The 71,069-nt window shown below is 43.8% G+C and overlaps 4 protein-coding genes, 2 long non-coding RNA genes and 1 other non-coding gene across 10 annotated transcripts; 3 read left to right on the top strand and 4 right to left on the bottom strand.

Annotated features, from left to right (window-relative positions):
• Positions 1–2,271: 2,271 nt before the first annotated feature.
• LOC116654932 (uncharacterized protein K02A2.6-like) lies at positions 2,272–7,188 on the bottom strand. The gene is made up of 2 exons (XM_032451695.2): positions 6,952–7,188; positions 2,272–6,386 (listed from the first exon to the last, which is right to left on the bottom strand). The coding sequence occupies exon 2, from the start codon at positions 6,383–6,385 to the stop codon at positions 2,324–2,326; it is 4,062 nt and encodes a 1,353-aa protein (XP_032307586.1). The 5' UTR covers position 6,386; positions 6,952–7,188; the 3' UTR covers positions 2,272–2,323.
• Positions 7,189–23,015: 15,827 nt separating this feature from the next.
• LOC6497703 (zinc finger protein Noc) lies at positions 23,016–26,082 on the top strand. The gene is made up of 2 exons (XM_001961492.4): positions 23,016–23,534; positions 23,722–26,082. Exons 1-2 carry the CDS (start codon positions 23,445–23,447, stop codon positions 25,255–25,257), a joined length of 1,626 nt encoding a protein of 541 aa, XP_001961528.1. The 5' UTR covers positions 23,016–23,444; the 3' UTR covers positions 25,258–26,082.
• Positions 26,083–27,739: 1,657 nt separating this feature from the next.
• On the top strand, positions 27,740–27,811 carry Trnap-agg. The gene has a single exon. It is a non-coding gene; the product is annotated as a tRNA-Pro (tRNA).
• A 2,541-nt stretch (positions 27,812–30,352) lies between these two features.
• On the top strand, positions 30,353–31,598 carry LOC26513845. Of its 2 annotated transcripts, none has more exons than XR_001408567.3 (6): positions 30,353–30,422; positions 30,496–30,549; positions 30,613–30,717; positions 30,776–30,878; positions 30,941–31,161; positions 31,237–31,598. It is a non-coding gene; the product is annotated as an uncharacterized LOC26513845 (long non-coding RNA). The 2 variants fall into 2 exon arrangements; XR_001408568.3 differs by having other exon boundaries at positions 30,359–30,422; positions 30,941–31,175.
• A 3,098-nt stretch (positions 31,599–34,696) lies between these two features.
• Positions 34,697–40,727, bottom strand: LOC6497825 (serine protease grass). Of its 2 annotated transcripts, XM_044716160.1 has the most exons (5): positions 40,200–40,727; positions 35,881–36,068; positions 35,573–35,795; positions 35,480–35,519; positions 34,697–35,422 (listed from the first exon to the last, which is right to left on the bottom strand). In XM_044716160.1, the coding sequence occupies exons 3-5, from the start codon at positions 35,673–35,675 to the stop codon at positions 34,819–34,821; spliced, it is 747 nt and encodes a 248-aa protein (XP_044572095.1). In that variant the 5' UTR covers positions 35,676–35,795; positions 35,881–36,068; positions 40,200–40,727; the 3' UTR covers positions 34,697–34,818. The 2 variants fall into 2 exon arrangements, with proteins under 2 accessions (XP_044572095.1, XP_014761840.2); XM_014906354.3 differs by lacking the exon at positions 40,200–40,727 and having other exon boundaries at positions 35,881–37,492.
• Positions 40,728–43,966: 3,239 nt separating this feature from the next.
• On the bottom strand, positions 43,967–45,516 carry LOC26513886. Its single transcript, XM_014906785.2, has 2 exons — positions 44,542–45,516; positions 43,967–44,485 (listed from the first exon to the last, which is right to left on the bottom strand). Exons 1-2 carry the CDS (start codon positions 45,448–45,450, stop codon positions 44,225–44,227), a joined length of 1,170 nt encoding a protein of 389 aa, XP_014762271.1. The 5' UTR covers positions 45,451–45,516; the 3' UTR covers positions 43,967–44,224.
• Positions 45,517–61,274: 15,758 nt separating this feature from the next.
• LOC123257407 lies at positions 61,275–62,491 on the bottom strand. Of its 2 annotated transcripts, XR_006507453.1 has the most exons (3): positions 61,704–62,491; positions 61,498–61,588; positions 61,275–61,432 (listed from the first exon to the last, which is right to left on the bottom strand). It is a non-coding gene; the product is annotated as an uncharacterized LOC123257407 (long non-coding RNA). The 2 variants fall into 2 exon arrangements; XR_006507452.1 differs by having other exon boundaries at positions 61,275–61,588.
• Positions 62,492–71,069: the final 8,578 nt, after the last annotated feature.

Raw genomic sequence — 71,069 nt, forward strand, 5'->3', positions numbered from 1 at the left:
CCGTGTAATCACTTTTTTGGCATTTCAAATAAGTCATAATGATTTTTGATCGATGCGTCCCGGTCCGAGGACGTCAGCGGATCATTAACAAAAATTATACTGCCCGACCAGGCCATCCAATTCCGCGTCGGCCAACCCCTTGGTCTTCCCGCCTCCGCCTCTGCCTCCGCCTCTGCCTCCGCCTCCACCGATTGTGGAGCGTTTCTCGATTCCCCGCGCATAATCATTTTCAATAAATAATTTTTTCCCTGGCCCGAAACTTCCACTCTTTGTTGTTATTTTTCGCCGCTTTTTTGTCGGTTGGCATAATGACAGCATGACAGGATAAATTACTGCCAAATGAATGAGGCAAAATATGTCTTAAGCGACACACTCGCCCCAACAAACACACACACACACACGCACACTAACAGACAGCCACGCCCACTTGGCGCTGCCAAAAGCCAAACATCAAAAATTATTTTCCCTCTCATTTTTGTTGTGTAATTTACCACCAAATAGCGCGGCCAGGACCGGCAGGGGGAAGGATGGAAACGCCCGCATGGGTAAAATTAATAGGCATAATAATTTTTTGACAGCACACCCAAGGATAACGCACCAACACACAGCCAAAGACAGGCAACTCATCAGAGTCCTTTGCATGCGGTGGTAGTACATTTTTTCCACCCCGGAGTCGGGGAGTACGTTGAGTGACAGGCAGGTTGATGATAAATGATGTCGCTGATGTTGGTCCGGGTTGTGCGTTGTGCCCCCGGGCAGCCCCTCGCCCCAGCAACTTGTCTCTTGCCACGTCATGGAGGCAATCATTTGGGGCTCTCCCCCTCCTCGGATCCATCTTCTCCGCGTCGTCCTGCGTTCTGCCCCTGCTCCCCCATTATCGCCCTTGCCACTGACACAGACAGTCGTCGTCGTCGCCTGATTACTTTGATGACGTTGCCACATATTTGTGTGCTGGTTGGTGTGCTCCTGCCTCCCGATTCTCGTCCAGGAATGAAATTCATAATATTTTGTGCACTCTCACTAGGCTCAAAGAGATGGGTGAGATTCGGGTATATTGACTTTCAGATAAGCTGGAAGAATATCATCAAAAATATCAAATTTAAGAGTTTATTCTAATAATGCATAGTTAACTTAATCTGTATTTAATATTATATATATTTCAGTTTTTGGAAATATACAGAACTTGAAAATTTCAAAAACTGTAGCCTTCTTAAAATTTCTCACTTTTGACTTTTTTGTTAGCACATATAGATGAATAATTAATTGATTAAATGTTTTTGTGCGTGTCTCGCCTTGACATTGAATAATTGCTTTCCATTTCGCCAAATACACTTACGTGGCTATTTTGTCTTTGCGACTTATCTACTCGCATCAAAAGTGTGAGCCTAGAAAAATATGGGACGGGGATCTATAATACAAGTGCCAAGTCATCAGGATCTAATCCATCAGACGCGATGTGTCAATTTAAAGTGTGAGAAAATTACAGGGAATGATGGACGATGTCTATAGAAAGTAATTAGAGCGAGTCTGTAATGGGGGTTCTTTCGAATGGATCCCATGTGCTCTCAGGGGAGAGACACATATGTATGCCATTATCATACAATAAAATAGCTAAATAAGCAGTTTATTTATAAGAATATATATAAACTATCTGCTTTAATATCAGACTAATTCTCGCCAGATCACGTACCACCATTACGAAGTTGATTAAAGTGCTTTTGCTTTCGATGTGAAAATGTAGGCAAATGCGGTGCAATTAGTGTTGTGCTAAGTCAGCGCTAAATGCACATAAAATGTGCGTTTAATTTTGGATTACAGAACAGACAGGCGGAGCATGAAGCCGATTGAATTTTTGTGGATAATTAAGTGATTTAAAACGAGGCGGAATGCTGAAAATGTGCTCCACTGACTCTGGCCAAGAGCGAGTCCAGCCAGCAGCCGTGGCGAAATACCGGGCTGACCCTGGCATAGAAATTCAAATCATCAGCCGCACACAGGCCGGCCGAACAATAGGTTCTGAACCTGAAATGGCTCATAAATAAAACAATTGAGTTAAACCATAAATCAAACACTTAATACAATAGTTTCCGCTTTTATTATTATGTGTTCGCTTTCAACTTCCCAACTACGCTGTGCACTCGCATAAAATTGCCATAAATTAAAATAACAGTAAAATAAAGCATTCGGCAGGGAGTACTGCCAAGGAGTGCTATGCCATATACTATATGTATTAACCCGCAAGTTCCCCCAAGAATGATGAACTCTTGGTAATTAAGTTTAACACTATTTATTGGTCTTGTAATACAGCCGCTCTGTGTGCTTTCTATTCCTCGACTGACAAGTCGCTCTTGTCCGTCGATCCCTTCACTCTCTCTCTGGCAGCATCTCCGCTCTCGTTTGTGACGTCACCGCCCGTTGCCGGCTCCCACATCCCTCCTTTGTTAACGAGTTTTAGCTTCAAGGACTTGGTGGGCAAAGGGTCCAGTTTATCCGTGGACTGTCTACGCTGCTGGCCTTTCCGTTCATCGTCTCCATGGTCCTCCTGGGTTGATGTTATCCTGGGTTGAGTGTTGCCTATAGAAGAGTGTAAAGGAGCCTCCAAATCGTTTGCATATATTGGTATCTTTTTGACGTGAGATACATTTCTTGTCAGAGTTCTGTCTCCTGACATAAGTTTGACTATGTTGTTATTTTTCTCGACAACCACATATTCGGTTTCCTGGAAGCTTGGGGTTAACTTATGAGGAAAAACTACATTTTTCAAAAGCACCTTATCCCCTACATTAATTACGTTATCCTTTGCTCCCCTCTTTTTATCTGCTTCTTCTTTCCCTTTTTGTTTCAATATACAATCCCTGTCCCTTTCAGCAGAGTCTATACCCTTCTCTTGGATGTCATCTATGCATGGAACTTTGTCGCGGATAACCCTATTAAACATGAGTTGAGTCGGTGCTACCCCAGTTATGCTATGTGGAGTGACGTTGTGCATGAGTATAAATTTCTGGATTTCTTCCCTGTAGTTTTTTGAATTAGAATGAGCTATCTTTAAGCGTTTAACCAGAGATCTATTCATGTTTTCCACTTCTCCATTAGCTTGAGGCCAATAGGGTGGAGATTTGACTTGTTCTATACCGCAAGTTTTGCAGTACTCCTCGAATTCTTGACTTATGTACTGTCGTCCATTGTCAGTTCTTAAATGTTTCGGGTACCCCAGCCTACAGAAAATCTCCCTCATCACTTCAATCAGGCTGGCTGACGTAATAGAGCGTAAGAATTTGAACTCCATATAGCGAGAGTAATAGTCAATAAATACTACTACGAACTCATTATTTGGTAAGGGCCCCAATATGTCTGAAGCTACCCAAATCCACGGACCGGTTGGGAATGGATTCCGTTCCATCGGTGCTGGCTTTGGGTTTTGCGACACTAGAAGACAGTCTCTGCAATGTTTTACGTATTTTTCTGCGTCACGGTCAATCAGTGGCCACCATACTTTCGATCGCAGACGTCTTTTCATAGCAGACTCTCCCGGATGTCCTTCGTGAGCCAGCTCAAGCACTCGGTTTCGAAGCGATGTCGGGATCACGATGCGGTTACCACGCAACAGAAGGGCTCCTATAGCTGAGAGCTCATAACGAAATGGGTAAAGTTGTTTTAAGGATCCAGGTTTCCATGAGTCGCACTCCAAACAGGACATTGCATCGATTATCTCCTCATCTTTTGTTGAATGGTTAGCAATTTCCGAAATGGTCATCGATTGGGGAATACTGTTTTCGACCACCCGTAGTATGCTGTAATCCTTGTCTCCGACACAAGAATCGGATGGAGATGTCTGGCAGAGTCGGGATAATGAGTCCGATATGTTCTCTTTTCCCGCCTTATAGATGACTTTGAATTGGTAGGATTGGAGCCGTAGTAGCCATCTCTCTATGCGGGCTGGCGGTCTGGATGTCGGTTTGAAAATGGCCTCCAACGGTTTGTGGTCGGTTACAAGTTCGAAGTGAAGTCCTGTCAGGTAATAGTAAAATCTTTCAACCGACCAAACTAGAGCCAGACTTTCTTTTTCTGTTTGGGAATAACGTTTCTCAATGTCTGACAAAGCTCTGCTAGCGAATGAAATAATTAGGGGATCGCCATTACCTGAGAACTGCAGTAATACCGCTCCAAGCGCTATTGGACTGGCATCGGCTATTAGCCGAGTTCGATTTCGCGTGTTGAAATATGCGAGGTTTGGTACTTTCGCCAATCGATCTTTTAGATTCCGAAAGGCATCTCTTTCCACCTTTCCCCAGCTAAATTTCGAGTCCTTCTTTAGCAATTGTCTTAGCGGTTCCGTGTAATGAGTCAGGTCTGGAATGAATTTTCCAACGTATGTCACCAACCCTAGAAAACTGCGAGTTTCTTCCTTGTTAATTGGTTCCCGAAACCCTCGGATTAAATTGACTTTTTCCGGGTCCACTTCGATACCTTTATCTGAGATGATGTGACCCAGAAACTTGAGTCTGTTTGTTTTCCAGGTGCATTTTTGATCGTTCAGTAAGACACCGTTTCCATCGAATACTTTGCAGACATCTCTTACTGTCTTGTCATGTTCTTCCTCGCTAGCTCCAAATATAATGACATCGTCAATGTAATTCATGACGTTGGTAAAGGGTGCCAGAAGCTGTTCGAGGTGACGTTGAAATATTTCCGGAGCCGAGTTGATTCCGAACATTAGCCGTTTGTACCTAAAGAGTCCTTTAGGGGTTATGAACGTCGTAATTTCCCTGCTGGCTTCGTCGAGTTCTAGTTGATGATAGGCGTCTTTGAGGTCGAGACGCGAAAAGAATTTTGCGTCTTTTAATTTGGTCATAAAAGACTCAAATGTCGGCATCGGGTAATTTTCCCGACGAATGGCCTTATTTGCTCTCCGCATATCAACACACAACCTAACATCACCGTTTTCCTTGAACGCCAGCACAATGGGAGAGATCCACGCGCTGGGACCAGTAACCGCTTCGATAATGTCTCGACTTAAACCTTCTTCCAGCTTGGCAGCTACTTTCTCTTCGAGTGCTACCGGAATCCTTCGAACTGGCTGTTGAATAGGGATAACTTGGGGGTCAACCCATAGTTTAACTTTAATCCCTTTCCACTTAGCAAACGGTGTGGTTGTTTCCACTTGATTGATATCTAGGCCCAGACGAAGAACGTTGAGTTTAATGGCGGTTTCTCGGCCCAATAATGACTGACGTCCATTTTTAATGACAAAAAATGTAGCAATCACCTCCGCTTTTGGCACAGCTGATATCGGTGCATCAAAAACGCAAATTACTTCCAGTAATTGTTCAGATGCGTATCCACGAAATTGTTTCTGTGAATGCGATCTAACGTTAAAAAGGGTCGTATTGCCGTGGTTAAGCTTCATCCAGTCTATGTGGCTAATCAGGTTAAATTTCGATCCCGAATCAATAATTAGGGGTATCTCATAACCTCCTATTAGGCAATTTATAAGTCCTTCTTCTCCGTCGCTGCATATCTTAAAACAATTCTCACATGTTTTCTTCCGTTTGCACCCAGCGTGCTCATCTTCCACGCATCGAACATTATTCTGCCGCCTTTTAAGATTCCCGTTTCTTGATTGAGAATACAGTTTCGTTCTGCATTTCCGTGCGAAATGACCGATTTTGGAGCATTTGTTACATTTTGCAACTCGCGCCGGGCAGGAGAAATCGTTACTCGCGTGACCCATTCGACCACATCTGGAACACTCAACATCCGCCTTTGCTTTCCCAGCCGTAACTTTGTTGATGGAGTCAATGCTGGTGTTATTAGGTTTTATCAGCATGGCTTCGGATTGTTTATTTATTTGTTCCTCAACCTGGCAAGCTTCTATGACCTCGTCCAAGGAATACTCCCTCTCTAATAGTTTCTTCTTCAAATCTACCGGCGCCCACGAATCTATTATCTTGTCTTTTAGACAAATCTCCTCGGTTTCCACCTTAGATTGGCCAAACGAACATTTGCAGATTTGCTGCCGCAACCGTAAAATAAACTTCGCAAAATTCTCATTCTCAAGCGGTGCTAACTTTCGAAACAAATGCCTTTCAAAAGTGGAGTTTTGTTTAGGCGAAAAGTAAGCATTTAGCTTCTCCACCAAAATCTCGAAGACATCATTCCCCTGGGCTTCATCATAATCCACCAGTGCACCTGGTATCGAGAACGCGACAGTCTGCAGTTGCACGCCCCCCATGTGAAGGAGTTTAGTTCTCTTCATCTTGGGTGCCTCGATCTGTTCGGCCTCCAATGATATGGTGAATGCTCTAAACCACCTCTCCCATTCATTTCGAAGCACAGACTTCTCAATAGAGTCGCATAGGAACGGTTTCAAACAATTTTCAGCCATCCTGAAACCAAACAGAAAACAAAAAAAAAATGTTTGTTTTTATTCTAATATTGGCTTGTTTGAACGCAGCCTCGAGTTATATACTTTATTTCCTTTCCTTTTTTTTTTTTACTTGTATCTCTACTGTGTATAGTCTACACATTCATTTGGCTTACGTAGGTCGAAACTCTTACGCACGGCCTCCTCTTAATTCATTATTTTCCTTTTTGGCTTGTCAGATTTTAACTCTTCCGCGCAGCCTCTTTTGATTTACAATTGAATGCATTTAACTCAATACTATTTAGGCTTGTTTGAACGCAGCCTCTATTGCATTTATAAATCTTTCCAAATCAACTTTGGCTTGTTTTCTAACGCAGCCTCTCTTCGTGATGCAATTTTTCCCTTTGAAAGAGAACACAAAACCTCTCACGCCGGCACATCTTTCGCCTTTATGTCTCACCTCCTGCTTCGTTTCCCAATTTATTGGGCTGGCAATGCCGTGTGACAAGGAAAATTTTTTTTATACGCGTGATATTCGGCTTAATGCCAATTATTTTATAAAAAAAAACTTCCAAAATAGAATTTACCTCGTCGCCAATGTATTAACCCGCAAGTTCCCCCAAGAATGATGAACTCTTGGTAATTAAGTTTAACACTATTTATTGGTCTTGTAATACAGCCGCTCTGTGTGCTTTCTATTCCTCGACTGACAAGTCGCTCTTGTCCGTCGATCCCTTCACTCTCTCTCTGGCAGCATCTCCGCTCTCGTTTGTGACGTCACCGCCCGTTGCCGGCTCCCACACTATACTATATCGTATACCACACCACATACACACCATAACGTATAGCTATGGGTGTTTGTTTGTTTGGCCATTGTGAGGCGGCCTAAGCCCGCAAATTAGCATACAAACTGTCTGGCAGAAAATTCACTATTGAAAGAGACCAGGTGAGTCGCACGATAGTATTAATATGTACCTCACTTAATCATAAATGCCCGGCGACATGCACAACCCCCATGGCCCCGCTCCGGGCCAATTGACGTATGGTAGGTAGTAGGTACTGCCAACCAGTTATTTGCTGTTTCAGTTGTTGGCTTTGTTGTTTTCCATTCTTTTTCTGAAAGCTCAGTCGGCGGGCATTTGAAATTGGGCGGCTCGGTTCCAACAAGTTGCATGTCGCTAACTAGTTAATAATAATGCCCCGTACAAAAAGTGGCAACCTGTGCGACGTGACGCATTGCATGACATGCAACTGGCCGTCGGGGTGGTGCATTGCGGAGCGGGGCTGGAGCCCTCCTTCTGCCACCCAGGCCGACTCTCTGGAAGTCTTGGCCTGGCCGAAACAAACCGAAACTAACCCAAATTAGAAGCTTTTCATTTTTTGTCGGATAATTTATGACCGGCAGTTTTCGAGTCAATTCAGCCAAGCGTTAATCGTCGTTTGACTCGTTTTGCCAGTAGACCTAACAATGCGCATAACTGACATGCCCAGCACAGCCATCTGAAGCCACCTCGCTGCCCGCTCCCCGATCCGGATCGGAACTGGGGCTGAGACCCGGCACTTTGTCGCATTGTCGTCTACTTGACGGGCAGCCCGGCCGAGTCGGCAGCTACTGTTCCTACTGTTATTATTATTATAATTTGCTGGCTCCGACCCCACGTTGACAGCGTGTCATTTCGTATCGTTTTGTTTAGTCATAGGCCCAGTGGGCCCCCTTCTTGGGCCGCTCTTTTGCACTTTGTTTCCTCGCTCCGGTTAACTGGTTCCTGGCTTGGCTTTTTTCTTTCCTCCAATTTTTTATATGGCATATTTCATAATTAATTGTGAAATTATACGCCGGCAAATGAATGCGAAAATGCCGGGACAAAGTCATAATTTTCATCTGGCTGTCTGTCAGTGTTTTGTTCCTTCGGCTCATACCCTTAATAGGCGACAAGGCATGGCGAAATGGTTATTGATGTTGTCATGCTCGAAAACGAATCCAAGGGGTTCAGGGGATAAACTTTATTTGCTCAAAGGGCTCTCGATGCATATCTGCAACTATATAATGCCGACAATCCTTTTCAGCGCCAACAGCACGCAAAGCCCCGAATGGGCCCTGGCATATCGTATGAGGCATATCAAGGGCTGTCCAAAGTTTGAACTTTTACAATTCATAGAAATTAATTGGTTTTCGAGGAGGTGGCGGTGTCCGTGTTGCGGAAGGAACTACTTGCGGACAGCGAATGTTGATGCGATGACGCCAGCGACGACGACTACATAAAAGTTTGTGAAAGGGAAATCATGACCGGGCAATGCAAATCAGGAAGCGAGTTCAACACCTGCTCCCAGCCCGAAGGGGTGAAGGCTGAACGTCACTCGGCAATCGAGGAAGCCGTGGTATAATGTGCTCGAAGGCCCAAACCAAGGTCCGCACGGAAAACCAACTGTCATTGCCTTGTAATGAAGGTGCCTTTTCGGCGGCCTGGGGCTGGGGGTGACGTGTCAACTGTCAATTTGTATTTGATAAGCTGTCACTTGACTCCCCCAAAGATTCGTACTGCCACCCACACACAAATCACAACAAATAAACGGCAATTGACAGCGACAAGCGAACCAAGAGCAGGAGTATTCCGACTGCAGGGGTTTCTGTCAAGTTGCGAAGAAGTCGGAATAGAAAGGATGTCACCCAAGTGAGTATTTGGAACATAGAACAATTCGTCATATCTCTTTCTTTTCTAAAATAATCCATATCATAAATATAACATTTCGAAATCGTGGTTTTGCAGAATTTTTACAAACAGATATATCTACAAGTGTGCTTATAGTCTCATCAGAAAAGTATCCTCAAATAATTTATTTTATTTTTTGAACAGAGCTCCAACACTACTGCTAATACCCTCAGATTGAAAGCCCTCCTTTCACTTAACCCCCCGACGACGGGGTCACCATCAGCAATTGAACTTTGTCATTGGCTGCGCATTCCTCCGTTCGACTGCTAAATGCTCGTGTCAGGAGAGTTTATTTGTCTTACTTATTTATGTTTATGTGTTCCCACCGATCCCCTTAAGCGTTGCTAAATTAGACGCACGTCCGTTTCGGGGCGGAAGTGGGGCGGCGATATATATGTATTAATGTGTGTTCTTCAGATCCGGGACCTCCAATCCAGCCCCCAGATATCCAGTAGCAGCTGTGCCTAATTTATTTCAGTGGACGTGCCCCTGTGGCTGCCGCCCATCGGCTCGAATCAAACCGAAACCCAGAACGAATCCCACAGTTTGAAGATTTATTTCATTCTGAAGAACATTAAAATTTTACAAATTGCTTTAATCAAATAAATTGCCGCGTTTATGGTGATAAATTGTGTTTGGGGCCAGCAAGTTTTTGATTCAAGATGCGTGAACACAGCCTGGGATTTAGGGGGCGATGGAGAGTGAAAGGGAGCGTTAAGTGCATTGTAATAAAATTAGTGAAACGTGACGTTATTTGAAAGGGGTGACGCGGTGACTATCCTACGGTGAGGTAGGACATTCCGATTAGTGTAATAGGGCTTGTATTAGACACTCACTGCACACAAGTTGTGAAGAAAGGTAGTCTACTTTTCGGAAGGTAAGAAGTCTCCAACCTTCCACTCTGACCCAGACATATTAAATATAAGTTATGGCTGCCTCCAATTTATTCCCAACGCCGGCAGAACTATTATAGTGCTTCCATCTTCGCTTAAGTCCGCTTCCGATAACGATAACGATAAGTATCTGGCGGGTATATATGGAGCCATGTATAACGCTGTTCACCTAAGTGACTCTTTTGCATAATGAATGAATGGTCGAGCGGAGTGAAAAGCAAGGAGAACAAGAGGAAACTTAATGACTTGACATCTGCAGACATGGCCACCATAATACTTTGTATGTAAATTTCGCCAATAAAGTAATTTCTTTTAATGAGCCGCGGGCTAGCCAGCTTTCTGGCAGCAGAAGAAATTGAGAATGGGAGAGCCATTAAGTATCGCATAAAGTAACAAAATGAATTAGGCCCCGACAAGATGATGATGATGGAGGCATGGTGGTGGTGCAGCGTTGATGGGCCCACGGCCCCTATCAGCTCGGCAGTCTCGATGCGCGGAAGTAATTGAGTTAAATATGCACAAGATGACAGCATAAATTATGCGCCTCACAAAAAAGAGTTAAATGTGGTCTTGTGGCAAACAAAAGGGTGGAGGGCCTGCCAGAAAAGCAGAAAGACAATGACAAGAACCCAGACAAACAAAAGGCAGCAAATGAGGGAAACCTATGTACTTATCAGCGGCATGGGAACTGCACCCGAACCGAGGAACGCCACTCAAGATCTCCTCATCGAAGGGGGTTGCAACCTCCTCTCGCCGGCACTTGAAGAACTATGCATAACAAATTCGATAATGAACTATGAAATTTTGCCAGATTGTAACCCTTTTCGCCATTGTCGGAAGCCCCCTGCCTCACATGTCACAGAGATCCGGAATTTATTTTGCTGTCATAAATTTTGAAATAACAATTATTGCCATTTATGGAAACAGACGGAGAGCCCGATGTGGAGTTTTATGTTGCATAATAAAAAGTTGTCCCACAGGAAGACGTATTTCATCCTTGGCAGTCCCATAAATTCTGCTCTGAAAGGACACGCATTTGCATTGACGAAATAACAGTATCAAGGGCTTCAAAAATTAATCTCAAAAATTATCAAAAAAATCAATTAGTAATGGATTTCGGAAAGAGATTTTAAGGGACAGTTCTTAGCTTAATATTTTATGTTTTTGAACTTTTTAAAAATGTTATTTATCGAGTTCCACCATGCATACAAGAATATTTCCCATTTTTGGAATATATTGTTTCCAGCTTGGAGAAGTATAAAAAATAAATCAACTGTGAAAATTGTTGGTTACTGGCCATAAACCAAAAATTTGTTACACAATCTGCAAGGAAATATGTCGGAAATACGCAAATTTTTTGTTAGTTTTCCCTCTGGTCCACCTCCTCATAATTTCGACCTAAAATTGTAGGGCCAGTGTGTGTGTGAGAAAAGTTTTGAGATGAAAAATCTGTGAGTAGGTATAAAGGTGGAGTATAAGAGGAGAAAATTTGTCATTGCCTGCGGAGGCTGGCTCGGCTGGCTCGGCTTCCCCACCTCACCCATTTCCCATTTAAATGTAAATTAATGGTCAGTTAAGCTGTCAGCCACGGTTTGGCTCGGAGTTTGGGTCTCATTCGGTCGGTTCTGCGGGCCTAACGATTCGGGTGGATGATGGGAATGACCATCGCAGCACATCACAGATTTGTGGTGTTAATTTGCTGTGAAATGTTGACTGACCAGTGACCGGTGGACCAGTTTACCAGCTTACCAGTTGATGCCATTTGCCTGTAATTAATTGTCCGTGTTTAATGTGGGTTAATTTTATTTATGGCCAGCTCGTTATTTACATTTACGAAATGAAAGGCGCTCAAATCTTCACACGGCATACAATTACAGAATAATATTTCAGATTCCCCATTTTGCCTCTGCATTTCGGCCCAGAAGTCATCGTTGTTGTCAGGAATGGTTGCCTGGAAGTGACGTGGCAACACTGACAGGACACTTCTGACAGGCCAGAGACAGCAAGGACTAAGCTTCTGCTAATGTCAACAGCAAACAGTTCAAAATATACAAGGCATTAGAAAATGCGACAAGAGAGTACTCTGTGTCACAATCTCTAAGAGAAGTGAACAGACATTCTTTTCAAAATTTTGCAATTAAAATATTTCAAAAAGAGAAGTTACATTGTTTCTACATTCAAGTTTTTTTTATTCAAGAGGGTTAATAGAATCCTTTGAGGGAAAATGAATTTTTCTAGGTGTCGCATTCGTAATATAAGCCAACCAATACTTCGGGCGAAACCCACTGGAGGTACTATTACATCCAGCTACTGCAGGGCATCTCGAAATACAAAATTGCATTGCGGGCAAGCTGGGGGAGAAGGTTGAACAAAAGGGCTGCGAAAACAAAGGCCAAACAATAAGCAACAGTGACAGTGGCAGTGGCACTGGCAGTTGTTTCCTGCTCCCTGTACCCTGTTCCCTGTCCCATTCTGGATCTGACAGTTGTCAACTGCTGTTGGCTGCTGCCTGCTTTCTCGTTACGTCTTGGCCACTCCCCAGCTCCCTGGCCGGCTTCTGAAATTTTCGTTATTTCTTGTACATTGTATGTATGGATGCGTTTTCCCGGGTCTTTATTAATGCGTGTGCATCACTCCAGTTATGACAGGAGACAACAGTCCGGGGCTCACCTACGTTTTGGGATCCGTCCAGCAAATCTGGAGCAAGCCCCTCGCTTACCTAGAATAAACTAGCAGCATTGTTGTCGGCTGCGATCATAAATTTCCTTTTAACCAGTTTAGCCAAGGGGGAAAAAATATCATAAAATACGAAATGAAGTACGCTCGACATGCCTCGGACGCTCTAAAATTTATGTGACAATTTTGTCCGGAATAAATGACTGCAGTCTGGCCGAAAGAAGGATGCCCGATATGGAAGTGAATGTGCGCGTTCAGGTTTTAGCGAGGGTAGCAAATGGTTGTATTAATTTGTAATATTTTCCAATTTAGAATAAGTGTTGGACCTAAAAATGTAACCGTGTTTTTTTACTCTTAGATTATTGGCAAAACTGAGTAAGTACGAAGTAATAGTATTCATTTCCCTTGCTGATACTATAAATTTTAATTTATTTTATGTGATTAGGTATCCTACAAGAATCCTAGGACCACTGTTTAGGGTAATGGCAGTCCTTGACACTCTCTGTTGCACTCAAAACTCCATTACACTTTCTTTTTCAGAAATTAGTTGGGTTAAAAGACACGCACACACCGAGTGGCAAAAACAGGGGGCTCTCCAGCAAAAAAAATCCAGCAGATGGTGGAGAGGAAGACGATGCAGGACCTGGCCAGGCTCCGGCGATTGCCATTCCACAAGGCCCACAAAGTGGGTGGCCACTAGAAACTAACCCACTGACCAGAGGGCGAAGAGGGCTTGTGGGGCCTGCGGCTTGGCCACGAGGATGGTGACGGGGACGGGAGCGGAGGGGCGTTCGGCACTTCAGCACTTGGTCCGCTCGCTTTTGTCTGTTGTCGGTCATGTTGCATAAATCTCATTTTGGGCTTTATTTACTCACAAAGTGTTCCCGTTTCGAGCTGGACCCCACTCCCATCCTCTGGGCCACTCCTTCCGGCGCTCTGCAGCCATCCCTGTCTGGCAAATAAATTCATTTAGTGGCATTTAGTGGCCCCTTTCACCTTATTGTCCGTCCCACCCCGGGCAGCCAGGGCCAGGATATTGCCACTGGCCGATGTGTTGTGTGTGTGTGCATTTTATGGCAGACTCTGCGTTTTTGCGGCCAAACATGAAGTGAAAATTACACACACACATATGGCAGATGTAGCGCAATTGTTTCGCCTCGGGCAGAGGGATGTGGGTGGTGGGTAGTGGGTAGTGGTAGTGGTTGGGGCTGTGGCTGCTGGATTTGGCTTTAGTCGGCAGTTAATTTTCATATTTTCTAGCCGCACTCACATACCAGGCCCATGACCCGGTCCGCCCACTGCCACCCCTCGTGCCGACATTCTGTCGTAAATAAATTTAACAATTTATTTAGATTGCAATGACAGGCGGATGCTATTAAATGCGAAATTTATGGGGTCCTTTTGGCGCTCTTCTAAGGGAGAGAAATGGGAGTGGGGGGATGCACACATAAAGTTTATGATGTTGCAGAATCGGTAGCCCTCCGAAAGTCCTATTCAGTAATAGAGCTTCAAAACACCCACAAGTAAAGGACAAGAGAAAGGTTTTTAAAATTTGTGTTTCGTACGAAGATGTATTCCAACTATCCAGGCCAACAGTTATATTTACTTAAAAGAGTACCGGAAACTCCTTTTCAATATATTAAGTCACTGCTGACAGCAGGCATTTGGAAACCGAACCACTTGACCCGAAGTCATCAATTTGAAATTAGAACTCCTTCCTGGCAGATATCTATTTCAAGTAGAGCACTTGACTGGAAACTCTGTTTTGTTTTTCTTTTCACGCAACATGTGCTCTGCTCTTTTTAAGCAGGAAGGTCAGAGCTAAACGTTTTCATGAATATATTTAAGATAAAATAATTTATTGGCAACATTAGGCTAACCCCAAACCGATTGCCCAAAGGGAGCTGGAAAAAGGGTTAAACTATGCACTGAAAGAAACCACTGGCCAGCTTTTCCGAGCTGGTGGAAGGGCAATCGTGCGTTAAACAAACTTCCTGCATAATCCCAGGCCCATGAATCTTGTCAACTGCCATATCAGCCCCTCCTCTGCCTTCGAAACACAGGAAGTTAACCCCCGTTCGGTTTTGGATATGCTTTTGTTTGCCTGAAATTGACTGATTACCCACAAAATTACCAACTTTTATTTGTACGTAATTTGAGACATTAATAAAAGTTCCTTTCTGTTTTCTCGCCTTGGGTTCGCTCGGGTTGTGTTAGTTTTCCCGGATGTAACCCCTTTTATGCTGGCGGCTGACAGTTGGCCGCTAATATTTCAAAATTTGTAACATTTGTTACTCTCGAATGACATCAGCTAATTAGCCAGAGACGACTTGAAATTCGTTGATGTTAATTTGGTTTTATGGCCGCCACAGGAGATCGGGTTGAGTTCGGCATAGCAGAGGTGGAAATGGAATGGATTCCTGGGAAAGTTGAGAAGAAACCATGAAATTATTTGCATAATAGGTATACGCAGATGTTTCTTTAGAAGATTTAGCCAAGACAGATATTTAATTATAAAATATTAAATATTTCTTTTTAGGGAGACAAAACACATGTTGGCAGAAGAGGATAAATAATTCGATACTTGATAGTTTCGTACAAGTTTGGGACCGCTTTCTGGCAATTGGCTCGAGTGCGTAATTTATGGGCCGAGCCGGGCTAAGTGTTGACGGAAGTTGTGAGAACCATTTAATTTTCTTGGGGCTGGATCTTTGTTAGAAATTCGAGGAACTAATTGAGCGTGTCTCATGAGGCCTCAGCACTTGAACCAGACGAAGACGAGCCACCAGCAGCAGAATCGGCATCAGCAGCAGCACCGGCACCGCCAGACTACCGAGAACTCAATTTACTTTTTCATTAAAACGAGCGATGAGGATGGTTGCGAAGGACGGAGGATGGAGGATGGAGGGCTCTTGAGTGCAGCTCCAATTATGGGGGAAACTGACATCAGCTCGCGGCTCGGCTCGACTCGACTCGGCTCATAATGAAAACATTTAACCTGTCGTCGTCAGTGATTCAACATGAAAATCATTGCCCGGCGAGGGGATTCGGTTCGAGTTTTCCCTCCGCCAGACCACTTTTTCAATTATTCGAATGGTGCCCAACGAGCAGCGACCAACGCCACACAGATCCTTTCGAGGAACCGGAGGCAAGCTGGAAAAAGAAAAACACTTGAGTGGGAATTGACAGAGAGGCAGGTTTCAAGTTGAGTGCATAATACACCTTTCCTTCTGCGCGGGCTCCTTGTTGTCATTAATGAGACGTCTTCTTCAGGGTCTCCGCCGATTCTGGGCCGGATCGAGCGTTCCTTTGGTCTTCGCTGCACAGTCATTTCCACTTCAGGTTGTCAAATACTATGGACACGGGCCCTCGTCATCTTTTGTGGCAGGCCAACCGCCGCGACCTTATCGCCATCCCCCGGCCGATGCCGCAGTGTGTGCCAGTGTGTGTTTTGGACATTTTGGGTATTATGTCGCGCCTACTTTTTCCGCTTTGCGCCCCGACTCAAATGAGCGACGTCGTCGTCGAGCCTTTGATCTTACGCTTCGCTTCTAATTTGATTATAAACGCACTCTGTGGCAACAAATAGTCCCCCCATCTCAGGGCATTCTTGGCAGGTTATGATGTTAGAGTCCCTTCATAGAATACCCTGTACTGCTTGTGAGGATAGTGCTCAGTATGACTATTCAAGTACTCAACTTTCTTATTTTACTTTTTCCTTAATTTAGGAGGTTAGCTTCATAGTTCTCCTAGGCCATCAACGCTAATATTAAATACATATATAACTCTCCTGTTTAAAGGGTATCCCTGAGCAGGAATGAAATTGAAACACCTTGGTCCCATTCTAGACGTCTTCATTTTCAGCCTGAATGCCTGCCAGTGGTGGCAGCACTTTCATTACACTCACACACTCGCAGTCGCACTCAAACACAGATACTCCGACCATTCGAAAACACACGGATACTCCACTTCATTCCGACCCATTCCATGCCACTGATGCTGATGAGTGCGCGCCGCGGCTTACTCAATGACGCGTTGAAAGTGCCATAAAAAAGGACATGAAGACATCCCGGCCAGTGGGCGGGAGCGGGTGGCAGGGCAAGACAAGACTTTGCCGGAGACGGAGACGGAGAAGTCGTGTCGGAGGGTTAGGTGATGACAGCATTTTAAATGAAATGAAAACGAGATGCTTTCACTTTGGCCCGCCCCGGCCCACGAGGGAATGTCTCACTCGGGTGAGCCCCACTCGCCGCTTCCTTTGGCTTAGATTGCCAAAGTAAGCAGAAGTAATGTCAGCGACCTACAAGAAAAACTGGATTATGCTATGGAGGGAGTGCCCAGAGCGGGGAATGTGTAAAAGGGTTTAATGCGATGGCCTGCTCGAAAGGCGATTACACAAGGGTTAGATGTTGATTCAAATGGATCAGTCGAATCGATGGGTTGAGCTGTTTATGGTTCTGTCCTTAAGGAATTCATAAAAGTGGAATGTGCACACGAGGTGGCTTATGCATTAATTCGATTACGATTATTTTTAAATGGGAACTCATCGAGAAATTCCAAATACACGTTCAAAGTAACAATAAATACTGTATGTGATTTAAAAGCTACATCAAGGGGGCCCCTACAGGTGAAAGAGAAATAAAGTAAAGTGTGATACATTCGCTGTTTATCCGACACATAACGACGAATCGGTTCCATCAATAAATTAACACGGAAAGTAGCAGGCAGTGAGCGAAATGCGAATGAGTAGTTAACGCAAAGGAGGCGACCGACTAGCCCGGGAATCGTAAGGACCCTTGTAAGAACAAACATGCCATGCATAGCTGATGAATCCTCCGAACGTGAACAGATACTGGAGAGGGAGGAGCAGAAACACGCTGCAATAAAAACTAAATTATATCCTTTGAGGCTCGAGTGGCGGCAGCACAAAAAAGGGCCAACAAAGAGGAACAAAACGTTGTGGAGCAACACGTTGGCCAGACGTGAAGTCACAGTCCACGGTCTGGCCAGAACGATCCATCCGACACACACAGACACCCACCAACACTCTCGCACTCCCTGACAGACGTCGCCGACCCACGCACTATTTAATTTAGTACAAAATTATTATGCGCAACATTAGCACTCGTCTCGGTTTGCTTGGGTTTCGGGCCTGGGTTCTGGCCGGGGCAGGGGCTGGGCCTCAGATCGAGCTCCGAGCGTGAGGTGCCTCAAATGAAGTGTGAATTTTGCTGTCAGCTCGTCATTCTCGGCGGAGCGAGAAGAGGACACAAAAAGTGCCGACTTTGGTGTTTCTTCAACCCCGATTTTTGAATTTATGTAAATACACTGGTTCGGAAAATTAAGCGGAACGTTGAGCATCGCAATCACTTTTTTTAGCCCCGATTTCCCAGTTTATTGACTAAAAATGTAAATGGCAATTAGTAATCCTTTCTAACCATCCCACCTCTTAATACAATCTCATATTAGTTCCATTCATTGCAATACATTACATTTTGCGAAAATATTCACAATGTACACCAGTTTCCATATATCATAATCAAATGGAACGGGCGCTGGAGAGCAGTTCCAAAGGCTCGCAGCAGCATGAGCTGAACAACAAACAAAATATTTATGGCCAAACATAAAAATCTTTATGACCTTCCCGATTCAATCAGAACAGGGCAGAGCGCACAGAACCAAAACACAACTGAGCCAAGTCCCGATGCGGCACCGGAGAGTGCGACCGGCGCTTCCTGGCGTACACAGGATATAGCCATCCATAAGGTGTTTTCCCCTCGGCTTCCATGTCCCACCTTCCGCTCCCTCATCCCCGCTCCCTGCTCCCTCCTCCCTGTCCCATGTGTGTTTGGCTTGATAAAGAGAACATAAATTATGGCCCTATATATCATGGAAAATCTATCGACAACGTTGAATTTTTATGGTCTCCGAAGGAACAGCGCAGTTTAACGAGCCTGCGAGAGTCTGGCCATGTTTATTGATTTACTTGCTAATTTTTCAGACCGGCAAGACGCAGGGAGTGCGGTCAATCAAGGACATCCGAGACCAGAACAGGACAGGACAGAAAACGAGGACAGATCGATCCCGGCCCAGCAGGCCATTGTCCTTGATTTATGGTCCGTCATTCATTGCCAGCCACCAAAGTTGACACTTCTGCGTATATACCGGAGACAGTCCGGCCATTGTCCTTCAGTCACTCCCCTCTATCCCGTACAATCCCATCGCATCCTGCAGCATCGCATCGCATCGCCTCACATACAATCCTCCCCTCCTGGCGTGCCCGTCCTGACATTTTGACAAATAATTTTATTGATGCTCTGTTCCGCGCTGTCTGTGTTTGGTTTTTAATTGCCGCTCAGCTGTGCTGGACGCACGTGATAATTGCTCATTTTATGACGCATTTATCAAAGACCATTTCGAGGTCTCGTCCTTGGCATTGTCCTTTGTCCGCCCAGCCGTCGCAGTTGTTGATTTTTTGCATCACGCTGTGTCTGACAGCCGGACGAGAACACTCCTCTGTCTCGTCTTGTCTCGACTGCCGATCCGGATCTACTTTCCCCCATCCTTCAGTCTCAGATCAGACAGTCACGCGTCATTTATTTGGCCGTGACAGATCCAGTCCTGATTGCAGTTTCCTACTGCAGGACTTGGCAAATTGAAATTATTCCCAAGCAGATGATGCTCGAAGGACAGAAGGGGTTCTGGTGTGAAGATTCAGCTTAAAGAAGTCCTTTGAATTCTATTTTCGCTTTAAGAGCCCTGACATCCTGGATGTGTTTGCCAAAACTTTCAACATGATTTCATTTGATTTATTTTTCGGATTAAGTCCTTATCAATAGCAGCCATATATCACCCGATTTCATCTGTTGGCTGGGTCGCACAACAATTAATACTTAATACCCAAAATGGCAATAAAAATTGATGCCATCAATTTATCATTTTAGAATCCTGCACGTGTCAACTTGTAGGTAGTTCCATTTTTTGCGACCCATGTTCCCGTATCTGTGTCCCCGGGAGAGACATTGAAACGATTAATTTGCTTTATTAATCCAACCAGCATCGCCGCCCGGAGGGGGACGACCCGCAGTTGGCAAAAACGAATCCCTTTTTTGGTGCATTACCGTAAAATTTCAATGTCACCATTATTCTTTTGCTTTTTTGGGCAACTATTACGAGATAAATCGCTGTCGATAAATTATCGACAGGCGGCAGGCGGAGCTCGGAGTCGGTTCAGATGGGTAGACACAGCGGGACACCCTCCGTCCTGCATCCCCTTCGAGGATTTCGGTTTATTTTTTAGGGATCCGTCGCTGTGTGCCTGCTTAGTTCACTTTCATGCGCTTCTATTGAATTTATTGCAGTTTGTTTTTCAATTTTTTAAATGGCATTTCGGCCCTCCCCGGCTCGGAAGTGAGTTATTGTTGTGCTGCACGGCACGTAGACGCATTCAAATCGGAAGTAATTATGGCGAAACATGAATGAAACGGGTTTTATTAAAAAAACTCATGACTTTCGGAAGTTTGTCAGGTCAAGCGTGAAACTCTCCATAAACAGCTTTGATCAGAACTTACTTTTTATGGAAAAAACATACTTTTCTTGGATATTAAAATTTGTATGCTCTCAGACACTGTGAGTTATAACTGCCAAGATTATTTTTTACTGCTCTGGCGGCCAAAACAAAAAGGTTCTTCGGCAGCCGAAATAAAGCAATTATCGTCCTCCGGGGGGGTGCTTTCTTGTGCGTAAGTCAACTGAAAATCCGCAGACAGTTAAACGACTTTCCCTTCCCGGGGCAGGGCACCCACTTCACGGATGTATATACCTTCATATTGCCGGAGATAATGTCAAATTTATTGCATTATTTTTCGCTCCTTCGCCGGGTAGTTGTTGTGCATGCGTGCCCCCCACCACCACTGCCACGGGATTCAGCCCCAAGCCACCCACTCCCACTCCCACTGTTGTGCATAAATCAAAAGGTAAATGGCTGCATTTTTATGACTGCGCCGCCATCGTCGTCGTTCATCGTCGTTCGCCTTGCGCTGCCTCGCTTTTATCACACAAACATTTCTGTGATAATAAATGCCATAAAAATGAAGAAATATGTGGTTAATTTTATGTGCTGCCCCGCTCGCTCCTTGTTGTTCCCCCCGGCCTGGCTCCGGGGCACTTCCTTTTTATATTCCTCATATAAATGTTTTCGCGGTGCTCAGTGCTCAGTGCTCTCTCAGGATATCTGGACTATAAGCTCCATTCCAAATTTTCATATGGCTCAGTTCTTAATGGTTTCCTTGTTTTAAATACAATGTAATGCCAACTTAATCCCGAAATCCAAATATCCTGCTGGGGAAATTAAGTTATCAAATGCAAATAGCTCGGAGCGAGCATCGCCTTCGAAGCAAATCGCTTCAGTCACGGTATCAAGGTGTTCCACACTTCCGCGTACCATTTTCTTCGGCTTCTTGTAATTTATAATATTTTTGTATTATTTATATGACGCCTCCAGCCATTCCAGCCCTCTCCAGCCCACTCCCGCCATTTGCTAGTAAATAATTCACATGCAGGAGCACCGAATTTATGACGCTGACAAAGTGGCCATAAAAAATAACAAATAATAAGGGAAAATGCTTACGGACGTGTGCGTAACTCCCTAACTCGACTGTACCCAGCGCAAATACGCTCGTACATATTTATTTTGGCAACACTTTGTGTACTTTTTGTAGCCGTTTTACTTCGCACGCAAAACCGCAAATTATGTCTAAGCCGGATCGTAAAGTATCGCAGCACGCTCTTAACTAATAAATCCATCATATTCGCCGAAGGTCGAGTCGTTTTCCGCTACCTGCCCGGAGGACTCGCAGGTACTTCTGAGCCGAGATTTAGGCGGAGAATAACTCTGAGAATGCTCCGCACTGGGATTAAAACTGTCGCTGCTCTGGTCCGGCTTATCGCCCATATTTACACAGATTTTAATTTACTGACAGGGGCTTCGGAGGGTAATAAGCCTGGGCCCGGTGATTAGGTAACATCTTCGAAGAGAAGATACTACTTTCGAAAGTACTTTAACACCGGGTTTAGTCCTAGACTTATTCTGAAGATTTGGATATTTTGAAGACTTATTTAAGAAGCCATCTTAGTAGTCTACAAAGAGGGATAAAGTTTAAATCTTTCATGCTAGATTATACAAACTATAATGATTAAGAAGGATATAAAGATACTATTATAGATATTCGCGTATCTATACCCAACTCGCATTAAATCTGCACTAGATTCCGTGGAAAGCCACGATTAATAATTAATTGGCTCCGGGCGAGGAGCGAGTAAACAAATGACGTGTGAACTGGAAAACACAATCCAATTCTGGGGCGATTAAAAATGCAGCGGAATTAAACAAGCCATTAAACTATTACCAACTTTTAAAGTGCAACACGCCGCAACTCGCACACAAAGTGGTCGCCTCGCCGCCTCGCCCCTCGCAGGCATTTGTTTGATACGTGTAGATTAATTAAGCCACACATCCCGGCAAAGAGTGGAAAAATTGCTTGGAAAACTTTTCGACGCGACAACAAAACAACGATTTCCACTTAAACAGCGAAACAGGAGCCACAAAAAGAAGGAAAACCAACCGCAGAAGTTAATCGAAAAACGCTAAACAAAGGCCACAACCGCTGAGTGGGTGGGCGGGCAGAGTCGTGGCTGGGGAGCGGGTCAGGAGAGAGGGAGAGCGAACAAGCGACAAACAAATTAATTTTTATATGACATTAAAACGAGCGAAGCGAGGCGATGGAAATGGCTGAAGAGTGTGTTTAAGTGTTGAGTGGTCCGCTTCGAGTTCGAGGAACAAATCTCGGTCCGAAGACAATGAGACCTCCGGCCCCCACCTCCGACCCGCGTTTCCGCTGACGCTGCTGCTGTTGACAGCCCCATCAGCCGTCAAAGAGAGCTTGGGAGAGGCACGGCCACGGAGGCAGAGAGTGCGTGAGTGACTGGGTGAGCGCGTGACATATGTGTGAAGATAAAATTAATGGCCTGACCCCCATCATCGCCCCACGGAGCGGCGCTCTCGCAGCTCAACTGTTGCTCTCGAAACGAGTGTTGCCGTGGTGCAGCGAGAGAGCGCGAGAGCACCGGAACCTGTCCGCCTGCCATTGCAGGGCGCATGCGATTGTGATTGGGCAAAAAGTACGCCATATTTGAAAATTACACGCATGGCCTCCCGCTCGCACGCAGCAGGCGCCTCTCCTCTGACCTGCACGCCATAGCGGAGAGCGTGCAGCGCTGCTAACCAGTTCTGAGAGCGAGAGAGCGGAGCCGAAGAGCGCGCTGCAGCAGAGAGAGTATCTGGGTATCTGACGGCTTCACTCCGACAGTAGCTACGCTCATCGCCGCATCCGACGGATTCAATTCGATTTCAGACTTCAGAGCGTTCGGACGTGTTCGGAAAAACCTGAAGCCACCCCGGAGTGTCTTGACAGCAAGCCCAGTGGAAAGCAGTCAGTCAACTGTTGTCACTGATCGAGAGCGTTTCGTTTCGTTTCGTCGAGTGAAAAGTGAAAACCAAGCCCAAAACAAACGCCGTTTGGCCAAAATAACAAAAGTGATTCAGAGCAAGATTCTAGATTCAGAAATCTGCTCCAAACTAAAAGTGTGAACTCAACCTTTTGGATTACATTTCCCGTCGCATTTTGTGGATTACCTTCTTCGTCGGCGTCGAAGCGGAGCTACTAACTAGCTCCTAGCTTTGTCCCGCAGCTTCTGTGGATTACCCCGATTGCGATCCCAATTCAACTCCAAGCAGCTACCATGGTTGTTCTGGAAGGCGGCGGCGGCGTTGTTACCATCGGTAACAACCAGTACCTTCAACCGGATTATCTGGCTCCATTGCCAACAACGGTTAGTATTTTTTGAAAAAGCAGAAAATATTTTGCTTCTGTTGGAGATTAAAAATATTTAAAAATATAAAGTAAAGAAGATAAAAAAAAAATCAAAAACTATGATTGAAGATTTAAAAAAAATATATACTTCTTTCGGAAGAAACAAGTTGCTAATCCAAACTCCTTCGATTTCTTTTCTACCACAGATGGACGCCAAAAAGAGTCCTCTGGCTCTCCTCGCACAGACCTGCTCCCAAATCGGAGCTGATTCGTCGGCAGTTAAGCCCCTGATGGCCATGGACAAGAACAAGACAAAGCCCGGCGCCTGCTCCTCGTCGTCGAACTCGTCGAGCTCCTCGAGCAGCGCCGAGATCTCAGCGGCCAAGTCGCCCTCCGGCCAGGCCAAGTCGCCCAAGTCGAGCACCCCGATCAGCGCCACAGTCACCGGAAACAGCTCCATTGGCAGCAACCCCAGCACCACCACAACCAACGAAATCAAGCTGGCCTTCAAGCCCTACGAGACGAATGTGCTGAGCCACCAGAACCAGAACTCTTTCAAGAGCAGCTCGTCCTTGGACGCGGAGCCGACCCGCCCCAGCTCCAAGAGCTCTTCGTCCGCCCAGGAGCGAGTGCCATCCCGCAGCAAGTCCAACGCCACGCCCACGGAGGGCGGCAAGGCGGAGGCACTGGGCCACGACTCGGCCAGCCGAAAGACTGTCTCCCCGTCGGGGTCTTCGCAGCGCGGCGCCAGCCCCATTGTGCGCTCGGGCATGGAGGTGCTGAACAACGCCAACGGCACCGCCCAGCACCCCAAGGAGATGAGCAGCATGGCGGCGGCTGCTGCTGCGGCTGCGGCCGCCTACAAGGCTGCCGGTCCCTACGGCCTGAATCCCCTCTCCGCCCTGTGCTGCCCGCCCGGCATGGAGCAGCACGCGAATCCAGCCTTCCGGCCGCCCTTCGCCGGAGGATTCTCCCACCACCACGCCGCCATGCTGGCAGCTGCAGCCAACGGAGGCTATCCCGGAGGAGCCCCGGGCGGAGGCCCAGCTGGCCAGCCCAACCCGTACATAAGCTACCAGAGGATTAAGACCCCGGCCGGCGGAGAGGCCATCGTCCCGGTCTGCAAGGATCCCTACTGCCCCGGCTGCCCCTACTCGGCTCACACGCAACAGATGCTGATGGGCGCCCCCTGCCCCGCCGGCTGCACCCAGTGCGAGCACCAGAAGTACGGCCTGGCGATGGCCAGTGCCGCCGGACTTCCGCCAGCACACCCCTATTCGCAGGCTGCGGCGGCTGCAGCTGCCAACGCAGCGGCCGCCCGCTCGGCCCCCTACGTCTGCAGCTGGGTGGTGGGCGACGCCTACTGCGGCAAGCGGTTCCAGACCTCCGACGAGCTCTTCACCCACCTGCGCACCCACACTGGAAATCTGTCGGACCCAGCCGCCGCGGCCGCCGCTCTTGCGCAGTCGCAGGCCCAGTCGTTGCTGGGAACCCTATTCCCCCCGTCCGCCCTGCGGGCCGGCTATCCCACGCCCCCCCTGAGCCCCATGTCGGCAGCGGCGGCGGCTGCCCGCTACCACCCGTACGCCAAGCCACCGCCAGGCGCTCTGGCCGGAGGCCCCTCGCCGTTCGGTGCCGCCGGAGCCTTCAACCCGGCTGCGGCGGCGGCAGCGGCCGCTCTAGGGCCCTACTACTCGCCGTACGCCATGTACGGGCAGCGGATGGGAGCCGCGCACCAGTAAGGGAGCTCGCCAGGAGACATACCAAAAAGGACTAGAATCGCAGAACCAGATCGCACCTCCGCAGAATAGAGGACTGTGAGGAGGATTACGCAAAGAGCCCAATACTTTACTTAAAAGCAGACACGAGTTTGAGATAATTTCAAAGAAAACAAAAGATTGCAAAGGCTGACATCTCTGGCTTTTGTGCTATTCTGTGATACTAAACTGTAGTTTAAAGAGCGCTAGTTACACTTAAGTTTGACAACCGATAATATTCAACCACCTATAGTAGCAACCGCAAATAGCAGACACTTCTCTCACCACTAAATGTCTACGGTAATCAATCAGAAGGATGACTGCATCCTGCAAGAGGAAGTCGCTCATAATTTGTTCTCAAAGTTCAACCAAAGTTTTAAAGTCTTAGCCCAAGCACATTCTATGACTTCCAATTTCTGTTAACGAACACCCATTGCTGAGATGTTTAAACCTTGTTTTAGTTTATTTCGCCTCGACCTAAGTTCTACAAACGATTATTAGTCTTACCTACACGCATAGATCCACAATTGAAGTAATGTTCTTAAGTCATCTTATATGTAAGCATAACGTATATGTAATACCAACCAATCGCAAAAAGCAAGAAAAACAAGAAAAAAATCAACAGAAAATAAAATGAATATTTCATATAATTATGTATTGTGTGTAATTCTTTAAACATAAAATAGATTCGCTATTTACTCCTTGATGTACGCAAAGCCACAACATGATCTACACGACAAGCCACAGAATATCAAACAGAAACAAGTATGAAACTGAGAAATATACGAGAAAAACATTCTGAAAATATAAGTCGCAAATCTTTTACTTTTGAACTCGGCTCCCCACGGCCAAAATGGGTCTTTGGAAAAAACAGGGTCCGTCTGTCATTATCTGCACTGAAACTGCTGCTTCGATGGGTGGTACTTGCTCGCCAAGTACCCCCTGGGCCATAAACACCGCTGATAGTGCTCAGCTCGATTTCCAATTATATTTACATAAGCTCAAGTGGCGAATTCCTGGAGCGTTATCAGAGTCGTTAAAGCTGCAAGCCTTCGAGGGAATCGCGGCTGGGGAAATGGGTGTTCCGGGAACAGAACCAGAACCCAACCTAATGCAGTAAACCCTATCTCAATGGATCGTAAACTGTTGGGGGTTTTGGGAAAAACAAAACAATATGCAGCCACTTGAATTCGCTCCGAAAATCAAATCAAGCCGAATTTGAATTTCATGAGTGCGCCTTGGGGAGGGGGAGCAGGCAAGACTTGAGGCAAGATTGAGAAAACCTAAAAAACAACTGGCGACAGTCGTAAAACACCCAAGCACAAAATTAAAAATCAATAAAAATCACATTTGTACAAACAAAGTATAAAGTCAGACTCAATTGGCATTCAATGGGCGACTCGAATAAGCAATGCATCTATATGTATCCCCGCATACAATAAAAAGCGCTGATAAAGCGAAATGACAGACATTATTCAGAGACAATATGCTTCGAAAATATCAAATCTGAAACCAACTCAACAACTCAAACTTGGGCAACAACAATGAATGGCACTGCGATATTTCGAGTGTATCTCATAAATAAATTAATTGTGACAATATTCAATTGATTTGATTTGAAATTATCGCATTCAGCTGTCAAATGCTCAACGACAACGCTTTTTCAATTGTTTCAATTTCCATCTGATTCTTTCAATGACTGTTTCCACTCCGTCTCTAGCCCACTCGAATGCTATTTCTGATTTGATTTTGATTCGATGTGAACACAAAAATCACTTGGCCCCATTACCCATGCGGGAGCACTTTGTGTTTCTGTCTGCCTGGAGGGGGAGTCGAAAGCGTTAGATTTATCAATACTTGGCCATCATGTTGGCAAATGAAGTGGCAGAGTGCAGGGCGACGATTTCGATTCATCGACAGACTATTGTATTTTCCCCCAATTCAATTGATTTTATATTATAATAAATATATGTATGACTATTTTAGTGCCATAAAGTAATAAAATAACTGGGAAAGAGCAACTCGCCTTCGTTTTTAGAATTTCAATATTTTTTATCAGCTCCACACATATCATATTCCGATTATTAATCACGCTTTTCATTTCCCCCACCACTTCTATGATCTGATTGTCTGACTTGTGCTTTTGTTGTTCCAAATTGAATTTATTTACATGCATCATATTTCTTTCTGCTTTGCTGTCCATGTTGAACAATTTGTTTTGATGTCAACACTCGCACGACGTCTCCAGCAGCAACAGAGCGACATCAAAAGCAGCCCCAGCAGCAGAAAACCCAAACCGAATACCGAAGCAACAACACACTCAGCAACTTTTCGTTATAAATAGACAAGCTCTGATTGTGGGGCTTGGGAGGGGCCCACGGAGTGGGGCCCGCTGGATGCAACGATTTCTCCGCCATAAGATCTTGCACTGCGCTGAAGTTTCCACTTTGCCGGCTGACGTCCAACTGGCTCGTTGGTCTAGGGGTATGATTTCCGCTTAGGGTGCGGGAGGTCCCGGGTTCAAATCCCGGACGAGCCCAAGTGAAGTACTCTTTTCATTTTATTTTTTATAATTATGCAGATAATGTTCAATTTTTTATTTTAACTATCAAAGATTACAATCAATGTGTGACTATTATTCCTCAAATTTAAGCATATATGAGAAAATTCTGCAAAATTATTTAAAAACTGCAAGCACTTGAAGAATCCAACAACATTCTTTATGGAAACAATTTATTGGTTCACTTTCGGTCAGCCACACGAGCTTTCATAAGTTGAGTCATAATTATTAATACCCTGCAATAATCGGGCTGTTTAAAGCCATAAATATAAATATATACGACAAGGTTTATGTTCGCAAAAACTTTTATGGTATCCTATGACTTGCGGCCTACCCCTGTCTAAGCCCCAATTTATGGGCTCATGAAAATTAAGTCTAATCAGAGGTTGTGATTTTCTAGAAGGGGCCTCCAAAATACTCTTGTACACTTGGCAGTTCTTGGACACGTTCGGACTTAAAAACTTATTGGCCCAACAACGTGCTGGAGCTTCGGTTTACAGTACTTCCCAGTTACATTTCTATGTTTGTTAATTGGATTTGTTTTTACGGGGGCATGTACCACAGAAACAAAGGACTATAAATAAACTAGAGTATTTACCTTCGGTATGTCATGATGTGATTTTTATTGGCTATGATTCTGCTTTTTCAGTTAGTATTTTTGGACGGTTTCTTATTTATTGGCACCTTAGCTCTGACAAGTTGTCGTATAGTCATTGCTATAAAGTAATAAAGGCAATTTTATTGGCCAAGTCGAGTATGATATGTTGGGGATTAGACGACGCGAAGAGCTTATGGGAAAATTTATGATCAAAATAGAAATATGTTTGGAATGTTGTCTTGCCTTAAAGAATCTATAGGAATAACATACGCGATCAATATACTGTTTATGAGGTTTTTACAAACATAAACTGTTCACAGTTTTCAGCATTGTATTTTTTGCAATCCGCGTTTCCGCAAGACTAGGCAATCATCTATAAATAATACATAAATTGTCGACTGAGATTGCCTGAGAATTATTTGTGGCCCAATACAATGTCGACAGCTGGTGTTTTGCCGTGATTTCGCCTGGCGAATTGATATGGCAATGCACAGACAAGTTGACGTTTAAGGTTTGATGATTTATTTGCAGACCTACTGGTGATTTATGGGGTGTCGTTTGAGATTAGCGAGTGGGTCTCGAGGGTTAGAGTGTGAGCGCTCCACCGTTATATAAACTGATAATGCTATAGCCAGTAATAAGTATTATTTCTAGATTAACAATGATTGAAACAGCTGCCCAGCCAGACTCCAGATTTCGGTCACTATATACACTAAATTTCGTACAACTAGATCGGCCTTTTTCCCTTTTATATTTAGACTACTTGGCCATAAATTCACATATCTACATATGTATGTATGAAGGGGAGACCAGGAACATAAAGAACTTGTTGCCTTGGGATTGCCACATTCCATCCCTAAACTGTTTGGCATCTAATAGGTGGCAAGACCCACTCGCATGTCAGCCATAAATTAAACAACAACAGCAGCTGACTGATGTCAGTGTTGTCGTCGCAGCTAATTAACAGTTTTGTTATAAATTACACCGAAACTCATTACAATTTTTCGTATTCTCAGCTCGGGTTGCCGTTCTCCTGGGTCGACACACCCATTTGGGGCGTCAATCATGCGTAAACTGACACAGATGTGACATCCAGCGGGGGCCAACTGCTCGTAAGTGACTAGCGGATACATTTGTATCTTTTAGTTGTTCCCAAGTGTATCTGTGTCTATGTGTGCCCAATGTCAACTGACAACTCCTTAATAATTTTCCATAGGCTTGTTTTTTCCCTGTGAAATTTTCGCCCCCGCTGCGAGTCCAAGAAGGCCTGGGCCTGGGCCCATCCGTCCGACTCCCATGCTGTGTTGTGACTTTGTTGCTGCTGTTAGCCTGCTTTGTTTTAATATTTATGGCTTCCTCGTGTCATTTTCATAATGTTGCGTTTGACACTTTCCCTCTGGGCTCCACCGCTCACAAAACGAAATAAACCAACAAAAATCACACATCCCATTCACATTCCACATTATCTTACAATATGATGGGCGGGCGACTAGGGATCGCCTCTTTTCCTCCTACTTTCGGTTACCATTTTGCATCTCCATCGCACTTTCCTTAGAGCCCTCCCTCCATTTTAAGATTTTCTGTAAAATGTTTTCGAAAATGACATTTGTTGCTGACACAACGACAACTGTCAGCGGGCACTCGGAGGCCATTTATTTTGTTGCCTTTCTTCCGTTGGGCTGCGAAAACATGAACATGCTGGGGCGGAAAATATTCAGTCATGATTAAGATGGTTCTTTTTGTTGTTACTTAGTTCACTCTTCAATAGTTAGCCAGGGCTTAGCCACACCCCCTCTTAGCTATACCTTTTCCTATCTGAGTTCACTTCCTCTAATCGAATCTTTGATTCTCTAAGGCGCCAAGCTCCAATTTTGAGATCCTTTTCTGTCAACAAGTAGTCTGTGGCAAAAACTTCAATCGAAATTCTGCTGTCAAGTTGTAGCCCCATGATCCGAAGTGTAAAACATTCATTCTAACACAAGCCTTACACCGGTAAGTACTACTTCTCCAGTTTTTATTATTTTATATTTTTTTCCACATTTGTTTTTCTTATATAACATTTTAGATTTTATAAAATTATACATATATATAAGGGTTTTACAATTTTACAATAAAAACGGTAAGTGGTCTATTGGACAAATCATTTAATTTTTTTAAACCAATTTTTATTTATTTTTTCAAGTTTTTTATGTTTTGTAAAAAAATTGAAAAAAAAAAAAATTTAAATGGACACTAGTAAAAATGAATACGATCTAGGGATCTGCGTGGGATACAAAACACAAAATGGGTAAGTACTTTACTTAACAAAAACCTAATATCGTACCAATATTTAATGCTTTTTCTAGATTTACCAATTTGAAACACTAAAAAGGGTCATGCTAAAGACATTGTTGTTGGTGGGATTTATAGCAACTACACCATTTGTCTAAATCCTACTTCTATTATTATGTAAGTACATTAGTGGAAAGTTAATAAAACATTAACTTTATTTTACAATTATGGTTCAACAGACAAAAATCGAGGCTACTAGGACACGAGCAAGATTTTGGGAAAGATCGGGACTTAGGAAACTGTTGGCTTTTTTTGGAAGGCTCTAGCCAAAAAACAAACCAGCCATCGGGGATTGCATGTTCAATAATTTACATATTACAGATACTAAAACTACACAAAGGTACTAGGCCACAAGGACACGAAAAGCCACGACACTATTTAATTCAATTACCACTCTGTGGTTAGTATCGGCAAGTAAGTGCTTTATTTAATAGAAGTTGCATTCTATTTCAAAGATTGTTATTTAATTTTACAGATACTTAAACAAACTGGAGGTACTGAGTAAAAATACTAAGGACACGAGGAGCCACGCCAGTTTTCAACACAATTAAAATTAAGATTACAGTTGCGGTTATCGTATAGACATCAAGCTCTTTTAGACTCAAAAGAAAACCAAGTTTCGCCATACACTCGCCACACTTTAAGACGCGAATCTCTACACTCCACACTATGAATCGACAGACACTATTAATCCACACACACTCTATGAATCTACACACTCTTTGAATCTACACACACTCTATTAATCTACACGCTCTACACTATTTAATATTGGAAGTTTATACCTTAATTATTTTGATACAGAAAAAAATTAAATTCCTAGTCAACACCAAAAAAGCCTGCCTTGTTAAATCGCAAAATAATAAAAGTGGAAACGTGGGCGCACACAGGTGATAGGATGGTCTGAAAAAGTATTTGTGTATTAAATCGCCTTAAGAATTTATGGCCCTGCAAGGCCTTCCAGCAAAACCGAGGCATAAATACTTCAGCTGTGATTATTATTGCGCCCGGAAAGCCACCCAGTAAAGTATCCAAATGCTGCTGAAATCTACGACAAACCCAAAATTCCCGAAACAAAGTCGATTTAGTTGTGGGGGACTTCAAAGCCTGCCGCCAGCGATAGGTTTTCTTGGGTAGCCCGGCGTAATATATTATTGATAGATAAATCAGTGATATATATGACACTGGTCACTGGCGGGCTTTGATTTCGTTAGATTGTAAATGACCCAAAACAAAGAGACGCCGAAAGAGCGGAAGGGTTTTTATTTTTGTTTTTTTAGTGATTGCATTGCGTGGGCGATTTGATAAATCAGGTCAGCGAGGGAAAATGTCAAAGGCCATCAGTGCCTACCAAAAAATAATTCTGAGCTCCCGTTCTCGGCTGTCTCCGTCTAAATGGAGTAATTTTGATGATGGAATAAATCAGAATATACGAAATGAAAGTCAGAGCTAGGGATGACCTGTAACTCACTGCTAATATACTTATCAGTGTATTTTTTTGAAATTTTTTATTTTACATCCATTTCTGCCAGTTTTCATTGGCACTCGCATACCCTGTACAGGGAACACATGAAAGTAAGCTCTGAGTTGAAGCCCCAACCGGGCATATATATTTTATGGGCTGTCAAGATAACTGATAGGATAAAGCCGGCTGTTAAGTGTGATATAGTCAGAAGTTTCTAAATATGGGCTTGACCTGCTGCTGTTGATTCCTGTATCTGTTGGTGTTGCTGTTTCTGGCGATGTTGTTGCTGCTGTTGTTGGCCGATGGCCACATTATTAAGCCAATTCAGCGGCAGCAGATAAATAAATAAAATTTGAAACATTGCCGCAACAATAAAAGGCGACAGTACACGATTTATTAAACGGAGCGGCTGCTGATGGTGCTCGGACCCAAATGAAGAGGCAAAACAACACCAGCAACATCAACAAAAACTACAAAAACAGCAACAAAACAACAGTGAGGACGCGAACAGCAGCTGCTGCCACCGTGTTGTTGCTCACATTACTCTTTTTGGCGTGGCCCAGGCTGGCAGGCAGACAGAGAGAAACCGACAGCAGATACAAAGATACAGATACATTTGCTATATAGAAAACACACAATACTTGAGGTTGAGGCCAAAATGACTAATGACCAGCGATTATCAAGCGATAAAAGGCAAAAGAGAGCCAGCAGCAGCAGCAGCAGCAGCAACATCAGCGGCTCCAACAACAAACATAATTTATTATTGTTTTAAACATTTGTGTTTTGCGCTCAAACGAGATACATTTGTCTCCTCCATGCCGTCTAGAAACCTTTCTGGCTTTTGTTCATTAAGACACTAATAAAAAGCGAAGAAGGGCCCCAAGTAACGAATACTCCATACATATTCATAAAAAATAATCCATAAACATAGAAGTGGCGTTTATATTAAAATTCAACATCAAAGGTATCGAATCCTTTGAGGAAGGCTGTATAGCTGACGATTTCTTTTTAAAACCATATACCACTGGTTTCAAATATTAGTGTAATTATTTTAAAATACTTCTTAGCAAAACTATTACGTAGCTCTGACCGTTTTGAGCCTTGTAGGCTCTTTGTCGGGCCCTTGTAATTAGCCGCCCCTTTAAGCCATGTTTCTACTGTTTCTTTTTACTACCTCGTGAGTGTTAAATTTGTGTTGGCTACCAGAATTAGTGGCGGAACAGGCAGAAGCCGCGGTAGCTCCACAGAACAGACAACAATAATAAACTTTAAGATTCATGAAAGCGGCAAAAAGAAAATAAACAGTCAACGCGACGTAAATTTAAGACTTTCCGTATTTCATTTCTTTTGTTGCTTGGCTGCTCTAACCGGCCTTTTTCAGACTACTAACAGGCCAAAAACTATACAAAAAGTATACAAATATATGGATAGCACTATAAACGACCTGTATTTTCCCTGTACTTAACTAAATTAAAGGAAAAATGAATTAAAATTACCTGTTTATGCGAAGCCAATCTTTATAATTTTTTTTATAGTTTTTTTTTATAAGATCTAGAACTCTCCCTGACCCTAGGTCGTTTCGGCATGCCCTTACTAGAGGGTATCAAAAAGGGGTAAAAAGATCTCAAACCGATTGTTGGGGCTTTGGTTGCGTTGTAAATGTGAATTGGCCGAAATTAAAAATATATTTATGACTTAAGAGGCTATAAATTTTGTTTCTTGTTAAAATTCTATTGTTTCTGTGTCTGCCGGACGGTGGAATTTGCTGTTTTTGACTTTCTTTTTCTCTTTATTTATTTATTCTGGTATTTTTTGTGTTTTTTAAATGTTTTTTAAATTATACACCCGATGGCTATAGAAATATACCCACAGTTGTGTGGTTATGACATTATTTAAGACCTACGAGCTTGTTCACGAAATAAAATTCTATATGGTCATAGTAAAATTTAATTGGAAACTTAGAAGTATTCATGTGTGAAATGGCTTGTTTAAAGACTGCCTTATTTTTTTGTAACTGTCATATTTCAAAACCAGAGGCAACCCGCAGGGTAGACAATCCACTAAATCTCGTCACCTCCAGATAGTTTATTGGCTTTTGACACTTTGTCGCACCACAACAACCCAAATAGACAAACAGAATAAGAGAGATTATTCTGCTTCCGCCAGTCGTTTTTTGGGCGCCTGAAACGAATAACGAGACAATTATGTCGGTCTAATCTGAATGGAGGGCAATTAAAATGGAAATTTATGGTCCTAATGTGCCACATAGTCAGCGGGTTCAAGAGCTTCTCTCGACTGTCATCGGCTTATTATATTTTATAGAATTTTACGAGCTTCACAGAATTCAAGTGATAATCCATTTCGAAGGGCAATTAAAAATTTGTTTGACTAACAATTCGTGGTGGTTTACATTCCCCCTAAGTCTTGTTGACGGCTATTCTGTTGGTAAAGAAATATAACCGAGACAATCTGAGGATTCTATTTGATTCGATCGTTTTTTATTTGAGTCTCTAAGCAGGACCTTCACATACACAGATCAGACATCAATACCTTTAATCATAATCACTGTTTGCTTCAATATTGTAAAATACTTTATAAATGTTTGTCCACAATTGTGCTGGTTATCCAAGACATATATTCAGAGACATCAGTATAGACCGCCACCGGATAAGATCCGCATTCCTCTCCTCCGTAGCTCACTATTCCGGCCTGCACTTGGCGCTGTTTGCCCTTGTATCGACCCGGGAAGGTTAGTGGGCCGCCGGAGTCGCCCTGGCAGCTATCGCGTTCACTGGCGCTTACGCAGATTTGGGTGTCATCGACATCAAAATTGTAATCAAGGCACTTGGTCGACTGCAGTCGGTTTACGAATGCCTTCATGGGAACGTCGGAGAGTGTTTGGTTCTCCGTAACCCCCCAGCCGGATACTTCCATAATATTCTCGGTCTGACTCGACAAGATGAGGTCAGGATACAGTGGTAGGCATATGGGTCGAATGAAATCGGTGAACTGGACCGGGTGCTTAAGTCGGATCAACCCTATGTCGTGTTTATATTCTCCTATTATGTAATTCGGGTGGGCGATCCTCTCTTCGATCGGAATGTCCTGGGGGGCATCTAGACACATCCGCTGCATGCCATACAACATGCAGTCTTTAGGATTGCTAATGCTATGCTCTCCCAAACGGACGGATGCACTAGGAAAAAGGGATTTCGCATTATTTTTATAATTGAGCTATTCGATTTGTTCTCACAGGTTATCGTGTATACAGTGCGCAGCCGTCAAAATATAGTCTGTTTAAGAAAAAAGTGGATCTAAAAACATATAAATATGATGGAGAACTTACTTGAACTAATCAGAGTGCCGCCGCATTTGAACTGTTCTCTGAAGACTAGATCTGGATTAGTAAGGTTGTACTGTAGCAAGGCTAGCCAGGGCCGGGAACCCATGCGAACAACTTTTCCATTAAAAACCTTAAGATCATTGAAAAGTCCGCATATATTGTCGTTTTCCGCCAGCAAGTCGAATCCATTAGAGTTAAGTGGCTGTGCGCAGCAAAAAATTTTTCGCTATGGGGATTTTGAATCTTATTTATGTATATATATATCTATGTGGCTTTTAGAATTTTATAGTGAACCTAGCCGAATTCCTTACCTGCACGCAATGAACAACTGATTGTCTCAAAAAGTTCTCCTGGGGGCTTAGTGTCTCTCCGTTTCTGTGCTTAGTGACAATCTGAAAAAGGGGCGGACATTCCCGAGGAATCACGCATATTCCTTCTTTGTTGTCATGGGTTTTACAGCGTTTGGAATCTACAGGCCCAATCCACTCTAGGCCCAAAGCTAGAAAGATCACCAGAACCGAAAGCTGTAGGCACATCATTCTTCCAGAAAAATCTATTCGCGACTGTAGTGTTTTGAACCACCGCCCCACATTAAAAAAATCACTGCACTGTTGCTGTTCTGATAACACTTTTGAATAAAAATTAATGACTTCAATTAAAATGGTATTAATTCTAGGAAACATTGAGCGTATTTCTAGGAATTCGAAATGATTTTTGAATAACATATAGAATTCATATCATAAGTTGCCGATTGTATTGTGACGTTATCACTGTGATTGGTCACAGATCTGTTTTTCAGAATATACATTTTTTGAAAATATAGTCACTACAATCTGTGGCATTATGTGATAGATAATGGATGTCACATCGCAAGGTCCATCTATGACTGTGTTTTCTTTAAAAACATGACAGTGTAAATTAAAATAATAATATTACTGGCATTAGGCTATTTAGCTTCCGAGGCAAAGACAATAAACAAAATTAGTGGGGAATTAGGGAGAGAAAACTGCGCACAAAAACAAGATAAATCGTTTTGGAGGGTCTCGTGATTGTCGTGCCGCCCCATGACAAGGTCTTTCGTTCTCGAATTAGAGTGGATCTGTCTAAATTTAGTAGTCATTTGGCTAGTTTGCTTGCTCATGTCATTTAGATAGCGCACACACTGGAAAATGTGGAGCACTGACTGCTGACAGATTGTAGATAATTAGCCGGCTCCGTGGAACGAGATCAGACTAGAAAGTGCGGGCTATAATGCACCATTATATATCACTATGATGGCAAAACCCTGTTTGCAGGTCTTCGCCACTTTTATCTCAGTTTGTGGAACTTTACGCAGATGCAAATATGAAATTAAAGCCGAGCTAATTTGAAAGATTAAACAGGCAGGCAATAATTACTGACACATTGCCTTTTAAATTAGAAATAATCTTTTAGTTTGCATATTATCAGGGGAGCTCCTCCAAATGTTGTATAGATACAAACGGAAACATAAGGAAGCAATAGTCAAACCGAAGCTCGGCGGTCAGTCAGAACTGTCAGGCAGTTAAGCCGCCCACCATTCGGTCGACCATCCTGGATCAGTCGGCAGCTCTGACAGTGGCACTCTTCTCTTGGCCGTTTAATCACAGTATTAACTCTTTTGCTGAGCCGCCTGTCACTCATTTAGCTGTCCAAACGGGCAGCATCGTGGGGCAGGGTGATCGGGGCGGCGGTGTGGTCTGGCGAGGTGGTTCAGTTGTTCAGTGGTTGTGGGGCAGACGTCGATGTTATAAACACTACTGTCTTCCAACTGTCAAGTTGGTCTAAGTTTTTGAGCGCAAAATAAAAGCCGACTTGACAGCTGAACGGTCGACCAACTCATGTTGATGATGATGATTATTATGTATTTTGTAGTTTTGCCGTTTCATCGAGCACTGAAAACAATTAATTTCAGTAATAATAACACAAGAGATTTTTGTTGAAATAAGCCTAACTATTAATAGTTCTATGACTCACAATTCCTTACCAAATTATGGTTTGAATTTTGAGTTTTTTTTTGTATAGCTCCCTTGGAACTTTTTCTCAGTGCTTCGTGGCTTAGTAAGACTGTCGGACACAAATACAAATACTGAGTCAGTCGCCCATGCACATTCGTTTAGGCTTTTAAACGCTTAGGTCGTCTTATGTTGGACTTAACGCGCTGCCCGATGCCAAAAGCCAACAGTTGGACAGCTGAAGACGCCTCAACTCGATGGCGTCGGCGGCGGCAAAACTTGAAATGAATTTGGACGCTTCGGATAATGAAAACGAAACGAGGCGCGCGCTCCAAAAAACGGACTGGGGACAAAAAATAACGAAAACAAAATTCGAAAAAAGTCAAGTAAAATCCCAACCGACACAAAGAATAAAAACGTCAAAAGTGATTTTGCGCTTTGGTCAGCAGCAGAAACGGCGACAGCCGCAAAGCGAAATCAAAAAGTGCCGCCGCCGTCAGCACCTCCCCTGGCCGGCCCTGCCCTCCGGGCCAACAGCCTTCCGCCCCGCCTAAGCCACCTTGGCCCCCCTCCAATAAAGAGGCCTGTGGCCGGCCAGCCAGTGTCCACTGTTAACTGTTTTGTACAAGCTGATGAGCTTTCGGGCGCTTGGGGGATTTTGACATTTCATTTTTCGATTTTGTTGTGTATTTCGGGTTCAGGTTTCTTTTTGCTTGGTTAGTTGCTCTACTTTTCCTTTGGCCGTGTAAGGACGTTTTGTCAGTGTTCCTGTTGGTTAAAGCCAAGACAGGTCGTCCCAGGTCGCACCTGTATAAACTTGGTCCTAACAAGTCAGCCCTAAACGAATGACCTCTAGCCAAATAATCGATAATTGGCAAGAAACGAAATATTCACAGCTGAGAAATTTCAATTAGTTTCCCATGCAGGGGATTCGGGTTAAAGCCTGTCACTCCCCACGCACACTCCGCCGCGCCATGGCACGCAAAAAGTGCAGGCCTCCTTGGAGCGCTTCTCGCAAAAACACCAAATCATAAAAAACTGTTTATAAATTATTGATTAAATGACAATGCGATGTCAGAGTTTGATTTATGGCCTGGCAGGGAGACACGCAACATTGAAAAATGTTTGGGCAAACAATAAAAGATGGCCGCCGTCCCCCCGCCGAGCGATTTATGACAGCAAATTATACACGAGGTGGAGAGGAGGCTCCATGGCCCCACGAAATGCGTGGCCCAAAGTTACACAACGGCCGAAAAGAAAACGCTATAAAGATGGCCCCGTTGGGTGGTGGAGTGTAAATTTATCACTGGGCAACAGCGAAAAAAGTGCCATAAAGTCGGTGATCAATCAAAAATTACGAAATGACTGAAAGGAAAAATAATTGGCTAATAGCTGGGGCCCATTCCAGCCGGGGTATAGAATTCGCTGCAGGTACTTTCAATTAACTGTTTAAATGTTTAACTTTTTCTAAAAGTATACGTCAATTATTAAGTATTCAAGAAGCACTTAAAAGTTAAGCCTATTGCTTCTAGAGGAAAGCTCATTGACAAAAACCAATCGTGAATTTCTCATTATGGAAATTTTTATCTACTGTATGAGTACACCTTAGGCAATTTGTCACACTTACCTATTGGTCTTAAACTTAAGAACTTGTTAGCTTCAATATGTCTGGGAATTAGGGGCAAGATCAATGGCGCTAATGAACTGTTTCAAGCCCAAAGCTTCACTGTAAGTTTGAGGTAAATACCCCTAATATCCTTTAAGAACTAGAGCGCCTGCAGTTTTCGTTATCAAACAGTCGGATGTAACTGAGTGACGCTATCTTAAAGGGGGTTTTTCTTATTTCAACACCTAGTGATAAGTAAATATATTAAGCGGGAAAAGTACATATTAGTTAACATAACCTTAGCAAAAGACTATGAATAAGGTTCGTAAATCTAGATTGATATTCATCTGATAACTAGTTGGGGCCTGAACCTGTTTTTACAGGGAAACCGAGTCCCCGGCTCCCTTTTCGCTTTTCATATGCTCACCCAAGATGTTTTCCACTCTGTAATCTACAAGTAGTTGGGCTTTAATCAGCTCTCGCTGTGATATACGATCCGAGACCCTAATACTTGTCCGGGACAAACAAAGTGCACGCCAGAAGTATCCGCCATATATAAAAGTGAGTTTGATTTACAGCGGACATCATCTGTCAGATGGGGGTGTAGGTGAGGTGTAAATACCGGGGATTATGCTCCTACGAGCGCTACTGGGTTCTTGGCAAATAAGAATCAGAGGCAGGCACTTGGCCAACCACTTTCGAAACCCTTTTTCCACATCTTCCAGTGGAACAACTGTGCTAATATTTGCCAAACATTCAGCGCTCTCCGGGCGATATGATGATATGAGTAAGTTGCTCGGCCACTGAAGCACCGATGCGCCCCTGGAGTACACTTCAGATGCGCCCCTGGCTCTACAGTGTTTATCAAGTGTAACACGCCGTGTCTCTATTTGTATTCCAACACTCGGTGTCTGGCTAAAGTTGATTGCGAGTCCCGCTATATGGCAAACTCTGCTGTCTGATGTCGGATGTCTGATGTCTGTCGCCTGATTTCGACATACAATAACTGAAAGAGATTTACGGTTTTCGGGCCCCGATCTTCTCAGCTTACCCGTAATTTCAGTTTACAGATTTCACTTTTTATTTGTAAATTTTGTTATATTTTTCGTTATGTGGTTTTTGCCTTATTTTTTGGCTTGTGTAAACGAGGGAATATAAATCTGCGCGTCAGGATGGTGGCTCCGAGTTGATTTACACCAAATAATGCGCATTTTTCTGGTGTTTAACAGGCTTAATGTCTGTTCATAAGTCCAGGGAGAGCGCTCTGGGACTGTGCTTGGGTGTCGCCGCGCTATAAAATATATTAACCAAACTGATTTATTGCATTTTGATAACCTCACAGCTTGTCGGGCTGCTCCGCTTCATATTCGTTGTCTAGGGGATGCTGTCGGTCCACGGTTCCCGCGGATCTCGAAAGCGGAAAAGCTCCCAGCACAACTGTGCAAAATGTCAAGCACCACCAGATGAAGAACGCGCTTTATAATTGCCTGGGTAATTTATGATCGGCTCTAGCTATACACACAAAATAAATAAATTTAAAATATATACACGCGCTTAAATATTTATAGACACTCTTCACGGGAGAGTGTGCGCTTAATTGTCTTGTTTATGAAAGTATTTCGCCTTTTATTTTAAATTTACTTGTTTTTCAATTAAATTGAAAAAGCAATAACATTTAAATGCTCTTCTTTTTTCAAAGAAATCCAAAAATACCATATTTGATTTTTAAGACCCCAGGTTTTCTTTAAAGTAGGACCTGTCCCTGTCAGTATTTCACTTTTTCTTGTCTGCAGATTTGTTGTTTTGACATTTTTGTGTCAAAACATTTGCGCACACAAATTTCCACGGCCAGGTGAGTGAAAGGGGGTGATACTTCGGCGATAGATAATCCAAGCACTCGACATTTGACGCAATCTGCAAAGTTTGTTCACGTGTGACAAGGTTAATTTTATTCATAAATGGACTGATAATGCCTGAATGTTGTGTGTACTTATAAAGTAGTGCTCTTGATTGAAAATGACTGACAGTTGGATTGACAGTCGGACAGTTGTCAGAGGCAGATAAGAGCACAAGAGTTGGGGGCCAGAAGCCAAGCCAAATAGTTACAGTTTTGTTTCGAAAGTTACACTCATTAAACCCCTAACCCTTCCAGCTTTATATCTTCCATTAAAATTCCAGAAAGCAAGGGAGCGGACGAGTTAAAATAAGTGCAGGAAGACATATGCCCGTATGAACGTAAAAAGTATAAAATAAAGAACGAAACAGCCACCACCTTCTGCTGGCTTTCAGTCATTAAGTCATTTACATATTTGCCAACAAAATGTCAGCCATAAAATATAAACTAAAGCAACTGTGCGAAGTCGGAGCCGGGGCAAAGCTGGGAAGATAAATGAAGGCGCAGCTGCTGCGGCTACATCAACGCTAATTGCTCTGTGCATCTTACAGATACACGGGCAGAAGCACAGGCCCAGATACACGCCGGCCGTGACGACTCCGAGATATATACGAATCATAATTCATATTTCTCTTTTTTGTTGTCGCTCTTTGGGGCTGTTGTCGTGTCTTCGGCGGACTTGTGATCTGTGTGACAGGGTCGGATAAGCTGGAACCGGGCAGTCGTACCGGGGGATCGGGTGTGCGACGGCAGAAATGTCAAAATGCATTAACATTTAATTGAGGCTAATTTAAGGCGAAATATTTCGCTTGGCATATATGAAAATTTATGCGTCTCATTTCGGCCAGATCCTCGGCTCTTTCGCTTTCGTTCGCTGCCTTCCTGTGCGATTGTCCGTCCGTCTGTTTGGCACTCCGTCAGAGTCGACTACTCTTGAGAAATGGGCGCATTTTGTAAAAATGTCACATTACATTTAATTTATGCAGCGCCAAACATGAAGACCACTCTTGGTGTAAGCATCTCTTCGACAGGGTTTATGCGAGCATCTTCCGCTTTTGTAGGATTCAACTGGTGCATGAAATGGTTTTTGTATAGATTCTGACATTGATTTGATTTTTATAAAATTGTGTTTTAAATAATATTAATTCATCTTAAGATATACCATTGTAGGTAAAGCTACTGCCTCCAAATTTGTGACAGTAAAGACCCTATCCTGGAAACCCAGTTATCAATCTTGCAGCCGGCGAGGCAAGTTCGAGAAATCCCCACCCAGTGACAAAATTTGACAGGCAACTTGGCAGGAGGTCGTCTGCCGCCCCACTCATGTAGACTTGTGCCCGGACTTGCAGGACCACCAGCTGCCAGGATCGAGCTACGGCTGTCAAGCTTTTTAACCCAAAAAACATTGTGGACGAATTGATTTTGCTCCTCTCAGCAGGACTCTCCAGCCAACTGACACTGGCAGGCGGTCCTTGGGAAGGGCGGATAAGGCATCAACCACCTTGGACTTGTCACTGATAGCAGCTGGGAGTGGAGGGGCCTGGGAACTGGAAGTACGAGTCGGTTTCGGCACCGGAGCCGGAGCCGGAGTCAGAGTCAGTTGGGAAGAAGTTGCTACGCCCAGCAGCTAAACAAAGTTTGAATTGACTTTGTTAACTCGACTGGTGGGCTCAAGTGGTAGATACTTACTGCGGGGCGTGCTGCGAAATCTGCAAATTGCCGTGTCATTATTTGTTAGCAACAAGCCGAAACTCAGCCAGGATAATGTCGACGCCCCTTGGCCAGCCTTAACCCCAAGCCGTCGCACACATTGTGCTCGGCGTCAAAAAGTGTAATTGGCAGACCGTCCGATGGCGGACAGTCCTGTGGATTGAATTGGGATCAGGGATGGGAAAGGAAACGTTAACGGAAATGGGAACGAGGACGGGATCGGAGCAGGGAACTGGGGTGTAACCCACTGTCGGCTTACACACTCAAGTCAAGCGTCCAACCGAACCCGAGAACCCGGCTCTCTGAACTCAAGCGAGCTGGAACCGAGCTGGAGCCGGCAGACAGTTGGTAACTGTCAGTGGGCATGTTCGACTTGACAGCATAATATTACAAATCCCTGCCGAAAGCAGACAGTAACGATGACAGGACTGCTGGCCGGCAAAGCAACGGGGCAAAAGGCAAAAAGGACAACCGCAGAGCAGAGCCAGAGGGAAAGACTGAGCGAGAAAGAAGGACTACGCAAAAAATCTATATATATCGTATAAAAAGGCATATTTTATTACTCAGGTAGGATGTCAGGCGTTGGGCTAGGGCGAGGGGAAATCGTTTTGCCGCAAAATTGTTTGAGGTTAGCCAAAAAATTTGTAGCTTTTGGTCCTTGGGGAGGAAGTTGTCGAGGTCCTGTAGAGGGGAACAAAGCCTATTAATTATAACATTTTAATCAATTGCTGATAAAATATTACTTATCTTCGCTGGAGCCTTCTAAGTAATTCTCTGCACTAAGCATTTCTCTGCACTAAGATTAATGCGCTTAATATGCAAATAATATGAAAAACCTCTTGACGAGGTAAAGTACCGGTATCTGATATCCATTTTAGTGACAAAAGAATATTTTTATATTCACTTTTGTGCACCGATATAGCATATTTTCGTCACTAAAATTGACTCACGTTCGTTAGTCTCCACAGAGAAGTTGACCAAGTTTCGGGAAATATCTCTGCCGGCATCGTTGGGATAGACGTTCTGGGGACCATAGTAGTGTGGGGACTTGGAGACATCGTACACATTGAAGTTGATGGCCACCAGAATGCAACCGTCCGTATTTTAGAAAATGCCAAAAGCTACTTCGCATATTACTACGCCCTTCATAATATTACAACCTCAGTATAGTGCCCCAGTACCCCCAGATAAAAATAAAAAAATATACATATAGTGCAAATTATTGCAATTTGTATTTTATTTTATTGCAAACTTTATTGCAAACAATGAAATCTAAGCTTTAGGCAAGAATTAAATTTTTAAAATGGATCATTTAAATTTTAAATCGTGATCCATTAGATATACTTTAGATGTTTTAGAACCAAATCCATGGTCATGGAATTTAAAAGTGGGGCAACCGCGGTGGATCCCTCAATTGGGAACTCATTTAGGGAGGCCAAATGTCCCTTTTCAGTAGCGGAATCACAATCAACTTAGTTCATAATTTTAGAAGTAGCCGAAACTATCATATCAAAATCGTATTTTTCCGGTAATGATTGGATAATTCGCGAAATCCTTCCCATTTCGAACAATTCGGTTGTGTCGCGTTTGGTCCTAACTCGTTTGTCAACGTAGTTCTTCGTGCCATAGCCGTGCCAAACAACGTACTCATGGCACTTGTGTCCCATATCATTCAGTTTCGGAATAATATTGGCCCGAAGATTTGGATCCGCCAGAAGCAGCAATTGGTTGTGCTAAAAATAAATTAATTATTTTCAAGGATCGACGTTACACATTTATTGTTACTCACATTGTTTGCCACAGTAATTAAGGTAGCGAGTGAATGCAGGTTCTGATGATCCTCTTTTAGAGCCGCGTCGACTTCCAGAGCTATTTTCTTAGCATAGGCTATCTTTTCGCTCAGCGTCTTGAAGAAAACTTCAATCGCCTTCAGTTGCTGATTAAGGGAGGCCTTCTCTTGCAGTTTCATCACGACATCTAATCCTTGATCAGCAAATGTTGGCGCCAACGTCAAGACCTGCCCTACATTACTCGTCACAATAGCCACAACTGTCTTAAAAATTGAGGTAATAACATTGGCAATGGCCTTCGCGGCAGCACTTCCTTTTCCGTCCAACGCCTCCTGCAGGGACTGCTTCTGCTTTCCATAGTATCCTTCCGGGCCGAAATCATTGTTCATCTCCCGCGAAACGACGTCCAGCAATTGTTGCAAATTTTCCACTTTAGCCTGAACCTGGTTCAACAAATCCAATGAGACACTCGTTTTGCTGAGCCCCGAGGCCAGAGCCGTCACAGTCATGTTCCACAGCGTATCCCTGTCCTCGGCTGACGCCCTCGCGTCAGTGATATACGGGGTGATCGTTTTTAGAGTACTGTTCATGGCAATACACCACTCGTAGACAGGACCGACGCACTTTTTGTACGTCAGATGGGCCTCTGAGTTCAACTCGCGTATTTCATCGAGATTCTTCTTAGCTTCCCCGTTGTAGCCGAACATAGCTTTATCAATTGCCTCGATGGCTTCCTGCAGGACCTCAAATTTGACTTTCTTGTCAAATTCAGCGTTATATGTACCAACAACGTTGGACAAACTGTTCACTGCCTTCTCCAGGGCGATGTACTCCTCATGGGTTGCACCGCACAGGACCAAGAGAGTGCATGAAATAATCCCCAAAAAAAGAGATACTTTATTTTCCATAGTGCGGATTACTTGATGTTGATCGTCGGAAAGTCAATTTATAACTGAATTCGCATTAATACTCACTGAACCAAGTAAGCTTACAATCAGAGATAATCTTATCCGGTACCATTCGCTTTTAGAAGAGCAAAGTCGTAAACGTGAGGTGCTTCCGGCAAAGGCAAATAACAGGCAATTTTACGTAGCTTCCCTATTACAGGGGTGCCCAGTCCCATTGCTCTCGTTCCTCCTTTTTTATTGGATTAAGGGAACGATTTTCTAATTACGCTAATGCGTAGGCATTTTTTTGTTGGATAGCCGAAAACTATACACTGCAAGAAATTACTTCTTGTTGTGGTCTCGGACAGAATGGTCGACTTCGGAGCGATGCATTTTTTCGTCGCAGAAAATTTTTGCATTAATAATTTTTAACTTTGCTTCATTTTTTATTGTTTTCAAAAAAATCAAAAGCTTCAATACACATACAATACACAAGTACACTAGTCAGCAACCTTAGTCTAACGTTAGAAATTATCTTAGAAATGTAAATATTATGTTAATTCGGACTTTCCAAATGAGGCTTCGTTTGTCCAAAAAACCCCTTGTCCGAGCAGTACTTGGTATTTTTTGAATTTCTAGGATTTCTAAGTCAATGTCCCTTTTAAATTTATATATGTGATAGTAAATAATTTACCGTGACACCGTAATTCCACCATACTCCCTGCATTGTGGGGCTCCCGGGATAATCAATTAATGTTGTGTTGGGAAAATCACATAAATTTGCGCAACATTAAACGGATCGCGTCGTCGACTTGAAACGAACGCATTCGATATGGTCACATTTCACAAATTTTACGAGGCGCATTTCAAGTTGATAGAAACATTTACGAGGCACTCTTGGCTGGCTTGGGCTCCGGTTTTGGCCCGGATCGCTTGGTAGCAATTGGTAAACAAGTTTATGGCCACTCGGAATCTCCATCGCCATATCTATACTCCCAACTGGAACTCCATCTACATCTCCGCCTCACAGTTTCTTTCTTGAGTCGCCGACATGGCCATAAATTTATTGCACTTCCTTTTGCATATAATTTTCAAATTAAGTGTTGCTTCATGTAAATTGATACATTTACTGAATGCATTTTCCAGCTCTTGGCAGATAGCACCGGGGACTGGTTGGTTGTCGGGCTCTGAAGCGGTTGGGCTATAAAATGTTGACTCGCCTTGATTAATATGGTTCGTAATATTTGGAGCTGCCAGCGGGCTGAAAGAGTTGGTGTTCTTTTATTCACGCTGTATTAGATTGAATTATAAGCTTTTAACTATCTATAACATTTTTGCCAAACACACATGTGTTTTCTTCGTAAACCCTATCTTATCCCTTTCCGAGTTCATTACCACAGCGATCCTGGCACAGCACCGCGACTTGCCTTTCTTCCTTCGGCTGACAGTCACTTCCTGTCGGCAAAGCTCCCTCTGCCGCCCAGCTTGGCGTCTCATTAGCATGTATGCGTGGCTGTCCTGCCATCTCTCACTCTCTCCTTTCCAGCCTGTCAGCTGCTCTGGCCTGCCATTAATTTCGCCAGCTTCAGGCTTTCCAGCGACCTGGTGCTGTCTCCATAGCTCGGCGCAGAATATAAAACTTACCTAACCTGCAGTGTAACGCTTTGTATTGTTCACGCAAAATTTATTTCCGCTGCGTCATGAACATCCTGTCGACAGCGTTGTAGTTGTAGCTGTAGTTGTAGTTGCTCCTAGTCATCACGATCCTTGTTGTATTTGTTGTTAATTTACGTAATAAATACGCTTGAAAATTTTGCACGCACATGCAAAATGAATTACGTTGCTGGGTAGCAGCAGCAGCAACAGCAGCAACAGCAGCAAAGGCACCAGGAGCAACATCAACTTAACTGTCACTTGTCACTGGGACGTTCCATGGGCCTCTTCTTCCTTGCTCCCTCTGAATGTCCTGGCGGAGCTGTCGTCTCTCACATGTCAACGGGCGTCGCTTTGCTTGGCATTTTTGTGATGTGAAATGAAGCAACGAGGTGACAGCAGCAACAGCAGCAGCACCCGCAGCAACAACAGCCGAAAAGGGGAGTTGGTGCTCCTTGCAGCGGTAGCGGTAGCATAAAATGAATTACTCGCGTGAACAACAAAAACTGTCAGAAGGCTGTCAGCTGCGGGGGAGTGCGAGGGCGTGTGGGTGCTTGCTAGGGCGGGGGCGTGGCAATTGCAATCGCAAGTGAGCGTGTGTGTGAGGTGTCAGCGCATCGCATTTGAAATGCTCACACACACGGCTGAAAAAACAGTTGACAGTTGCCAGTCAGAGCTGCGACAAAGTATTGCTCCCGACAGTCAACGCCACCAGCAACATGAAACAGCAGCAGCAACAGCAGCAGGAGCAACAGCAACATGTTGCCATCGTGCATATGAAGTGTGAGTGTAGAAATCTTTGCGGCCCTAGCCCATGATTATCTTACCTCAAATTGCTTGTAGCAATCATGGAAAAAGCTGGCTCACCACCCTTTTTTGTTTCGGCGGTTGCAGCAATTTTCATTTTCGCACTCCATTATAAAGTAATTTTTTTACATTACTTATGGCTGTCAGCGTCTGGCGCTTTTCGCCGCTTTCTTCTTCCTGTTTCCGCGGGAACGCCCCTTCCGGTCCACGCCCCACCGAGGGGAGCGAATCCTTCTCGTTGGCAAAGATTAATATGTTGGCGCTGTGCTGTTTCCTGTGCGCGCTCGCTTGCTAGCATGTGTGACAGTTTGCAAATGTGATTGACAACTGACACTGGCATATAAATTCAAAGCTTTCACACAAGCACACACGGACACACTCGGTCGCTGACAGAGTACATGGAGAGGACGCCAGCACCAGGAACACAACAACAACCGGGGAAGCCCGGGAGGCATGACAAACTGACTGACTGAATGACGGACGAGCCGGGGGTCTAAACAGTCTGACTGACTGACTGATGGCCCGGCTGTCTGCAATGCAGCTGGGTGTTGTCCCAACTCAACCGAGTTTAAAGGACTCGGCGAAAGTAATCGCAATTCATCTTGTTTTCCAAGAGAAGCCAGTTGAAAAGATTTTCGAATTTGTTATGGAAGCTTTGTGGGCAAACTTCAATTCAGATGATGGTGGGGATCTTTTGGTTTTATTCCAATTCGAAGGTAAAGAAATGCACGTCGATTTGAACACCTGAACAAAAGGCTGTGAGCTAGAAAATAAATTCCTTAAGAATTTTTTCAAAATGTAATAATAATTGGCTTTCTTTGGAGCGATTATTTTTATGATGCCAAGTCATTTCCATCGATGAGCCGACACTCTTCTTATTTTCTTAGTGGCTTCCTGTTTCTTTCAATTTCCCAGCCATGGCCCATGGGCTATAAAAACTAATTCCAATTATCCGGACAACTTCCGCATCTCAACTCAAATTACCGCCGACTAATTGCTATTTAGGGCTCCATTCGGAACTTCTGGCCGCGTAATGTCCAATTATTCAAACAAGAGTCGTTATCCATAAATGCTGACACAACTGTTAGGGCCGACTTTGATAATAGACTCATCAGACATCGGTGGCAGCACAGCAGGTAGTTCTTCCACACGAAAAGGCAACCCAAAGGTACACTATCAGAAATGGAATCGCCATTTGGAGAGGATTCCTTTATTTTATTAATATCCATATGGTCTCAGTCATACATTTCTGTTGGTCCCTAGATGCCTTTTTGTAGAAAAGGTAATTCAATTATTTGTAATCAATTACCATTCCAATTTATCTCCGTGCAGTTGGCATTGAGGCCTCAAACCTGTCGCTCGTGCTGACGACAAATGTCTTCAACGGAAGTGACACAACAAAAATCACAGGCCACAGAAAGGGAACAAAAGTTCTCGGTTATAAATGCCCGATCCCGCGGACAAAATAAAACTAATAAATTGATGTGGATCTAGCGATGCTGGCTACCGTCTGAAAAAAGAAGACAAGCAAACGGAGAGGTGGCTTGCGGGGGCAATGACAATGACAAAATCAAGGGAGAGGCGGGGCTGACAATGATGGAAGTGACAACAACAATGGCGCTGAGTGACGGGAGGATGTGATGGCACTGCAGATTGAGTGGGGTGCAGCAGCCGGGGAGGGGGACGGGTCGAGCAGTGGCAGCTGTTCGCTAACTCGACACTCTTGGCGTGACTTGTCAACGGACATCATTCGGCAGCTTGATGTTGTGGCTTGGATGCTTGGCTGCTTGGATGCTTGGATGCCTGGTTTCCAAGATACAGATACTGAGACGCAAACGATGACAACGACGATCATCATTCATGACGATGATGATGCGGTCTGTACCTTTTGTTTATCAAATTTCAATGAGATGGGAAGTCTGCGATGAAATGACGGAGGTACCATATCACTTTTAACGACCTCTTTGTGCTCAGCATGGGCTCGATTTCACAGCAACTATAGTTTCTATAATCTACGATGCTCTTAGGTGTAACTGATTTTCATCTGAAAACATAAATTCATAACTACACTCTAATCGACAAAATTAATGGGACTTGATACGCTTATCAGCAGTAGTAGGCTGATAGGCTGCCCTCCTGGATAAATGAAATGGCTCCGCCTTTCCTTCAGACTTCAGACAGTCACTCTGTCAAGGCTCCGATCCATCAGCCATTCGATCATTTACTCATTTCGACTGTTGTCACTCACTTTCGGAGGAAGAGGCAGAAGCCAGTTGGCAGGAGCCAGCAGGCGAGCAGGCGAGGAGGCAAGCAGCCAGCAGCCACGTTGCACGATTCCGTGGTGCGCTTCAGTGAAAACAAACTGATATTTGCCTGACACTTGAGATTGATTGTCATCCATCAAGGGAGCTGCCGCTGTCGTCTGGGTGAGTGATTGAATGGCAAGGATGCGCTGTTTGCATTTCGAATTTACATGCCTACCCAGTCTATCTCGTTCCATCTTGACTGCCCTGCCCTGCCCTGCCCTCTCCCCGCAAAACATTTGGCCGTTGGCCTGAATTTATATTCAATTTCGAGCTCGAGGTTTTATTTTTCCAAGCTGTCGCCCAGTCTGCGATACAGGGGAGCGTCTCTGAAGGCTGTGGCTTTCACACTCCACGAGACGCTTGACCGAGAGGAGATCTCCATTACCTGGCATTTTACATCCGACGTAGTCTGGCAGCAAAAGTGATAGTGCCAGGCTGAGGAGTCTCAGTGATCGTGTTTGTTTTGTCCGGCAGAACCGCAGAAATGCTGTCAATCCCGATTCCGACGGTCATTTTCAAGACCCTTGTGGTCGAGCAGCAGCTGCTAAAGTGCCATATGATGGATGTATTACCTGAAAATCTTTGGGGGAAATAATTACTGATTTGCATAACGAAAAGATGCAACGAAATTTCAATTTAAACATAGACCTTTAGTCGCCTTAGATCGTATCGAAAGATCTGGACAATCACACACAAAATTGTACATGTCTCGGTCATTGCATTGCGGAAAGGTTCAGCAGACTAAATGTCTGATTTTAAAACCCTGATTTTAAAATGGTATTCTATTCCAGAATCGGTCGCGCAATGGCTGAGATATTTTCAAACCACTGGCGGAAAATATGAAAGTGTGAGAGAATGTTGGCATATTATTTTTTAGAAATTTATTACATTTTTTTATATCAGTAAAACTAATTAGTTTCGTCATCGTTTTCGGAATTTATCCCTGATGTACAATTAACATGGAAACTCAATAACAAACCAGAGATTCTATATCGGGTTTTTGAATTGATTGAGCAAGTTGCATGTGAAATTGTTGTCCAATTTGTATTCATTTAAAAATGGCTTATGTTCTTTTTGAATGAAAATACAGTTAAATGGTGTAATATCAATTAGAGCAATTTGTTTCCCATCAATAACAAAATTGATATTAAGTCTAACTGAAACTTTTCAGCCAGTCAAAATTATTTATTGATAAAAATGGACATTTTATTAAAACATGAGAATAAATCAAATTGAATGTTGTGTAAAATTTTTAACTTGAGTTTGTTTTAAAACAAAAATTAAGCACTGGTCCAGCTGGTCTTTACAACATTAAGAGACATCAAATAAACATTCTTCATTCGAACTCCCAAGATCCCAGCCCCTGGACCCACTGGCTTTTCAAATCGACCAAGTAGCGCATAAAGAAATTGAATTCATTAAACATTAGCTTCCTGACACGATCGTCGCCGACTCTCCCTCCGAGAGGCCCCCACCACAGCAGAGACCTTAAAACATTTAGTGTCGCAATATGCAAATCCATAAATTTTCAGTCCCAGACAGACGGTATGGCGGTCCTGTGCTCCCCTCGGTGGAGACGGAGACGGAGACGTGGTCGGAGCCGGAGCCGGAGATGCAGACAAGACATACACACGCGATAAAGAAATTCGATTAGGCATCAATTTTAAATGAGACGCATTCCCCGGCCCTCGCTCCGTGGCAGGCCGCCTGCTGTGGATGCCACGTAACCTGATATGGTGACACTCGTCCATGTCGTTCACGTCGTCGTCGCGGTTGCAATCTAATTTATGACTTAATTATCGGGCCATATTTAATGTGTCCAATAAACTAGTCTACAAAATTATACCAACACGTCGTTGTTTAGGCTTCGGAGATGCACTGGGAGCGACATTATATTTAATTAAAATTTGAATATGTATGAGATGATATGATTACACATTTTGAAAAACTATCCACAAGAAAATATTTATTCAAAAAAAAAAAACAATATAATTTAAGAACTTTCATGCTTATAGTGGAAAGATTTCTTCTTGTGTTGGGGACTTGGTTGCCATACGCGTAATCAGAGCGCGGGGAACTTGAATTTCTGCAACTCAACCCGCCAACTGTCCGTGGTGTGGCCTCCTTTAGTTCTGCGGCCATCAATTTGCTTTTAAATGCAACAATTTGGTTGCCATTGCGGCGGCACCACCGACAGAGTCCGCACCCCGTCATCGTCACCACCGCAGCATGCAGCATTATTTAGTATTTTTTGTCTGTTTTTCCTTTTTTTCAGGTCTTTGTATAAACGTATTTTGTTTTTATTTTGGTCTGGATCGGGCTTGGCTTGGCTTGCTGGTTCAGCAATAAAAATTTCGTGAAGTGGCAATAAAATTCCATTTAAAATGGCAGCGATTATGTCTCAACAGACCATTAAAGTCACTCAAATGACAACTACTACTTAGGCACTCACAGCCAACACAAAACCGCCAGCCGCACCGTCGCACCATCGCACCATCGTACCGTCGCACCACCGCACCACTTTCAGCATCGCCTTCGACGCACAGCAGCATTTATTTTGTTTTTGCTCCTTCTGTGTTGATCATGGCTCGCAGATCGCGACATTTGATGACGGGCGCCGGTCTTGAACGCCGAACACTGCCGCACAGTGGGGCACATTTTATTACCTTGGGCGGAGTGGAGTGGAGTGAGTGGAGAGTGCCGTTTTGGTCGGCGATCCAATTGAGTGGGTGTCATCATCAATAATGTGGATCGATGGATCGGATATGGCTTTCGAAAGTTAAGCCCGCCAAATTTGGGGCTCTCTTCTCCATGATACCTCAATCGAATCAAACGCTTATTAATCAACCAATCGGTTTCTATTTAAAAGTGGATATAACCAAATCGGGATTGGGAAAAATTAATTAAAGTGTACAGTTCAGGGGCTCTATAAAATAAATTTTTAAGCTGAATTTCCTTCACTAAGTCCATTTAATTTGAACATGTTCATGCTTAAATTTAAATAAACTCTTTAGCACCATTACCCTTAAGCATTCGCATCAGGGCTTTAAACTGTAACCAAATAGTCTTTGAAACTTTCCTTTTTCCTGTGTGCTCAGCTAAAAAGTGGCCAAAACTACCCCAGTGCGAATTTCCTGCTGACTTTGCGTTTTTATTACGGCAGTCTGGCTGCCACCGCACCTTGCCCCATCGTCCTTGCCCGGGCTGTGTTTCGCTCGTTTTAGCAAACGACTTTGGCTGCTTATGGCACGACTTCCTGACCATTTTGGCACCATGCACTTTCAAAGGCCATGACACCGCAGTTGTTGTCTCATGCATCGTTTAGATAAGGGGCCGCCTGCCACCGGGGTGTTTCATAATTCCTGATGATGAGCATAAATTCTATATCACAATTTGGGTTTTCTAATTGTTGAGTATGTCTCCATGGGGACATGATGGTAACTTTCAAATGCCAGCCAGGCAATATATGTTAGACTGTTTCAGAACCATTACTCTAGAAAGAGATTCACCAAACCAAGATAACTTGGAACAGAGTTTATTTGGAAAGATTCTTGGTATACTTCGGATAGTTCGAGAAACATTATCCAAATCATTGCAGAAACTAAGTAGAGTGTAAAGGAAATTCAATACGAAAAGGATGTTTGTTTTCCCGCCCGAAATTCAATGCCATAATTTGACTTTCGAGTGGCGTGAAACAAAAAACAGGCAACCGAAAGGGGCAGAGATGGGAATGTCAACCCATCGGAGACTCATCCTGAATGCCAAAGTCCCGACTCCAGTTGATCCTCATTAGTGGTCACATGTCAGGCTGACGCGCATTTGCTGTATAATTTTGTCATTCATCATTTTTCGCCCATTTCATTTTGTGCTACATGCCAAAGGACTCGTATTTCACGCTCGTCCTGCTCCCCGCCAAGCGGTGTCATCTTTTTCAGCGTCGGGTGACATGTGACAACAATGTGGAACCGTTGTCATTCTCCCTGCTAGCCCTGGTAGCAGCTCGCTGTTCGTTGTAGGTTGTACGTTGTTCGTGTTCACTGTTTTGCTGTGACACATCTCAGTTCCCGTCCACGACCGGAATGGTTGGGGGTGGCGGACGGCTCCGCGAGGTGTGATTTTCAACAAGTACGCTCATTTTTCTGGTTCATTTTTCCTCTTTTCGTACGCATCTCTTCGACCGTGAACCCTGTGATATATTACCCGCCCAAAACACGGTGCTTGAGTGAGTGATGAGTGGCTGAATGGGCCGCACTAATGAGGGCGACAAGCGTTGGTCAGCAACTGTCAGTGGGCAGGAAAACGCATGGCACTCGAAAAGGAGTGGCTTTGTTTGATTAGGCTCGAATTATGGGGATTGTGGGAAAAATATATGCATTTTCCGAGTCCTTTGGCCAGGATTGTAACACATATCCGAGCTGATAGCTTTAAAATGTAACGCAAAGTTTGGATTATAAATAATACTATGCAAATTATAATACCTCCTTAACATTACCTATTTAGTTTTCTTTTCACAGGAATTTGCCAATTCCCAGAGCTGGTAAGACGAGTACCTGACAGCCGTCTATTAACTCTGGTGAACTCCCGGATCCATCTAAGAGCCTATTAGCAACCGGAGCTCAACTGTTCATGGAAACAAACAAACAAACTTCTCAGGATACGCTGGCATCAAAAGCCCATAATTAAGGTAACCTGAGCTAATTTTCCACGCACACCACAGCCCGACAGACAACAATTGTCGCCAGATTTCCAGCCGTTCCTCATAACCCACCCTTCCAGCCAGGATGTCCGTCATCTGACGAGTCCAGCCCAACCCTTTGTGCCCGGCCTCGTTGACAGGCGTTGAAAAATATCAAATTTCATGCAATTTAATTTTGAAGTGGTGGCAGGAGTGGCGGGTCACAAACCAAAAGAAAAAATATAAGCCAACAAACGAAAATTGTGTTATTCGACAGCAAGGTACCTCCTAAAAAGTAGTTGTGGTCTAAACATATTATTTATAAAATATTAAAATAAATAAAAACTAAATACCTAATATAAATGTATAATAAATTTGTTTCATTTTATTTATTCTTTTTACTTAAAAGCTATTAGAGTGGAAGATCCAAAGGATCTTAGTCTATAAGATACTTTTAGAATGTTAACGCTACTGGGTAATTTAGGAAGCGAGCTCGGGGACTTGAGGAAGAGATGACGATAGCTTTTGAGTGACAGCCGCGCGGCAACACCTAATTCAATTTAACAATTCATTTATCATAATCAGGCATCAAGCCGTTGTCACTCACAATTACGATCAAGCCGTTGGGAAGGAACGAAAAAGGCCAACAAAGGACGCCACTGAGCCGCAAAAGAAATCTTCCCTCTGTCTCTTCACTCAATGTGGCCTGATTGCCCCTCGCTACTCGTCTTACACTCCCTTTCGCTGGTACTCCTTTCTCCTGGCCATTGTCTGCCGAGTCCTGTCTCAGGCGCTTCCTGTCATCCTGCCCGGGATTCTCTATCTGTCACTTGGCTGCCAGCGGCGCAGCCCAGCACGAATCCAGGCAAGTTACCAACAGGCCAAGAACCAGCCAACCACTCATTGTCAGTTAAATGGTGAGAGCTACTCACATTTTGAATGAGACAGCTAAACATTTTGAAATCCCTTTGAATTTTCAAACTTGGCTGTATCGAGACTAGTCAAATGTATTTAATTATTCAAAGTTTTTAATCAGGTTAGTGATTTATTTGTCTATTTGAGTCTACAGATTAATATGTGATTAAGGTTTTGATAAAGACATCCTGCATTAGTCGTCAGGTAACATCTAGAAAAAAAATAATGTATAATTTTGTTGTCAAATATTCTGGAGGATCCTGGAGGGAGTCCTTATTGCGAGGAATTCCTTATTGTGGGAGGCACAATATGGCTCCCAGTTATAGCTATATCGTTGTCAATTTTCAACCGATCCTTGCGATTCATCCTAGTTTGATTCTGCATTATCCTGCGTTGAGATCTGGCAACAAAATGTTTTATTGTTTTTTCGTGAAATAATTTGTTGGATCCCTTCCGAACTGAAGGTTCAATGGGAGCCAAAACTGGAGGCAACTGGCGAAGACTATATCTTTCCCAATACATTAAGCAATCGATTCTGCGTTGTCTTGATTGTATAGCCCATCCTCATGAGGAATGCCTTTAATGATTTTTACGGCGATTGGATTTTTCTTAAAAATATTGTTTTATAACTCAAACCTCCGAGCATAATAACAACATGACCATCCAATCCCTTACCAAATATTCCGCATTTGTTTCGCTTACGTATACATGCCATGAACTACATGGCCCATATATATTTCGCTGCGTTGCAGTTCTCTTTGCTCAGCTGCCACTTCCACTGGCCATTAATTTTAAGGCCAACAGCAGTGACAGTGGGAACACCCATGCATTGCCGCCCGGTCCGTTACGTTTCTGCTGCAGTTGCTGTTGCTGCTGTGTCTTTTGCTGAGTTACGTTACGTTAGTCCTTCCCCCGCCCCTGTCTTTGGCACTATCTGCTCTGGCTGCACTCTGGCTTTCCCTCCACTCACCACCCACCAGCCCCCACCATGCGATCCCCAACCCGTTCTAGCCTTTTCGAGCTGTCAGCCAACAATGCTTTCACTGTCAGAAACAGAGCAGAGTTGTTGCCGCTGTGCAATTTGTTATACGTTGCAATGTACCCGTTGTTGCTGCTCTTGCTGTGGATTTTTATAACAATTTCTGTGCTGCAAGGATGGTCACATGTCAACGACAACGATGCATTCTGACAGCCCAATGACATTTTCTACATTTTCGTAAATTGCTTCGATTTGTTTGGCGTTGTTGCTGCCATTGCGGGTGTGTTATACGACCGAGAGCGAAATGGGTCCCCATTGTGTTGAGCAATGGTTTCTAAAAAGGGGAAAAAGGATGTCCATCTCACGTGAATCTGCGTTCGTGTGGCTTTTATTTTATAAGCGGCGCATTTTAGTAAACGCGGAACCGACCTATGGGGTAAGGGCAGAGGTTGTGATATAAGACATCCATTTATGTCACGGCTTATTTAAGTTCTCAAAACTTATTCGGTCCACTTAGAGTGGCAATAAAAAGACTTTAGTGTCTATTTCCCCCTCATACCTAAATAGTTCTCAGCTATGATTTCTAGCACTTTTTCCCCCTTGAATATTACATGGGCCTTTATGTCAACTACTTCCTTACCATTTATGTGTTTATGACACCCATTAATTTTCATTAAATGTATTCGCTTTGTACATGTCCACCACTCGCTTTCATGTTCGTCTGATTTGATGGCTCTTTTTGAAATGTATTTTTATAAATTTCTGGCGGTTACTGTAATTTTCCACACGCGCCCCCCACATTAACCCCATTGCCAGCATTTGTTTTGGCTGTAAAGTATGAAGCCAACACGGCACTTAATTCTCAACGAAGCATTCGACACAGAACAGCCCCCTGCACTGAAATAAAATGTGTCAGATTCAAATAACCCAAGATGATATACTTGTTTCAGATTGTATCGGATGGGTAGGCACACATTATGCCTTGAGGAGCAAGATTTGAATTATCTAGACTCGAAATAAGTAGTATTTTTTTTAGTACACGGCTATTTGCAACAATGTTGCATGCATTGTGTTGGGTGCCGTGATAATCGAGTCTGTGAGCTTGCACTGAATTGAATGGATCATAAAGCAAAGACACAATAAACGCAAAACGCGCGATTAGCAAGGGAACTCTGGGATGTCCGGGCCGGACCGTAGACTGTACCTTGCCTGCATTTCTGTATAATAATAATATTTATGCATGGCCAGGCCGTCAGACTAATTGACTCATAAATTAGCAAAAAGGACAGACCCCCTTCTGCTGCTGGGTAGAGCCCATTTCCATCTTTCCTCTTTCATGAAATCTTGACAAATTCACCCGCATGTCTGTGACACTTGGACCTCGAGGAGGGGTCTGAGAAAGCATGATGGGAACTGCGACAGACAGTGACACAAAGTGCATTTGACAAATGACATTTCACAGACTGCCAGACACAATCCTGGGGTGCAGATTCTTGGGGAGGGAATGCTGCGGAAGCGAAAATTCTCGAGGCCCATCGAAACCAGAGTGTTTTTAAGTGAATTAGTTTCTTTTGATTTTTTACTTACGCATACTCTTCATAGGGGTATCATGGCACTCTAAGAGCACCCATACAGAATTCATTTATTATCTACAAATAGGAATAATCTAATATGTATTTTGAGCTAAGCAGAACTTGGTGCTCAGTCAAGTTTAACTAAAAGTTTCTCTTTGGTAGAGAATCAGGGATTCGTTCAGATGTTTTCTGTTTTTAGTAATGTTTGTGCTCCCTTCACATAAATATTTCAAATTTTTATGAAGTTTTTTCTTACTTATACGACTCTTATTCTTTTATTCGCATTGCCGCTGCTGCTTCTTTTCCCGAAAAGAAGATCTCAATTTCCACTTCAATTTGTCTGCTGTCACTGGTAATTGAGTTCAATTTACAATAATATGCTCTGACGTTTGTGCGGCTGAGCGCCAGCTGAGAGACAGGGACAACCCAGCAGACAGGGAAAGGGGGGCCGAGAGTGGCCAGCTGGGCGGCGGGGCTTGGGGCTCGGTTGTGGGGCCTGGTGGCCCGGGGGAGGGTTATGTGTCAAGTGTACAAATGTCTTGCGCTTGCAATTTGTATCCGCTGACTCCGTACTCGGTCTCGGCTCCAAGACCCCTTGGACATCAAGTCAGCGCGGTATCTCTTCGGGGGTCATTGGCGGAGGGCGTGGGGCTCAGCAGTTTCCAATTGAGGGGGCGTAACCGCCACACAGTGGGGGATTGCAGAAGAGCGGCATGGAAATTGTAATTGATGTGCTGGATATTGATGGCACTAAGTGGATTTGAAGTTTCTATTGTTGGGCACTGGTCTCTGATGAATCGTAGTGGGCTTGTTAACCAAACAGTTCCAAATGTTTTTGTTTCCGGCTTTTTAATAAATTCAAAAAATATATATATCAAATGCAGAACATGCTGCTTCATTCAAAATCCTATAAAATATTATGTTAGTTAAACACCCAATAATAAAGCCTTTGTTGTCGGATGGGCTTTCCGACTCAGTGGCGAAAAGAGGAACATTTTTGCAAAGTTTTCAAATAAACTTCAAGAGAACTAAGAAGGTTCAGGGGGAAGGGCTACTATGTTGGTTTCGGGTTCATGCATAGAGCATAATAAATCTTTTTAACGAAAACAATAAATCGCATTTCACGCATACTCTAGCACAGCCCCAAACACCGCTCAAGGGGAGCCGAAAAATAATAATGGCAAGACCTAGAATCGGCTGGCAAAGGCTGAGGGAGCCAGGCAGAGGTTGGGGGAAAAGCAGCGAAGGTAAACCCTTTAGCCCGAAGAAAATTGTAGAATTTATGCATTGGATGGAGGAATTCTCGTCGAGAGACAACGAAAACCCATGGGCCAAGTAATTTCTCAGCGTGAACCAGTCAACGAGCTTCCTCCAAAGTAAAAAGGAACACTTAGTGCAATTTTCATACTCTCACAAAGAGTATGGTTGGTTTTGGGTAGAGGTTGAAAGTAGTACTATTTATTTTATTTAAGATACTAGTACCTGAAATGCTTACATTTGTATCTGAACTGAAAAGGGTATCCCAAGGATCGTACACTTAAACAGATCCATTCAATTTGGATTTACTTTTTACCGTCTCATGTGTGTGGCAGCCGAGCAGTGTGAGTGTGATTACACCTACTTGAAGTCATATATCTTTCACTTTGCGCTTTCAACAGTTTGTGACGTCCTCTCCGACTACACATTTATCCTACACTCCACTCGAGGGGGCGGTTAACAAAAGCTCTTTGATATACCGCCAACGACTCGGCTTTCGAGACATGCTACCAACACTTGGGCCCTACGCCAAGCCCCCGCACCTTACCACCAGTTACCACCGGCTCGTCTACGCTGCTCTGCCCGAAAAGCTCAGAAGTGGGCATGTCAGCGAAAATCACCGTAAATTTTCCGCATTGTTTAAAATTTATTACACTTTCAGATTTGCCAACGAACCGAACCGAACGCTGTCTGGGATGTCTGACGGGGGTTTTGGCGTACTTGATGAGGAAGTCGTTCGGGGCACGCCCTTTGTTTGCTGGGTTTCTCCGGGGCCCGGCTATCTCTGACACGTCGCTGTCTAATAAGTGTAACCAGTAATTTTCTTATCGCTTAACCTGACTCAGACAGCACCCACAACTTCTGAAGTTGGTCGGTATGTGGGTAGATGACAAAACACCTACCTTTTCGGGATTCTTCATTAAAATAACTAGGGAAAGTGCATCCTTCCTAAATCGAATAGTGTTAGCCAAGTCAAGATTTGTTTGAACTATCTTTAGGTTCCACTAATTAAACATATTTTCGGTAAAACAAAACTAAATTGTATCTCAGATTCATTGCCATTTGAAAAACATACATATTAAAACGCCGCAATCCCTCATGTTATCCCCATAAGCTGGCAAAACATAATTTATGCATAATTTTCGGCTAATTCATATTTCATGTCGGACAACTGCATTGGCTTTTGGGCAAACTATGCGCTATCAAAAACATCCTGTTTTTGCGGAAAGCCCATTTATAAAATATATGCAGCCATTGCCGTATACGTATCTAATAGATATGGGTAAACAAAAAAAGCTAAGCCAGAACCGACCGAACTCGCATTTCGACTCTAAGCTCTGACTGCTTCCGCTTGTAAATCATATTAAAATATTTATGCTGCCGCCCGACTATTTGTAGTATAGTCGGGCTGCCGTATTGTTTGTAGTAGTGTTTTCATATTTTGCAGTGCTACCAATAAATTCTGAACAAATGACATTATGCACATGTGTATCAGTATCGTTGGGTGTTTGTGCGGTTTATTTAGTGCATTTAGATAAAGCAAGCGAAATGTCAACTTTTGTGACTGTTTTTTTTGTTGGTGAGTTTGTCGGGGCTGCCACTGCCACTGGCACTGGCATTGCTGCCACAGCTACTGCAACTGGCTGCAATTATCGTGCAACAAATCATGAAAACATTGGTTATTGTTGTTGCCACTGCTGTAGTTTATGGCATTAGTTGTGTTAATTTATGTCCCATTTATGAAATATTTACAAATTTTTCAGCTATTATTGTTGGAGCGCTGATTTCTCACCGCCACCAGCCACCCTTGCAGCCGATTAGCCTCTCGTTTTAATCGCTGAAACACAAAAATATTTTGTAAACCATTATTCAGTTCAATCCAGAGGGGATCGGTTTTCGTACGGCTCGTTTCGGTTGGGTTATTTATGGGATTTGCCGTTCTGACCTCCGCCGGATGTTTAGTTGCAGTTGGTAGTGTTGCTGCCAGCGAGTGCTGCGAATATACAATATTTATTATTATAATGCGAACGGCTTGTCGTTTCATTTATGTAATGACTGTAAGGCAGGAGCCTTCTACCCAATTAATAATTTATATACTTTTAACGTACTTGCAACATTTGACTTTCAGCCGCCAAGTTGCACTCGCTGGCCAATCGAATCGCCTTATAAGCGGTGCTGAACAATTTATCTTCGCAACTTATCAACCATTGACCGAGTCCAGACTTGGCAAGACCAGACCCAATGTCACAACAATCTCCAGTCGTTTTTCAGCACAATTGGAGTTGATTAAGATGCTAAGGGGCCCGGAGCCCCTGTCCCTCTCCGGCTGCCTGGTTGCATGTTGTGTAAATGTTTGTGTTATTGATTAATTACATTTACAACAATCAAAGTTCATTGAGTGATACCAATCAAAACAACGCTGCCAGCCAGCTCCGCGCTGGATGCAATGTGCTGCAATGAATCTTCAGCCCGAAGTGGAGGGGCCAAATGGACATGAAGTGATCGGAATGGCTGGATGACTGACTGACTGAACGGCTGACTGAGTGAGTGAGTGAGTGACTGAAAGACCGGAGAACATGTCTAATGTGGTGTTGCCCCTTGCTGGCTGATTGCTGCATGTTCGGCTTGTCGCTGCTTGTATGGCATTTGTCTGTTTTGGGCCCGCACTGCTTTGATCTCGTTTCTCTCTCCATTTTCTTTTTATTTTTTGATCTTCACTCGCTTTGATTGATCAATTAAATTCATTTGTAAACAACTTTGGGGCTGCGATGACGCGGCATAAAGAGCGCGGCGGGAATACATCACGCACAGCCGGTGTGGCAGGGGCAGGAAGCCGGCGTCCTCAAAGAGTGGAGAAGATTTATTTGGTTTTCTATTTTTACGCGGGAGTCTGTTGGTCTGTGGGCCAGTTAAAGCCACAACAAACACACCCCGCTGATAATAATTACCAGATGACTCGGATTTACATTTTTAAAATGGGGCCCAAGGATATAGGCTTAGTGATTCTCTTTATTGAAAGAGGTAATAGTGAGAAGTGAGATACAATTTAACTGATATTTTAAAAGCTTTAACTTGAAAATTGTATAATACTGAAATGATTTAGTAAGGGTTTCAAATATGTATATATTATATAAAAGCAACATTGTGTTGTAAGTCTTATTTGAGCATTTCGTATCAAGGAAGGGCATAATATATTTAAAACTACATGTTAGACAATAGATAGACTATGAAAACATAGACTAAAAATGTATATTTTATATTCATTTAAAATGAGAAAGAAATCTTTGATTGCCTTGTTACTATTGGCGATTTGTATCGCTCAGCCCCACTGTGCCGTCCATGTACGAACTGTTTATCGTACATTTTTATAGCTGTCAGTGCGTTGGCTGTCAAGTGTCAAAAACATTTGCAGCTTGCAGCGCGCCGAATGCAAAATGCAAATGCACTTACGAACGTCTCTCGGCAAATGCCTGACAATGACAAGCCAACAGAAGGAAATACAGATATATAAAAAATATATAGTTGCACGCGGACTCGCATTGTTCGCCAGATATGCATTATACAAGTCACAGGCAGTCAGGGTAACAACAGTTGGGCTTTACAATAGTTTCCCGCGTTCGGGCTGTGGGCGAACACACATGACTAACTGACTCACTGGCTGGTTGAGTGACTGACTGACGGAATATATAGTAATGATGATAATGATGATGCTTTGCCATTGCCTGACGCCTTGATTAAACTGTCATTTAACTTCATTTATTTTGACACAAAACTGACAAGAGTTATTCAATTTCGCACACCCGTCAACCAAAAACAATAAGAAGCGGCACAAAAAGATTATTTAAAGCGAAATTAAATAACATTCATTACGAGGCAGATGAGTTGGAGGCAGATCGTTCTATTTGCGTTACTCAATCGAGTAACAAATCAATTGCACTCATCCGCAAGTCACTCCGAGAGGAGGCAACTCATTTATGCTAAATAACAAGTGATTAAAGTTCTTTTTGCGCCGATATAAAGCTGTCACTAAACATAAATTACAATATGTCAGTCTCGAGAACCTTTGACTTTTATTAATGTAAACATGAAAAGCAACACGCACGCCGAACTCCGAACGAACACACAACAGCTACAACATGCTGACACTGAAAGCCGAGATAAGTTACCCGGCCAGACACACACCACACCACACCACAGCGACCGACCGCCTTCCAAGCCCAGTTTCAGACCCTGGCCCAGACCCAAGCCCATATCCATACCCATACCCATTCTCAGTTCGGAGCACATGCCCCAACTCCCAGACTGATTCCACTTGGAACCAACGCTGACAGGCAAAAGTTTTGTCCGTGAGCCGAGCAGTGTGTTTCTTACTAAAGAGGCCGATGTGCGAAGAAGATGCAACACTTGAGGCTCGCTGGCTCTTTGATTGCAAGTATGAGCCAGTACAGTTGGCATAACTTGGGTGACTTTAAAAACTGCAATTCTATTAAGACATTTAGATAGTAAATGGATAGGTAGTGCCATCATAGGTATCAGATAGGTAGTAGATATGCTAAAAATAGTGGTTTTCAAAATCTTTGGATGGTAGCTTGATTGAAATGGTCTCTGACTAGGTAGTAGCCATAAGTCGGTAGACCCTGATTATTTTTCTCTCTGCAAAGTTGTGCAGCTTTTGCAGGTTGAACCGCTTGCACCGCCCTCCGCTCACCATTTGCATTCATCTGGCTGTATCTGAGTACGCCGTTCTGTGCTTTGTGTGTTTGCGCTCACTTAGCGATCATATCATTTTGACATGCTCGTGTGTTTAAGCTGTCAAATTGCCTGCTGTCTGCGGCTGCTGTCTGCGATAGCTGCTGGCTCCGACTCCCTCAGCCTCTGCCCCGCGCTGTCCCAAGCCATTCCATCTCGCTCCGGCAGGGTCTTAACTATCTTTTCGCTTTACATGGACTAGGCTGAAACTCCTCGGGGCCGCGCTTGTCTATTTGTATCTGGACAGGCACTTCGGACGGCCTCATGCCTCCTTAAGTTGACGTGTTACGCTGTCAGCATGGAGAAAACCTCAATTTCAAACTGTCAGTTTATATGTCAGCTCCAACTGACAGTTCTCCATGTTGTCGCTGTCTCTTTCTGCGTCTCGTTTCGTTTCTTTTCGTTACGTTGCGTTATTTGGCATGCGCTTGGCTTGGCTTGGCTTTTCTGGCATAGACGCCAGCAGATACAGATACCAAAACAGCTACAGCTACAGCTACAGCTAGAGATACAGATACAGATGCAAAGCCATGGACACCAAGAGATACTTAGATGGGCATTTGAATAATGCGCACACAAGTCTGGCTTACACGAGAGGCTTGCCATTTGGCCATGATCCCAACTCTGTTCATGGAGCGCGCCTTCTTCAGGTGGAACAACTCAACCCAGTCAGTCCGCTGTCAGCCATCCACAAGGTGAATGGGAAAAAGATACGGATGCGAGTACGCGTCCCCGGAATCCGGCGATCGTTTTCCACCTGATGTTTGATTAAGTTTTACAACCACAATTCCTGGAACTCGCTTACTCCACAAGTGCCTGGGCAGTTGTAAGCCCGATGCTACTGTACTGATTACCTCGGAAATCTAAAACTACGTCTTGAGTTTCATCCACTAATGGCTCTATTTCCAAATATTCCAAACTTACTTTATTAACCAGATTTGAAAATCTTCTAGGGAAGATTGTACTTCAACTTTGACATCTTTTACGAAGACTAGCTAACCTTTTGAAGGAAATCAAGAATAAGTAAACTGTTGATATTTAAGCAATTTATTTGTTTTATTTTAATAATAAATTTACTATATTATTTATATTAAATGCATATTGCTTTCAACACAATTCCCTGTTCCGATTTTTTCTTCCAATGTTCTCAAGCCATAAATAAAGTTGTGAACACTGACTCGATTTGTTTGTGAGTAGGACTTGGCAATTGGTTTGGTCAATCGGCATCCCATGGCCTTATAACTGGCGCAGTGCCCCTCCAGCTCCGAGCCCCGGGCCACTCCTTCACCAACCATCCCTTGACTCCATCCGTCCTGATCCGAGCCTTGGCTTTGTCGGCCACGCCGTTCGTTGCACTGCGTCGGACACAAAAGATTTACGATTATGGCGCGACTATTAAAAAGTTTCGCCTCTCGCACACCTCCGCTTCCCCGCAGCTCCGCCCAGCCTGGAACTCCCCCACCCCACAATCGAGCCCACATTCAAAGTCAAAATATTGTGTAAAAAATAAAGCGAAATGAGCGAACGGTGGGGCACAGGCAGTCCGAGTACCGAGTCCGAGTGAGTCTGGTTTGCAGCCGGCTCTCTGGATCGATTAATTATGTGCGGAATTTGGTTTATTGAGTACGAACCGCCTTTAAATTGTCTAAAAGACCCGGAGAGCTGTCAGGGCATGTTCGCTTGGTCGTGGGGCGATCGCAGATCGCAGCTCGGAGGAGGGGGCCACGGAGAACGGGTTTCAACGGCTGACTACGTCTGTAATTTATGAGTTTAGCTATAATTTTTAACATTTACGCTGCGCCTGCGTGCGCTTGCAATATGACAATTTTACCGTCCCGCCAGGAGCAGTCCAAGGAGCACAGGCCAGAAGGGGATGCGAAGAGCGGAAGGAGCGGTCAGGCGGCAGGGGCAGGTCACCCGGTCAGGGGGGTAGGCGATCGTATTTGGACTTTATGCGGACAGCTGGTCAATTGAGTTGGCCGCAATGCCGCTGGTTTTGTTGTCGTCGTGTTGGCGGGGCAACCATTTTGTTGTTTTCGATTAGACTGTTAAGTTGTCAAGCTGAAATTGATTTGTAGCCACTGGCCGGCCGATCTTAAATTGCTCAAATTAATGTTACACAAGGTGTTGCTCTCGATGAGGTTACAACCGTTCGGCCGGCCAACTGGATGCTGATCGTAAATCGATCCGGGTAACCATGTGCCCGCCGAGGGGCGTTATGACTGCTGTTAGATGCCGGATTAACCGCGGTTTGTACAAGTGTCTAAGCACTAATCTGAATTGATTGGTGTGAACTATTTGCCAGGGAAATGGTGGTGGTTTCGAGGCTCGCTGTACTGCTGATTTGTCTGCATTGGAATAAATAAAACATTGTTAGCACATACTGTTTCTCCGAGTACAAATACACCAGAGAATACTTTTTCCATTTTATTTAGTAAAGCGTTTTATGTAAAATATATCTCCACCATCAGTGCCATCAGTTGCGACAACCATAATTACTCCAGCGATTCGTAGTCCACTGGGGATCCAACACTGTAAGCTCGGCGATAGAGTTTCAGGGAAGAGGGCTTGTTCACCGTATTGAAGAGCATGCGTCCTTGAATGCTCAACATGCCATTAATGTAGTCGGTCGACAGTTTCTTCTTCGAAGTTATCGGTTTTGCTGATTCTACTCCTTGCACGGGGCTATTGTCCATCTTGGACTTCACGGGAGCCTTCCCCATTTTCTTTGGGCCCAATCTGAAAATGGACCCCTCGACACCCGTGGCCAATACAAGAACAAACAGCAAGGGCCAGATATATAGGAATAAATGCATTTCCTGCGCTGAATTATATCTCCTATATTAAGAGCTCTATGTGGGGTTTTATTTTTGGAATTGATATGTCGGTGATTGACACTTGGCACTCGGCTGGCGTGTAATCGCCCTGATAGGATTGGAACAAGTGTTTAATCGCTCTAATGGGTGCCACTCCACGGCTGAGGTGACTGAGATTTCCGAGTTTTTTTAAGTTGTTTGCCGGCCTATCGCCGTTTCGATTGCGATTACGACATGGATGGAGACACCATCATGGCCGGACTGACTAATCACTTTTCCGAATCCATTCAGATTACGCGTTATGCACACGTCCCCTAATCCACTAACGTTTCCAGCTCATTGAGCTGTGGTCTGCAGGGGGGCTGCCCGGAGGGGTGTACACTGTACAGTGTACAGTGTGGTGTGGCAGCTGACTAACTGAACTGTGTGACTGACTGACAGATTGGCTCTCCTTCCTCGGATCTGGCTTCAAAGGAGTGTGCGACATCTTTGGCGGCACCGGATTTGCTTGCCACGCCCAGTCGCACGTTGTGCTGTTGATGGTGGGACACGAGTGGGGAGGGGTGAGACGGGGCAGGATTGTGTGTGTCAGGCCTGACTATAATCTGACATTTAATTAATAATAAAGTTGACAGTTTGTTTTGAGTGACTGTGACAGTTTTAATTGAGATTTGTTCTCCGAATACCCTGCACTGGCTGCCGTGGGGGTTATTAGTTTGTAGCACGTGTAGAGGACATTAAATATGGGATCTGTAAATAATTAATTTTTAATCCAACAAAAGGGCAAAAATAGATGTATTGAAAGGTTGGAAGTAAGAATCTTTATCCAAACATACTACTTGAGATAAAAATGTACTGAATAATACAAAATATTTATCGGAAAAGTATATTTTTTTCATATATTCATACATTAAAAGTACTGTTAATTATTTGCTACAGTTTATTTGCTTGTTCTTTATTGAAATTAAATTAAAAAAATATCATTTAGTCGCTTTTTTATTCAAATCCACTTACAATCTCTACATCATAAAAAATCAATCATACGCCCTGTGGGCAGTACAAGCGGTCTTAAAACTTTTATTGCTTAACAAAACAAACTAAATTCTTAAATATCAAAACAAAGAGCATAATTTATGGAGTTTTTAAAGTATTAACAGGTTTATCGGGAGATCGTGTTCTATAAAATATTGATGTTTTTTAAAAATTAATCATACGCCGGGTGGGTTGGGAGTTTCATATTTTTTAAATCAAGTTTTTCCCAATTATAACAGACATGTCATTCGAATTAAAATTATTATTTTACCATAAAAATAAAAAATTATAGTACAATGGCCTGAAATTTATGAATAACTATTTTTCGATCGAAGTACTCCTGAAGCCAGACAGTTCATTGAATTCCCCCTGTGATCTCGGACCCACTCGATCTTGTTTCCCCACCCACTTGTGGTACATTGGACATCGACGAATGACCATCGCTATCTTCCTTTGATCTTCAAGAGCTGTTGCTTTCTCCGTCCGGCGCGATCGGTGGAGTTCGTTTCCATTTTGGGGCCACTAATTGGGGTGTGCAGGGCATTCGAATAGACCTGATATCCGAGGCAAGCGGTGAGAGAGTGGATAAGTGAGTGAGTGAATGAGCACCCACCAACGTCAACGATGTGCCACTCAAAAAAGTCCAAACCACTTAAGTGCCTTGGGGGCCGAACGGGGGAATTTCCAACCGAAACAACAAACACAAAAACAGAAAACTGAAAACATAACGAAATGAGCTTTCGGCTTTTGTGAGGGTAGCCAGCTCGATTGAGAGGCGATTAGCGCACAAAACAGAAGTGGCATGTTTTGATGATGATCAGCCAGAGCCGTCTGATTGCCGGCAATCAAATTCAAATGCCGGACTGTGGGAGGGGACTGGCTGGCTGGACGGTGGGACCTCCGTAAGCTAGACACGCGTAAAAACGCTCCCAAATGGCTTTTCAATTGAGTTGTTAAGCTCTCTGATGACGGTTGTCGGGCCCCCACGCCCCGGCCCAGCATTGTGGGTCCCACAATTCGCCGCTTTTGTCCCCCCTTTGGCGGAATGGCAAATGCTTGCGCGATAATTGAGTTTTATGATTGACACGACAACTTTGCTTTTTAAATTGACATAAATTTCAATATGTCGCATACAAAAGCGAGGGAAACAACTGCGGGTTAAACGAACCGAACGCGATCTATCTCCTTCGCCCTCCGCTCCTGCGCCCCCTCTGTCTGTCGCTGCGATAAATTGTGCAATAAATTTCAATTATAGTTATTTCGCCGGCAAAGCGCCCATAGAATCCGCACACACCAGTGCAATCCCACCGCCCAGCTCCCAGCTCCCAGCCCGGCTCTCGACCAAAACTCATATAAACTATTTAAGCGAACAAAAAATAAATAAATACAAAAAGCGGGAAAAAGGAGGCGAAACAAGAAATATGCGACACACAAATTGTGATAAATTTTATGTTAAAGTGCATGAAATTATATGGCGACACATTTGGGCACTCATAAATTTTATTTAAACAATTTACAATTGTCATTCGAGAATTGCTTGTCGCAATTGTTGTTGCCTCGCAGTCACGGACTGGACACTGACTTTGTAGTCGCACTATGTTTCGCTGGTGTGGCTCGGCTCTGGCCAGCATTATTTATGTTTTATTGTCAGATGGAGGTTATTATATTGCCATATTGAAGCACGTTAGCTCTATAAAATAAAAAGTCAATGATATGGAAGTTTATGGTGGCTAAAGGTAATGGCGTGGCATTCGCAACGAAGGTTGGCCAAAGCCAATGATTGAATAGATGATAGGCCAGATTGGCTAAAGTTCTGTCATTGGGATATCGATCGTTCGAATGAAATATTGTATGGTGATATTAAGCTATTTTTTAATGTTAGATTAAAGAATCAATTCTATCTACTCTTTGCAATATTATAAGCCAATCTACTGTGAGGCCTTTGTGTAATTTGCAGTCGGCTAGTTTCAGTTGCCACTTGACCACATTCAAATTGCTCGCCATCCTCTGGAGTCTGAAATGTGTATTTGATTTGCCACTTAATTAACCCGGCCAACCAAAACAGCTCTAACTCAAAAACAGAGCCGGCTTGAGACTCCGAGCCGCAAGTCAATCAAATGAGAGAACATCAAAGCAAGTGTCGCCTGCACTTTGCACTGCCGGAGAAGATGAAGGCGAAACCGCTGCGAAAGTTTCCGTACTCCAGAGGGGCAGGAGCTCAAAGTTCTCCATCCACTGCCAGTCCAGCTGACATGCCCAGACATTGGGCCATCTCGTGGTCTGGCTACCGCTCCATCTTCATCTCCATCCAAAGGACCGATCCCCTCCAGCCACTCTCCACTGGACCGGCATCGAAACTCTGCTGTGCCACTGACAACTTACTTTGGCATTTGGCTGTCAACATGCTGTCAGACATTTAAACAATAAATGACCAAACACTTTTCATTATGTTGCTCTTTGCGGTTTCGCCTGCACCAGACAGGAAAACCGACTTTGACTCGGCCCCACAAATGGAATCAGAAACAGAATCCGGATCCGATTCCGTCTGCGATTCAAAACTGCACGCTGGCAGACGGGACCTGGCAGAGTTGTTGGCCCTTTTTTGAAATTGACCGATTCGAGCAAAGAATGTTGGCCATTCATCCGAAAATACTTTTCGATTTACGAAGCAGGGGGCGGCTGATGTGGGTCAAAAGAGGGCTGTCTCTTTTTTGGCTCTGAGGTGGTGGGCAGTGGGCGGTCAGAGGTCAACGGTTTACTGCTGTTACTGTCATAAAAACGTTTCGAGCTCCCTCAAGACCCGAAAAGTTCAGAGTCGCCCCAGCTGAATGTGCTTTTCCGACTGCGATACAAATGCGAACCCATTTCAAAAATGTT

The sequence above is a fragment of the Drosophila ananassae genome, chromosome 3R, assembly GCF_017639315.1.
Source record: "Drosophila ananassae strain 14024-0371.13 chromosome 3R, ASM1763931v2, whole genome shotgun sequence".
Classification (NCBI taxonomy): domain Eukaryota; kingdom Metazoa; phylum Arthropoda; class Insecta; order Diptera; family Drosophilidae; genus Drosophila; species Drosophila ananassae.

Bases quoted from the DNA above. Each gene is read 5' to 3' on its own strand.
- LOC6497825 (XM_014906354.3), bottom strand. From the start codon at position 36,294: ATGTTATTCAAAAATCATTTCGAATTCCTAGAAATACGCTCAATGTTT. The intron at 35,796-35,880 runs GTAAGGAATTCG...AAATCCCCATAG, and splicing joins CAGTTGTTCATTGCGTGCAG to CGAAAAATTTTTTGCTGCGC. The intron at 35,423-35,479 runs GTGAGAACAAAT...CCTTTTTCCTAG, and splicing joins CACTGTATACACGATAACCT to TGCATCCGTCCGTTTGGGAG.
- LOC6497703 (XM_001961492.4), top strand. From the start codon at position 23,445: ATGGTTGTTCTGGAAGGCGGCGGCGGCGTTGTTACCATCGGTAACAAC. The intron at 23,535-23,721 runs GTTAGTATTTTT...TTTCTACCACAG, and splicing joins TGGCTCCATTGCCAACAACG to ATGGACGCCAAAAAGAGTCC.
- LOC116654932 (XM_032451695.2), bottom strand. From the start codon at position 6,385: ATGGCTGAAAATTGTTTGAAACCGTTCCTATGCGACTCTATTGAGAAG.
- LOC26513886 (XM_014906785.2), bottom strand. From the start codon at position 45,450: ATGGAAAATAAAGTATCTCTTTTTTTGGGGATTATTTCATGCACTCTC. The intron at 44,486-44,541 runs GTGAGTAACAAT...ATTTATTTTTAG, and splicing joins TAATTACTGTGGCAAACAAT to CACAACCAATTGCTGCTTCT.